Source organism: Miscanthus floridulus, chromosome 10 (assembly GCF_019320115.1).
Source record: "Miscanthus floridulus cultivar M001 chromosome 10, ASM1932011v1, whole genome shotgun sequence".
In the NCBI taxonomy this organism is placed as follows: domain Eukaryota; kingdom Viridiplantae; phylum Streptophyta; class Magnoliopsida; order Poales; family Poaceae; genus Miscanthus; species Miscanthus floridulus.
Window position 1 is genome coordinate 80,318,511 of NC_089589.1, and position 72,089 is coordinate 80,390,599.

General features: G+C 47.1%; 1 pseudogene; it reads right to left on the bottom strand.

Annotated features, from left to right (window-relative positions):
• Positions 1-1,027, bottom strand: part of LOC136486803 (probable bifunctional methylthioribulose-1-phosphate dehydratase/enolase-phosphatase E1) — a 13,439-nt pseudogene extending 12,412 nt beyond the window's left edge.
• Positions 1,028-72,089: the final 71,062 nt, after the last annotated feature.

Consider the following 72,089-nt stretch of genomic DNA (forward strand, 5'->3'; position numbering starts at 1 on the left):
CAAATAAGGATGCCGATTGATATTCTTGTGTATATGCCTTAGAGCCTGAACTGCATAAGTTAGCTCAACACTGGACATCTGAAGAGATATTGTGTCAGTGGTACAAGTACAGCCCAATGCTGAACTCACAGTATACCATGAGCTCAAGCTCCCAATGCAGAACTGCACTGAGATATAAGCTAAACGATGCACACTTCAAAAGCTCAAACTTCTGTGTGCCATAACTTGGTAACAGAATTTTAAGATGGTGCCATGGCAGACCATCATCATCCTAGGCCTTTTTCCAGCGAAACAACCTCTTCCAGTTGTTTCAAAATTTTAACTTAAATTTAGTTAAAAAGTCCCTTTCAAATTTCAATTGACAACCACTTGGCCTTAAGCTTTAACCTTATATGATAATGACTCCTAGCTAGTCCATTTCATAACATTTCACTGCCAGGCCATGAATAATTTGGATCAACAAAAAGAGACTGATCAGAGGCTTTGCACGTGAAGCGTGGAGACATATGGCATGAGCCAAACAACTTGGGTAACAGAAGCGATCGTTTAGTTTCCAGGGGGCGATCTGCAGCAGCGTCTAGTTCACTACGCAGCAATTCGTCGAACAGGTGACATGCGCCCCCAAGGCCACAAAAGGGTGGGCAGGGAGAGGAATCCAAGGTGAATCGCTCGTTACCGGAGGGTGACATGACGATGAGGCGGTCGGCGAGCGGCACGGCGGGGTCGTTCACCGACGGTGATGCTGCCGCCGGTGCCCGTGACCCATCCCTGCGCGTAGAAGTGCCGACAGAGCTCCGCCACCAGCTCCCGCGCCTCCCGCACCGGCTCCCCCTCCAGGTACGCCTCCGACGCTGTCGCCCCCACCGCCGCCTCGCAGCTGCACCCGCCGCATGCCATGGCCGTCCCCCTTCCGCCGCCTCCGCCGCTCACGTGCGGGGATTCGAGCTGCGTGTGGGGATGTCTTTATTCTCGCCGAGTGCAGTGCAGCCGAGGCGGCTCGATTAGTGCTTGCCAGGTTTCTCAGAGAGGGCCCACACGTCAGTGAGTCATCCGCAGGGAATCTCGGGCGCGGAGCTGGGGGTTAACGGGACGGGGGCAATAATCGGCACCGGGAGGCGGCTTTACTTTTGTTACTCGACATTGCACGCTACCCGCTCTGCGGCATGTGGAGAAGGGGGCGTGGGACCGTGTTGTCAGTGAAAACAGTAGAGGCGACTAGATGGTTTTGGGTAGCTGTAAGTGGCACGACCGAGGCCACGCATCCTCCCGTGACAATGGCCGTACACACTGCTCTACTAAAAAATAATGGAAGAATTATGTATTTGTTACCGGAACATATCAGTATTTTGTATTTAGCATTTGAAATTTTGAACTTTTCTATTTGGCATTAAGTTAAAATTTTCTTTCTTAAATGGCACTGCCGCCCATTTTTCATTGGTCATCTGTTAGTTGACTAGTTTGACCATGTTAGTTTTTTTTTCTATGTCCAATGTACCCCTCTCTTAGATACAGAAGACTGAAATTTGGTCGAGCCCCCAGAATCCCAGATCCCACGACCTTCTTCTCCTTCTTTCCCGGCACTATTGTGCCACTGTGCGAGGCTGCCCTGGCTCCACGGCCAGAGCGCGAGCAGGCCACCCCGAGGGAGGCCGCCCCCGGCCTCTGCTCGTCGAGCCACGACCTAGGGAGGGGGCGTGGCCTGAGTCGCTGCAGCCGGCTAGCGAGGCTCCTCGACGAGCCGTGGCCTGAGGTGGTGGCGTCGGAGATGGTTGTGGCCGTACGAGTAGCTGTTAACGTGGTGGCGGAGCTTGAGCGCGGCAATGGCGAGCGCATGGCGCGGCGAGCAAAGGTATAACTGTGAGCGAGAGGGAGAGCAGCAAGGTATAACTGCGCCACGCACGCCGCGCTGCCCCAGCGTCCGTTGCACCGTCAACGCAGTTATCGCCTCAGCGCCATAGCCACCCGCTGCTCGCCTTGTTCCGTAGCTCTACAAAGCAACTACCCCACACTGCGTTGCATGGCATCAGCTGCGCCACGCACGTCACCCGTCCTCTGCGTGCCAGCTCTGTCGCGGCCATGCCATAGTGTTGAGCCTGCTCCTCCAGCTGCTTATACAAGGGGTGCCCCTCTCGCCTTTTGACTCTCCTCCACCACGCCGAGCCACTCAGCTCCGCAGCCACCCACCCCTCGCTCATCTTCTTCCTCCTCTGTCCTTGCACAAAGAGGAGAGCGCCCGTCGATCTCTCTCCCCGCGCTGCAATTGGCCGAGGTAGCTAGCCTACGTGAACCCCCTACCTCTCCTCTCCCTCCCCATGCCCTTAGATTCGAGAATGGTGGCCGAAATCGCCCGCTAGCCGAGCTCCAACAGGCGTCCATGGCGGATGTGTGCCTGAGGAGCACGACGACGCCCTTACTCTGTCCCTTTCTGTGTACCGTACCCCTCTCCCTCTATTGTGTTCCTACAGGCTCAAGACCAAAAGGTCGAAACCCATTTAGAGCCAGCAAGCATGGAATACCTCTCCAGTAACCACGTGCACGAACCCAACAGCAGCCCAATCCTATTTATTTATTCTTTTCCTATTTGGCACCATGGGTTTCTGCTGCAAACAAGGGTATTCATGTCATTTTGCCAGTCATTTGACATCGTTACTGTCCTAAATGAACGGTAGTGCCATTTACGAAAGCAAATTTTAACTATGTGACAGATAAGAAAGTTCAAATTTTAGAGTGCCAAATACGAAACACTGATTTGTTTCGGTGCCAAATAGATAGTTCTCCCAAAAATAATCGTATGTACGCAATTCAAATTTTGTCCTGAATTAAGGGCACCCACAAAATAATCTATGCGATTCAAATTTTGTCCCTAATTAAGGGCGCCCACAATATTTGACTTACAAACTAGCTCTAAATATTTTAGCTCATACACACATTTCAAGAGCACGTGAGAGTGTTATACTTCCTCCATACTAAAAAATGAAGTTGTTTTGGACAAGGCTTGAGTCAAACATTGGGAATATAAATTATGAATAACTTTTAAGTTGTTGAGTTTGGAAATATAAAACCATATGTATAGATTTGTCTTGAAAAATACTTTCTCAAAAAATTCCCCTTCTTTCCTGGCTCTGTTGTGCCACTGTGCGAGGCTGCCCTGGCTCCACGGCCGAAGAACGAGCAGGCCACCCCGCGGGAGGCCACCCTCAGCCTCTGCTCGACGAGTCGTGGCCTAGGGAGTGGGGGCATGGCCTGAGCCACCGCAGCCGGCTAGCGAGGCTCCTCGACGAGCCACGGCCTAGGGTGGTGGCATCAGAGATGGTTGTGGCTGTACGAGCAGTAGTTAACGCGGTGGCAGAGCTTGAGAGCGGCAATGGTGAGCGCATGGCGTGGCGAGCAAAGGTATAACAGCGAGCGAGAGGGAGAGCAGCAAGGTATAACTACGCCACTGAAAGCTCTAGTTTGGTTTTGGATAATTGATGAAACCCTAAGTGCTAACCTAGTTTATCAAAAGTGATTATGAGATAGGTAGCACTAGTCCAAGTGGTGGAGCAAATGAAGATCATGACATGATAATGGTGATGCCATGGTAATGATCAAGTGCTTGAACTTGAAAAGAAGAAAGAGAAAAACAAAAGGCTCAAGGCAAAGGTATAAATGGTAGGAGCCATTTTGTTTCGGTGATCAAGACACTTAGTGGGTGTAATCACATTTAGGTTCGATAGGTGTACTATTAAGATGGGTGAAACTCGTATCGAAATGCGGTTATCAAAGTGCCACTAGATACTCTAATTTATTGCATATGCATTTAGGATCTAGTGGAGTGCTAACACCCTTGGAAATATTTGTGAAAATATGCTAACACACATGTGCACAAGGTGATACACTTGGTGGTTGGCACATTTGAGCAAGGGTTAGAAACTTCACCGGCGAAGTGTCCGTCCATAGAGTGTGGATAGTCCGACGGTGCTACCGGCGCCCTATATAGAAAAGACAGAGGTCACTGTAAGTGACCGGATGCTGGTCTCGGTTGGACCGGCGCGTCCGGTCAGTGGCAGCAGAGGGCGCGCTGTTTTGGTCTCAAGACCGGACCCTAGCGTGAAAACTGACCGGACGCTCAGGGCCTGAGTCCGGTCAGTCTGACGTATGATGACATTGAGTGACCGGACGCTGGGTGTGTCCGGTCGAGCATGACCTGACGCGTCCGGTCTTGATTTCTCGCTTCTGGATGCTTACTGGAAACGACCAAGCGCTAAGGTCTAGCGTTCGGTCATTTCGTAGTAGCGCGTCCGGTCATCACTTAACCGTTGGGATCGGGTGCTCAGTATTTAAAGAGAAGGGACACGTGGCGTGCATCGCACGACCGGACGCTGGGGTCCTACGTCCAGTCGATATAGCTAGAGTATCCGGTCGCCCCATGTTCAGTGTAGTGAGTAGCCCAACGGCTCTATTTCGTGGGGGCTTCTATTTAAGCCCCATGGCTGGCTCAAGCTCACTCTCTTGGCCATTTGCATTGACATAACAACCTTGTGAGCTTAGCCAAAGCCCTCCCACTTATCTCCATCATTGATTCATCATCTTTGTGAGATTGGGAGAGAATCCAAGTGTATTGCTTGAGTGATTGCATCTAGAGGCACTTGGTGTTCGTGTTTTTGCTGCGGGATTCGCTTGTTGCTCTTGGTGGTTGCCACCACCTAGACGGCTTGAAGCAGCGAAGGAGAATTGGCACAAGTTGGTGATTGTTCGTGGCCATCTCCGGTGATTGTGAGGGGATTTGTACCTTCCCTAGTGGAGCGTCGAAAGGTAACTCTAGTGGATTGCTCGTGTCATTGAGTTACGTCACTTGTGGGTAGGTTCTTGCGGTGTCCAATTGTGTGGACGAGGTTCGTGCAACACCTCTTAGCCGCTGAACCACCAAGTGTTGGTCGACACAACGGGGATGTAGCGTGTTGGCAAGCACGTGAACCTCAGGAGAAATTTGGTTGTCTCTTGCCCTTTGGTATTCTTCCGGTGATTGATAAAGTATTCATCTTGTGATTGGTTCACTCCTCTATGCGGCGGTATAATCATCTCACTTACTCATTTACATTCCCGCAAACTAGCTATATCAAGCTCTTTAGTGTAGCTAGAATTGAGAGCTATTAAGTTCATCTAGTGGAGCACTTTAGGGTAGCAATTGTGAGAGCTCTTAGTGAGTAGTGATCTAGTGGATTGTGTGCCTAGTGATCATAAAAACTAGAATTATTAGATAGGTGGCTTGCAACCCTTGCAGAGCTAGAGCAAGTTTGCATTTCGCTATTTGTTATACTAATCAAATTGCTCTAGTTAATTTGTAGATTTTAAATAGGCTATTCACCATCTCTAGCCATATTAGGACCTTTCAGCCACGCAAGCCGCACTGCCCTGGCGTCCGCTGCACCATCAACGCAGCTATCGCCTCAGTGCCATAGCGCTGCTCGCCTTGTTCCGTAGCTCTGTAAAGCTACTACCCCACGCAACGCTGCACGGGCGTCAACTGCGCCACGCATGTTGCCCGTCCTCCGTGTGCTAGCTCTGTCGTGGCCACGCTGTAGTGTTGAGCCCGCTCCTCCAGCTGCTTATACAAGGGGCGCCCCTCTCGCCTCTTGACTCTCCTCCACTACGCCAACCACGCCGAGTCGCTTAGCTCCGCAGCCATCCACCCCTCGCTCATCTTCTTCCTCCTCTGTCCTTGCACAGAGAGGAGAGCGCCCATCGATCTCCCTCCCCGCGCTGTAATCGGCCGAGGTAGCTAGCCTATGTGAACCCCCTACCTCTCCTCTCCCTCCCTATGCCCTTGGATTCGAGAATGGTGGCTGAAATCACCCGCTAGCCGAGCTCCAGCAGCCATCCACGACAGACGTGTGCCTAAGGAGCACGACAACACCATTGCTCTGTCCCTTTCTGTGTACCGTACCCCTCTCCCCCTATTGTGTTCCTACGGGCCCAAGGCCAAAAGGTCGAAGCCTGTTTAGAGCCAGCAAGCACTTAACACCTCTCCAGCAACCACGTGCACAAACCCAACAGCAGACCAATCTTGTTTATTTATTATTTTCCTATTTGGCACCATGGGTTTCTGCCGCAAACAAGGGTATTCATATCATTTTGCTAGTCACTTGACACTGTTACTGTCATAAATGGACGGTAGTGCCATTTACGAAAGCAAATTTCAACTAAGTGCCAGATAAGAAAGTTCAAATTTTAGAGTGTCAAATACGAAACACTGATTTATTTCAGTGTCAAATAGATAATTCTCCCAAATAATCGCATGTACGCAATTCAAATTTTGTCTCGAATTAAGGGCACCTACAAAATAATCTATGCGATTCAAATTTTGTCCCGAATTAAGGGCACCCACAATATTTGACTTACAAACTAGCTCTAAATATTTTTAGCTCATACACACATTCCAAGAGCACGTGAGAGTGTTATACTTCCTCCGTACTAAAAATAAAGTCGTTTTGGACAATGATTGAGTCAAACATTGAGAATATAAATTATGAATAACTTTTAAGTTATTAAGTTTGGAAATATAAAATCATATGTATAGATTTGTCTTGAAAAATACTTTCACAAAAATTTACATATATCACTTTTTGATAAATATCTTTATAAAAATAAGTAGTCAAATTTATGCTTTGGAGACCGTGTCGTTGTCCAAAACGACTTCATTTTTTTTAGTATGGAGGGAGTATATGTCTAATCATACTATGAGCCATTGCTAAAAGTTAACACTATTGGAGAGGTTGACTTAGAGATAGTAACCCATGCTTTGAGCCATTGCTAAAAGCTGACACTATTGAAGAGGTTGACTTAGAGCCAGTAACTAACTCTTACTGTTGCGGATGTTCCTAAGTGATTGAATGTCATAAGGTTCCATGTGTAGCACCAGATGGCAAACCACAGTAGAATAGTCAGGCATATAGACTACTTTCTTCGTCCCAAAATAGGGGTCGTTATGGGATACGTGTAGGTCGAATTTTCTTATCTTTGACTAGCTTTGTATAAAATATGTGTAACATTTATATCTTCAAATAAGTTTATTATAAAAGTATATTCAAAGATCTATCTAATGATATTAATTATGTATTATAAATATTAATATTCTTTTACACATAAATGATCAAAGTTGAAAAATACTGAGTTATCGGAAAGCAAGAACAACTTCTAGTGATATATTACGACAACGACCAAAGAAACAAAATTGACTTAAAAAGAAGGAAACCGACTGTGCCTAGCAAGATGCTCTAGTCCACTCATTTCATTTTTGTCTCTTCCCGCTACCCTTGCAAGCGGGGCGGGTTGTGGACAGCCACGAACCCGCAACGTTTGCCGCAAATTAATCTAGTAGGTTTGCGGCTGTTCGTTTCTTCAACTGTGCAGCTCATATGTGTTTCGTGGACTTCATGGCTGATACATGCAAGCCTGCATGACCCGCAAAGATCTGTGCTGCTACTGTTGGACCGAGCAGAACATCGACTGCCCATCGATGCCGGGGCCCGTGCCGCTCCTCGGAGGCTCAGACTCCTGCTCCCATCTTGCGAACCGGAAGCAGCGTATGGCGCCTCTGCTGCTTAGAGACATCGCGCATGGCCACGAAGTAAGAAAGTTCCAGTGCCTTTGCTTTTTCACTCTATTCCAAGCCTCCAACGACTACAATGATGACATGAAGGCCAAAAGGCCATGTTTCTGAACCAAAACAAAGATTGAATAGCTCAAAATGTGATCAATCAGCAAACAGTGAAATCCAAACGGCTTTGAAGAAGACGAGCGGCAAGTACGACCACAACTCAAAACAAAAGCTTGGTTCAATCGCACACCTGGTCACCTGCACATATGATGGGGAAAGAAGATGTTCACGATGGTTTGTCGGGATCCACCTCGAGGAAATATTGGCGAGGGCGGTGGCCGGTGGCCGGTGGGAGCAGAGTAAGTCATCTCGCTGCCAGCTTCCGCCGTCGAGGAGTGCGATGCCGACAAGGGCGCGGCGGTGGTAGCCATGGGATTGGAGAGAGGGCGATGCGGATAGAAGCGGCGGCGATACTTTTTGCGGATCTCGTGGGTTTGCGTGGAAATTCACTTGTGTCCAATGGGCTTAGCGGGCTGAATGATAGTGGTCCGCAATCAATTGGCAGCTGGTCCGCAACAGCCGCATACAACTATTTTGCGGGGCGGGGCGAGCGGGTAGCGTTAAGAACCCACCCCGCCTGCATTCTTACTTCCCGCACAGCCACATCAAGGCTTCTGTCCACACACTCATCTAGATCCATCCTCTCGCCGCCGAAAATCGCATCACCGCCGCAATACCAGAGCTCCTCTCCTGTGCATGTGCGAGTGGAGGCGGCGCGCGAGCTCTGCTATGGCCAGCAGGATCCCTGGCCTCGGGGCCAGCCAGTGCGGGCAACAGGAACTTGTCCCAAACAGGAGCTGCGAGAAGTGGAGCTAGGTGCGAACGCGGACGCCGCCGCATATGGGCTCGGCTCATGCCGGTGGGAGGCATGGGAACGCCACATATCCGCGAGGGTGGCACAAGCTCGTCCTCGTCGATGTGGTGGACGAAGGTGTTGCCCGACTGCTGGTGCTGCGGAGAAGGTGTGCTACACGGTGGTGGAAGACGAGGGTCAATGTGTGTTCAGCGGCATGGAGGACGACGAAGGGCGAGGCATGGCCGAAGGTGCGGTGGAGGGGCTAGAGCGCGCTCACGAGGAGGTGTCGAGGCGACAGCATTGAGCGGCCGAGGTCGTGACTCATAAAGGTGGTGCCTGAGACGGCGCTTGTTCGGCTGGACCGAAAAAATCACTTTTCAGGCTAAAAAACAAACTGAACAAGTTGGCTTCTTGCTCAGCCCAACAAGCTGGAAGATGCGAGATCTTTTACACGGACGACCATGTTCGCTTAAATTTATCGGTCTGCCTTATTAGTTATGGTACACGTTTTTCTCTCCCAACAAATCAGCGAATAGTACTTTTCAACCTGACTTTTTAACGAAATATATCATCATTTTTTCGGCCATCTTGGTTTTCGTGCCAGATGCTAGAATGCTAACTTATGTTGGAACGGGGGAGTAAGTTCTACTGCACTAACTCCGACAAATAAATATGTTTGGTTTGTAGCCTACTAGCTCTAGCTGCATAAATATTATGTTTTTCTATTAGTGGTGTAGTATACCCTTACATGGCCAGTCGAAATATAATGTAAAATAATATAATCTCTATATCAACATTTCTTCTTTGCCCTTGTTTAGTTGGACCCCAAAATTCAAAAAGTTGCTACAGTAGCTGTCACATCGAATGTTTGCGGCCCGTGCATAGAGCATTAAATGTAGACGAAAAGAAAAACTAATTGCACAGTTTGGTGGAAAATTGCGAGACGAACGTTTTAAGCCTAATTAGTCAATATTTGGACACTATTTGCCAAATAAAAACGAAGGTGCTACAGTAGCCCCAAATTCCAAATTTCGCGAACTAAACAAGGGCTTTATCTCTTTCGTTTAACCTGTTTTTTTTACTTTCCAAACTGCCCTTCTTTTGTCCCGCATTTTACTTCCAAACTACCAGTGACACACTATATTATAAAAGTATCTCTACCTCTCTGTCTCTACATATCTACAACCTGTTCGTTTGGCTGTGGCTTGTCGTAAACGATCGTAAATTTTCAGTCAGAATAGTATTTTTCTCTCACATAAACTAGCTAACAGTACTTCTTCACGAACCAGCAACGATACGAACCAGCCAACCGAACAGGCTGCTAGCCAGACACATTGTTACGTACATAAATGTATTTGGTTTGACAGTTCAAGTATAGTACGTACAATAAATTGACGTGAAGAGAAAGAAGGGGAAAATATGAGGCATGCAGTCAAGCATTCTCGAAAAATTGCAAGTACGTAGACGATTGGCCCGTGTTTTGGTTCTCGTAGGCGCTGCAGTAGTACTACGACATCCTGAATGCCTCACATGCACAACGGCATGCAACGGCCTCCCCGGCGCCGGACGCCAATGCAACCATAACCCTTAGTTTGAAGCCGGTTCGTTTCGACTAAAACGAGATTATTACTGTTGAGTGTTGACTGATTTGGTGTAGAAGAAAAATATTATTTTAACTTATAATTTATAATTGTTTATGACTAAACGAATAAACGTTTATCAAGTGTAAGAGAAAAATACTGTTGCCCTAGCTAGAGCAGATATAGCTGTGGTCCACAAGGTAACCGGTGTCCATACACTTGCCGACGTCAGCGGACCTGTTGCCATGCGGGCACCCACGCCCACGCTAGATAGTTTGTCGTAGTATAGTCTATCTTTGCATAGTTTTTTTTTCTTAGGTTAAAATTAGAGACCATAATTTATAAATAGTTTTTAAATTGTCTGATTCAACGTCACGGTCCCAGACGAGCACGAGGATGAGACCGACGCCAGAGATATTTCGCCGGCGAACCGACCTCCGGCTATAAAAGGCCGGTCATGGCCGCCGCGAAGCGAAGCGCTGGAGCACCGCGCCCCGCCTCCGGAGCATCTCGAGCCGAGGCCATGGTTGCCGAAGCTCGAAGCCGTCGGAGCGCCGCGTCCTCTGCCGCTGAAGCCGCGCTCGCCGGAGCTCGAAGCCGATGCCGCCGTCGCCGTGCTCTGTTCCTTCCCCTCCCCTGCTTCCTCTTCCTCTCTGCTGTCCTCTCTTCCGGTTGAGGACGGACGCCACCGCCCAGCTATATTGCTCCGCCGGCACCTCCCTCCATCTTCTCCCTCCTCCTTCTCTCCCTCCCTTTTCTCTCTCCCGCCGAGCGACAACCCAACTGGAGGAGCGGGTGCAGCCCGGGCCTTCACCGCCGGCGCCCGGTGCCCATCCGCCGGAGCCCTACACCTCCGCGCCTCCCCTGCCTCTCTTCCCCTCTCTCTCCGCTACCTCTCTCTCTCTCTTTCTCCCTCTGTCTACGTTCTGTCGATGGGGAACGGACCGAGCCGAAGTCAATGGCGAGCACCAGCCACGTCGCCCAAGCCAATCAGGGCGCGTCACCTCCACCTTGCGGGACCCACGTGGCAGCCACTGTGTTTCACCTCCTCCCCTGCCCTTCCTCGCATAGACTCGGTCCTCATGGACCATAGAGTGGGCAGGAGGCAGTCCACAGATCGGCACACAAGACCACAAGCACAGTGCCCAATCAGCCCGTCAGCTGACAGGACCCCGCGCGTCACCCATAGTTAAAATGCTACGCATACCCGGGAAGTGTACACAGTAAAATAAAAAGTAAACTTTTAGTTATAGAAAAATCACCAGAAAATTTTTAAATAAACTAGAGTCACCCTAGATCATACCTAGATATTTGCCACTGATTTTTTAGCTATAACTGTAGAAGTAATTTGCATGTTCCTTTCCATTCGCGTTTAGCCAATAAACTTAGATAATTTATAACTTATTCATCTTAATTCCAAATTCCGTAATTATTTCACCATAAATCTTTTAAAATAAAACCCTACACAATAATACCATCTTTCCTAATTTTTGGCACCCATTTAAATTCTAGAAATGATTGCTTTTCATTTCCTTATTTAAATATTAATTCTCAGATGCATCCATTAATTAGCGCCACGTAGCCACATATGTCCATGTATATATATACACTATACTTTGTATATAAATACATGGATAAATATAACATGTAAAGTAGTAATATATATATATATATATATATATATATATATATATATATATATATATATATATATAAACCCATATATAGTGTTTTATATAGGTGCCGATAGTTACACCTGCACTCCCCACGTAGATAATATAGCGTCCTTCACCGTAGTAGTAGCAACTAGCCCCGTATATTCGCGAATGGGTATGCACCATGACACATACACGAATATACCCGCACCCAATCACATAAAATAATAGGATAACTACACATACATGGATATGCCTGATACCCGGGTATATATCTATGTATGGCTAACTTTACTTTCCACATATGATGTGCGTATGTGTCACTAACCCCGTGGACCTATAGAGACCAGCCAGGTCATCCATGATGACTTGGTCAGACTTTCTCTTTCAGGTTCACATAATAGTGAACCCTAATAATGTGGTATGGTTCTCCATTAGGTAACCACACCACACTAACCTAGCCCGTAGGAGCCACCTTGTTAGATAGAATACCTCTATCCAAATATTACTTTAAATGGACATAATAATGATAACCTAGATAACAACCCATTATCCATTAGGACCAACCCATCTAGGATCGTTTCTGTCACTTTGATTTCTTATGCTTGTTTTATATGTCTTGCTTGTTATTTTCCTTGTTTGTATTTTCTTGCTCGTCGATGCTAGACCATGTAGGATAGAAGACGTCGAGAGAACCCGATGGAGTCCAGAAGACATGAACATGAGACACAGGAATTGGCCAAGGATATAATCATCAGCGAATGGAGGCAAGTCCTAACACCCACCTATCCCTTTTCCCTCCACTTTACTTACCACCCCTTAATTACTCCCTTCCACCACCACCACATTTTGCTAGCCTCCACCGTAAACCCTCCACCCTCCACCTCCATTAATTAATAAACTTAACTTATAATACCTAAAATCCTTTTATGAATTAATGGAATTATAATGGGTCATGAGCTCGGCTATGTTAATGTGATTAATAATGATAAGGTAATGGTTACCTTGATATGAAATGAGCTCTATGAACCTGAGGATCACAACTGTGAACTTAAATTGGTAAAACTGGACTAAACCCTGACAGGGGGCGAGTGGGGGTAATTTATGTGGGGGATAGATGACCTTGGCAGGAACTCCTGATGAGAGTTACTGTGGGAGATACTCGCCTCGATCACATAAGGACCGGTTCGTAGTCCCTCTCACCTAGTGAGATATTTTATACAGCCACATGTCTGATATGGGCAGACTTCATACCCCGTTAGATTGAAGTATAACTTCTACTAGGAGGCTGGTGTTGGCAGCGGAATATCAGGAGCAGACATGGATGCTATGTGATCTTCCATGGTTCGGTTGGCGTGTTTGCTATGTGATCTTCCACATTAAGCCCCTTGACTTTGGCCGCGTTCGAGCCTATATTATTATTGTTTACTTTGATGATTTGGTATCATCGGCACTATTATGTTGGGATGATGTTGTATCGTCCGAGATTGTATGATGGGATGATGTGGTGTCATCCAGGGTTATGAGATGGGACAATTTGGTATCCTCCCGAAAATTAGTGTGTTTTTCCAACCCCTGAGATGCCGCGGTAGAGTTATATGGAAATTGAGGGTAGCACCCAAGCGGGTATAGGATCTCATTAGACATGTCTAAGCCATGACGATGGTGCCTGACTGTGTCTATCATGTGGGGAAATTTGTACACCTCTGTAGAGTTTATTAAATCTATTCGAATAGCCACGTCCTTGGATGGGCAGATGCTGGAATGAGATACTATGATTAGACTTCCACAACTATGATAATCTGGTAAGATGTATTTTACTAATTTGGTAAACTATACTTAACCCGGAAACTTGTGAGAATGGTAATACTCTGCCATGATCCAACCTATAATTATAACTACTTCACCCTACCACTTTCACCTTAACCACCATAACCACCTCCACATATAGCCTTCTCTTTCCACCTCCACTCCACCCAAAGTTTAGGGCTTGCTGAGTACTTTATGTATTCAACCCCCTCTATTCTATGTTTTAGGAGTAAAGCTATAAGAGCACCTACCCGGATGGAACTACTTGAGCTACGCGAGGATAGGACGATAGGAGAACGTACGAGTATGGAGCTATCGAGGACTACACCAGGATAGGGCACCCAAAGTATACTCGAAGACAGAGTCATACAACTACACGAAGGAGCTACGCTATGACTACGACGTTGGAATATAGGAATACGCTTAAGGAATAAGTCTAGGGTTGCGTCCGCACTCCAAGTTGCCTGTAGGAATGGAGCCATGACGATATAAGACTGCTATCTTAGAACTCTGATATATACCATAAGGTCTATGGCCCAAGCTATGTAAACCCGAACGATGTAATATGTTTTCCCCATTAGCAATAAAAGTATGGTTTTTTATATCAATCTTGTTCGAATTGTGCGTATCAGCTACTGATCCAACGACTAATACATGATGCACAGAGTACCCTAAATTAGGGGCCCAACACTTGATGAGCAAAATGAGAAGGAGCATGTTGTAACATGTGACAAAGGCTTAACTTGTGATATAATTAATGAATCATTTTATAAGCTTATCATTGTTGCTCCCGCTAACCCTTCTTGTAGCTTATCTAGCAAATCCACTTCTACTTTACCTATGAGTGATGGTTTTACTTGTGATGACTCACTTATGGTTGAGAATGAGACCCTCAAGAAGGAGGTCAATGAGCTCACTCGCGCCTTAGGCAAAGCCTATGGTGGTGAGGACCGCTTGCTTATGTGCTTGGGTAGCCAAAGAGCTTCTCTCTACAAAGAGGGATTGTGCTATACCTCCAAGAAAGGCAAGGCGGCCTTTGCTCCTCATAAGATTAGTTTTGTGAAAAACAATGGTTAGTTTTGCACTAATTGCAAGCAAGTTGATCATAAAGAGCATGATTGAAAGAACAAGAAATCACATGCCAATGTATCCTCAATTAGATTTGGTTCTTGTTATTTGCTTATCAAAGGTGCCAATGGTGTGAAGGCTAAGTTTATTGGTACATCCATGTTGGCCCCAAAGAAGAAGGTCATTTGGGAGCAAAAAAGCTTAGTAACAAACCTTCAAGGACCCAAGCAAGTTTGGATACCTAAAAAGAATTAATCTTCTTTTGTAGGTCAATTATAAAGCCGGAGGAAGGTATTGGGTTCTTGATAGTGGGTGCACTCAACACATGACCGGTGACGCAAGAATGTTCAACTCAATCAACACAAATGATAACAATGGTTATGATAGTATCACATTTGGTGACAATGGCAAAGGCTAGGTCAAAGGGCTTGGTAAGATTGCAATATCTAATGACATAAGCATTTCCAATGTGTTGCCAGTAGAGAGTTTGTACTTCAATTTGCTATCCGTGGCTCAATTGTGTGATCTTGGATTCAAATGCATATTTGGGGTAGATGATGTAGAGATCATAAGTGTAGATGACTCTAATTTGATCTTTAAAGGCTTTAGATATCAGAATCTATACTTGGTTGATTTGAATGCTAGTGAAGCTCAATTGTCAACATGCTTGTTCACTAAGTCTAGTATAGGTTGGTTATGGCATAGAAGACTTGGTCATGTTGGAATGAAATAATTGAATAGATTGGTTAAGCATGACTTGATTAGAGGCTTGAAAGATATTGTGTTTGAGAAGGATAAACTTTGTAGCTCTTGTCGAGCCAACAAATAAGTTATAAACACCCATCCTAATAAGAGCATAATGAGCACTAGTAAAGCATTTGAGTTATTGCACATGGACTTGTTTGGGCCAACACAATACACTAGCATCGGTGGAAATAAATATGGCTTTGTGATAGTGGATGACTACACTAGATACACTTGGACATTCTTTCTAGTGGACAAGAGTGACGTGTTTGCAATATTCAAATCATTTGTCAAGGGCATTCACAATGAATTTGAAACAACCATCAAGAGAGTAAAAAGTGACAATGGTAGTGAGTTCAAGAACACTAGAATTGATGAGTTGTGTGATGAATTTAGAATTAGACATCAATTCTCGGCCAAGTACACTCCACAATTGTTGGTATATTTTAACGTACACAGATAAATTCGTAAGCACACGGATACAGCTATGGCTTTTACCCGGAAGTATTCCAAGTATCGTATCCATAGGAAAACGTGTGAGAGTAACTATGGTCTAACTTAACTTAGGGTAGCAACAATGTTAGGATAAATAGGAGTATAGAGGAGATTACAAAGGTCTTCTAGTTCTAACTTCGGTAAGCTATGTCTTCTATTGTTCAACTGGGGATATTACTAAGGGAAGCACAAGCAGAGTATATTTCCTATAGTAACTAAATCTTGGTAGGCCTACAAATGGGAGGTGGACTATAGAGGATTTAATGAGGCTATAAGAGTCACCCTCGCGAGCTACCACCGATCCAGAATATAGGGTACATCCACAAGTAACCCAGCCTAAGCACCACGCTTACACCTATAATTACTACTTTAACCTAGAGCATCCTATAGATTAAAGAACTCAAAGAATTATGAACCTGGTGAACAATATAAACGTGATGCTTACTTGAATTAGAAGTTGATTACTAGAGAATCCTCAGAAGCAAGCTCAAGTAGAACTTGGATCCACCAAAGTACAAGCCGTAGAGTGAGCACCGATAGGCCATCATCTCCTCCAAACTCTTCCCATTGGCGACGTCGCTGCCGCCTGACCAAGCTGGGCTGGGCTGTGCCCATGCCTGTGAGCAGTAGGCCAGCAACATTGGGCCAGGCCAACGGCAAGAGGGGGAGCGCACACTATAGAGCTTACATAATGTATTTTCTAGTTCGTAGAAAATGTGACCATGTATGTATATATGTATATGCTTTATTTTTTTGTAAATAATAGATAGATGAGGTATTGCTAATGTAATACTAGTATTTATGATGTATTCCCTAAGTATTGGAGACTAGTTACGAAATGCGTTTGCAATCTATAAACTAGTAAAGGATTTAATTTAACTAAATGTAATTTGAGAAGGAATATTAAATCTATAATTTAATCATGAGGTATAATTAAGAAAAGGATGTAACAAGATAATGTTTATGATGTATTATCTACCTCTATAATATGAAGAAAAGGTTTTAAATAATTCAAGAATGTAATTGATAATTAAAGGAAGTTATTTTGGTGCCGCAAGTAAATTCTAGAAAAGCAATCAAGCACTCAAGCAATCACGCAAGCATTTAAACATACACTCAAGCAAACAAAGTGCAGGCAATAGAGTTTAAATGTGGAGCGTCCTAGAGATTATTCCTAGCACCACAATTAAATCCTACGAGGCACGTAAATGCATATGGTGGATTTTGATGTAGGGTTTTGGAAAATATTTTCTTTTAAAAGTGGCTTCACAGAAAATAAACTAATCTGGTTTTAGTTTGTTGTAAAATTTTAAAAAAATTCAAATTTTTAGTGGTTTTTATTATGATGCAAAAACACGAGTGTTACATCAAGTAGAGAGGAATTAGCTTTTTAATGCTTCTTGTGAGCTTTGCCAAGTTTCTCATGGACATCATCTAGCCTCTCATGAGATGCATTGAGCATATTAAAGGCTTGCTTAAGGGCTTTTAGTTCCTTACGCAAGTCTTTGCATTCCCTTCTTTTAATATCAAAATGTTCTTTAGCATCTTCTAATATGTCAATTAGTTCATCCTTAGTGGGTTCATCATCATTATCACTTTCACTTTCTGTCGAGTTCATAAACCCGAGGTCCCTCATGGACCTACTTCCCAGCAAAAGCTCGGCTCAGCAGACGACGTTGCGAACAACGCGCAACTCCTAGGCCGGCCCAAAAACTTAATGATAGGCCAGAAGGGCGATCTAGTCTCCGACCGGAAGGCCTGCCAAAGAAGGAACGACGCTCGCTCGCTTCCAACTCTGGCCCACCTCTCTGACTGGGAGGCTTGGCTAAGGAGGGACGACGCTCGCTTCTGACTCTGGCCCGCCTCTCCGACCGGAAGGCCTGGCCAAGGAGGAACAATGCTTGCTTCTGACTCTAGCCTGCCTCTCCGACCAGAAGGCCTGGCCAAGGAGTTGACGACGCTTGCTTCTGACTCTAGCCCGTCTCTCCGACCAGAAGGCCTGGCTAAGGAGGAACAACATTCGCTTCTGACTCCGACCCGCTTCTCCGATCGGGAACACACCGAACATCTGCTTACAACTCTTCTCCGACCAAAAGGCTGGAGACAACTAGGGAACAACTGACCGGGGATGCCCGCTCAGTGAAGACCTAGGAAACGAACAAAGCAAGTAAGGTGGGGCGCTCCAGTCAACCACAATACCAAGGACCGTACCCTGCACACCTGTAGGATAGTACTGTTAGGTCATGTCAGAAGGGTACTTCCATACATGTCAGAACACCAATAGTGTTGTGGGCGCTGACATTTGACCTACAGTATGGTAGGCGCCGACATTTGCCATACCAGAAGAACCCAGTGGAACCGACCACATGCATCTAGCCATCAACAGTATTGTGGGCACCGACAAACTACCTTGTACCTGACGGCGTGGGCAATAAGACTAGGTAGCATGCACACTCTCTTTCTCTCACTCTCTCTCTCTTGTAAAGTCGTCCCCTTTATCTATAAAAGGGGATGCACTCTCTCCAAAAGGGGGACGATCGATTCATGAATGATTCGAACAACCTACGATTTGAACAATTCCAACAGAGCACACGCTCAAATAGTTAGCGCACGTAGGAGCTCCCGTCTCTCTTGGCCCTTTGATCCAGAGTCCGACCGGACCTCTTGCACCCCCATCTTACTCCCTCTTGTTTGTAACCCCACAACAAACTTCGAGCACCTAGACTTAGGAATAAAGTTACGGACTGACTCAAACTAGACGTAGGGCACGTTGCCTGAACCAGTATAAACCCTATGTCATTGATTGCTAGGCCACATCCGATCACAATGTACAGCAAAACTACAAATATTTATGTGTTGGTCACTTTTTGCACCGATAGTTGGTGTCGTCCGTAGGGAAGATGCCGTATGTTCACGCGTTTGGTCATCAGATGGCTCACCTTTCCGCCACCTTCGCCATGGCGGGCTTAAGCGATACGACTCTCTTCGGCTCACTAGACTTTCCCACACTCCCACTTGTTGGGATGTGGGTTCCACTCATCTTCGAGCCATCCCAAGCCTTTCTCTTCGGAAGCCTGGACTTCACCGTCGACCAACTCGGCGTGCTTCACCTCCATGAAGAGGCACTTGTCCCGACGCCCGTCGGAGGAGGAGCGCCCTCTAACAGTTCCAGACCACCCAGCGACCTCAACGATGAGGCGCCTGCGCTTTGCTCTGAGCCTACGCTAGGCTTAAACCTCGCTGTGAGTAATGTACATACTGTTATTTACTCGCTATTTACTATCTTTCGCCGATTCTCTAGAGGGACCCTATTGTCCCTACCGTGACCGCCATGTAATCGGTTCCCCAACGGCCTCACGCCCCCATGGACGCGTACGCATGGGGGCTTCGAAGGGTGCTGGCACTACCCCCTCTCACATCCAAATTTGTGGGGATAGCGAGCTATGCTCCTGCCTCTTTCAACAACCTCATGGATGACGAGATTGAGAGCGACGGCTCCAGCATCGGCAACGTCATGGCACCTAGCCACCCTCTGTCCTAGGAGTACACTATGGCGGACGCTCTGGGACAGCCACCGGTGGTGGCGGAGTGATGAGGACATCACTCCTTTGGATGTACCCGCTAATCCTCTAACCGTTATGCAAGGTCCAATGACCCAAGCTCGAATACGTCAACTCAATTTATAGGTGAGCTCATTCTTAAGCGATCCTTTTCATACTTTTGAGAATACACTACTACCTAATGATGTTATCTTGCTTAGGAACATAGGAGAGGGTTATGAGGAACTTGGGGAAAGGTATAGAGGTGGAGAAGACCAGCAAGGACGATGAACACAAGCTGGAGGCCTAGCCCAACTCGACTTCGACTCTGCCTCGGCCTTCAGGACCAGTCAGCAATAAAACGGATGCCCAAGACACATCCGGACTCTGATTTCGATGATCCACATATGGTTGGAAAGCTAATTCTATAAGCTAACTAATGGCTTTGGTTTGAGGAACAAATTTTATGGGAATCAATAGGAATCATCAAAACAAGTCAGAGTCCAAAATCTATTAGGGTGTTGCATCACCGTTTTTGGTCCGTTGGGCCGTGTATCGTCTGTGAGCCTTTAGGGGGCGCGTACAGGGGTCTTTGCATGACCCTAGTGTAACACCCCAGGTGTTTGGCTTCCACATTTGCACTTGCATTTCATAAACATGAGCATCATTCATCCATTCATGAGCTTTGATTGTTTGGAACATGCTCTTGAAACATTGCAACATGTGTTTATATTCCATGTGTGTTTGTTTTAGGAAATGAATAGTGTGCAACACTCAAGTGCAACATGTGCAACTCACTTTAGTGAAACATGGTTAGCTAGTACCATGCAACAAACTCATGAAACATATGAAACATGGCTTTGAAACAAAAGTAGCAATTCACTTGTTTTTCCTTGTTTCAATGCATGTGATGCTTGATTTTGGTGTGATCAATGTGTGGTGTGGCTAATTATACTCTTAAACAACTTAGTTACACTTAGAATGTCATTAGGAACAATGTTCATGTTGACCATATTGCCTAATTATGTTTCCAAGTAATGGTTTGACTAGTGTTGACCCCTAGAGCTCTTTTGTTTGACTATTTAAAAAGGATAGCTTAGATTATTTGCATGTCTGAGCAACCTAAAGAAAAGTTGTAGCAAATTTTATAAGAACAAAAGTTATTTTATGACCATCTCATGAAAATGTGCAGAACATGCTCAAAAAGGGCCCACAAGTAAGTTTTGAGTGCTGATTCAACACTTAGAAAAATTTCTAAGTATTGATTGCATTTATAGTTTGGTGAAGCTAACTTTGGCATGATTTTACTCTGCATCAGTTAAGAGTTAGACTTTGATCCTTTAATAGAAATTGTAGCTAGTATGTAGGTGTACAACTTTCATTTAGATTGTTTTCACTAATGATCAATGGATTTGGATAATTTTCATCGCCAAGTCTTGCTGTCAGTCGACCGATCGGAGTCTGATGGCGCGCTACATTGTCCGACCATCTTTAGAACTTCACCGCCGCATGGTGCCATGCATCACCGCTGGCCTGACCGGCCAGGCCACATTGGGCTGCCGTGTGCCAAATGAAGCATCAGCATCCGCCCGTGAGCCCCCCAGCGCCTCATTCCATTTTCTGCTTCTTCTCTTCCCGTAGCAACCGCAACAACCACCGTCGTCGCCACTGCTCCACCGTGCTCGCACCTGCTCGGCGCTGCACCATAGCCAGCACCATCCCACCTAGAGCTCTGCTAGCACCGCACGAACCTCATCGACATTCTCACTGAGCCAGCTGAGCCTAGGTGAGCGACATTGCCGACTCCGAGCACCGCCGAGCCATGGCCACCGCCGGTGACCTCACGCGGCCACGCTCAACCAGTTCACCGCTGTCGGTAGCTGTAGCGTAGGAAGGTCCGCCTTGGTCCATGGAAGCTAATGTGCACCTTGTCTGGGCACCTAGCGCCAGGGTTCGCCAGAGCACCGCTGTGCGCCATGGCCGAGCCGCCATGCGCCATGACCGATGTACTTAGAGGCCGGTAGAGTTTAGGGTTAGGATGTCAATCGGTGCGGGAGGTCATGGTGAACACGGAGGTACCCTCCTCGTCGCCGGAGACGCCGCCGTCGGCGAGCTCCGCCGGTTTCGCGCCGTCCCGAGCTGCCTCCCCTGTTTTGGTGCCGATGACATGCGGGCCCTACTGACCGATGGGTCCCGCCTGTCAGTGAGTGAATATTAGAAGGATAGTTCATTTGTTCAGTTTTCAATGCTGTTTTGTAAAATTTGTATCTCTAGTTTTGTAGATCCAAATTGGGTGGTTCCAATTTTGTTAGGATCATGGTGAAGTGTAGTATTTAGGAAAAATATAACATGAACACTTGTAGTAGAATTTTTGGAAGAATTAAATTGAAACTTGAAATGTGTTTTTAAATGAATGCAAACTTGTTTAATTTATATCTTGAGTTTCTTTGCTCCAAAAATTATGAAATTTTGTTGGTAAGCTCTTCTTGATGAGTAGAAGCCCTGGTAAAAATTTGAGAGTCAGTGCATGTATAGTTTTTGAGTTATAGATTTTCCTTTTATAATTAGGTGATCCTTGTGTGAATTTTAGTAATTTATCTATGAATCCAATGCTCATGAAATTTATTGGAGGTTGTCCTAGTACCTTAAGGATGCTAAAAAAAATATAAAATCTACTGCTTGACACTTTTCACCAGGGTTTCTTACTTATATTATTTTAAGCCTTTATGCCTTGCCATTTTTGTGTAGGATGTTATGCTTGTTCAAAAGATGTGAAATTTTTACAGTGGCCTACTTGGAGCATGTAGTTCCTACTGTAAGTTTTGTAGATTAAATGGTGCAGTTTTCATATAGGTTTATTATTCCTCTTAAATAATTAAATAAATTAAGAAAGTCATTAAAAGAAATGAATTGGTGGTGAACACTTTACTTTCTGGTGTTATTTTGATATGTGTGATGAGTTAGTAAAGTTGGTTTTGTCCATTTGCATGTTTGCAACATAAGTTAATAATTATTCCCTTACATTATGTCTTTCTGGACAGTTCTGGCAACTTTGCAAAGTTCACCATGATAATTTGGTTTGCTGGGAAAGTGGTGAATACAAAAGTTGTAGATAACTTATGTATCTAGCTCGTATTAAAATTTGGTGGCATTTGGCCCAGTAGTTTAGGAGTTACAGTCATTCAAAGTTGGATTACAGTTTTGCTTGCTCTCTGCCTTGTTTGGACCTGATTATGTGGTTCTATAAATTCAACCTGGTAAAGGTTGTAATCATGCCTTAATGTGTGAAAATAAATTGTAGGCAATTTCATAAGCTTTCCAAATTGTTTTGTCGCCTGTTATTTCGATTTGTAGATCTTCGGTAATGATCAGTTTACTGTACCACTGCATAGTTCCTATTTTGCTGAAATACGAATGTTTGTGTGTATGCTTTGTTGCAATGTTCTTGTGGATTGTTTAGGTGCTAGCCTAACTTGAGAACATGCTTAGGTGCAGGTGCTAGGTCCTTAACCGAAGATGAGCAATTGTACATTAGGTTGTATAAACTTGGTAAGTTAAAGTGATTTGAATAGAGCTTAAGTCGGAAAATGCGGACTGCAGTAAGCATGTGCATTCCCCGAGCATTCCTAACTTTGTTCATGTGCATCCATGATATTTATCTTGCGCATACATGCAATAGGTGTGCCGGAGGGAGTGACACTTCTGGAGTTCGAGGGAGCGAGCTAGGAGGAGGAGCCCGAGGTTCAGGCAATTGACGAAGTAGCCGCCGAGGAGGAGTTGCCCGAGTGCCCTAGAGCATTCTAAGTCTTCCATGTTTTTACAAATATCTTGAGTATCTTTTATTCTTGATGATGCATTAAGTATAGGAATTGGTTGGAACCAATTGTTGCATTATAGATCTATCCTTGTCCAGATACCGCACTTGAATCCTATTTAAGTTCAGGAATGGGTTAAATGCTTAGCCATGCTTAGTGCGGTAGAAGTCAGGTGATTTCCTGTCACGTGCGAGCTTTAGGATCAGGTGGATCACGGTTGGCTATATTTGCTATCGTGGAAAAGAACCATGTTAATAATGAATGAAGACCGGGGGGAGTCTTGTGTAGGGTTGGAAATAGTGACTCCATCTGTGTCGTTTAAGGACCGATACGTTGTATGTCCTCATGTCATGTTGAACGCAGCCTAACACTTAGCTGGTCGGATAACTCGTTCCGACCGCAAAGCCTAGTAGCTCGACTCAGGCCAGGAACACGAGTAGTGGCGCGCATTCTAGAGGTAGTAAGGATGTGCGAAGAGCCATTGGCATAAGCCCAAGGCGGGTTAGAGTCCCGATCACTCTTGGCAGAGTGGCTCTCTGAGAATACCGATCTGTTCGGACTCGCGACTCCTGAATTGTGCCAAAGGTGACTTGATTGCGACCCTGATGGGGGAAGCAGGGTTTGTGTTTAGGAATACCCCTCCAGCTGGATAGGAATTGATTCGAATCGCCATCTCTCCCGGATAGTGAGAACTTGACAGACCAGCGGCAACGTAGATTCACTTAATTTAACAATATGGTTAAATGGAGGATGATGATAATGTTGCCACAGTTTATACCTGCTATGGTTAATAATGTTTGCAACTTAATCAAGTGATTGCTTAGTACAGGTGCTAATATAGATGACATGTTAATGGCTAAAAGTCACTGCTAGCTCAGGTTAAGAGTTGATCATTATTACTTATGCTTTTCCGCAAAAAGAAAGTGTCAGTCAGATCCACTATATTAAGCTATGCATGATCCTTGGTGTCATTTGTTTTGGTTTCCGACGGATAAGTCTAGCTGAGTACATTCTCGTACTCAGGGTTTATTCCCTCTTGTTGCAGATGACCTTCTTTATCAGGGCTTCTGTAAGTATTGTCTCCACTCGGCGGGTGACGAAGACTAGATCCTGGGCATGATATCTGTTTATCTTATCCGAATGCTTTTGTGGGATGTGATCAGCAAGTTGGTACTTGTATTTGAACTCGGGTGTGTGAGTTAAACTATTTGCTTCAGCTACTTTACAAGACTTGGTTTGTAATAACTATGACTCTGAGGTGTTGTAATCTATCTGCAAACTGTTTGTGAAATGTTGTAACGTGTGATGTGTTATGTTGAATTACTGTAATCTTGGTTGTATGCAACATGGTTTGAAATCCTTCGTGGTTTCAGTTGACTACCGGGTTTATATGGGCTCAAGTGCGAGAATTTGATCGTTTCGGCGATTGTTTTTGTACTTGTGCTCTTATAAATTGGTCGGTTCTGTGACGGCTGGCATCAGAGCTAGATTCAACACTAAACATGTCATACGGGTATTTAAAAACAAAAGCTTTTGTTGTAAAAACTATTTTATAACTTATAGTTATATATAAGTGTTTAAAAATCAGAAATTTTATAGTGTGCTGGTGATCACATCCCTTGTAGCCCACATAAGGACTTTTAGGTGGCTTATATAATTACTAACTTGGGGGAAAGTGATTGTTTCTATTTCGTTGTCCATGTGGCGTGCTATTGCATGGGTGCCATTCGCTTGAATGGTAATGTATGGATCAATTGCCTCTACGCCAAGGTAAGTGTGAGTTGTGAGAGCATGACCGTCCAACTGTCGGTCTAGGGGAGAGTTAGTTGTGGTTACTGGAGTATTTACATGTTGCATACATGTACATATGAAGGTACTTAATTGTGGGTATATCTGTCGGGTAGTTTGGATACCAAAGTATATATATCTGGGGATGTATATATGGAGAGTATCTTAGTTTACTACTTTTATTGATAGCATTATATCTTGTTGGGTTGGGCTACAATGAAATTTTCTGCAGGTACGCTAACAACACACCATGTAGATCGACTAGTTACCACTATTTGAGAGAACATGTGTATGCCACGTATATTCCGCTAGAACTTAACTTTTCTTAGGTTTGTGAGGACGTACGGAATGAGCATGCATCATATTCACTCATGTCATTCATATTGCATTACTCCCTCCCTTATAATTGCTTATCCCAATTATTAAGTTCCATCTCTCAACAAAATAATCCTCTCACGAGAGTTGCATCCCTTTTGATACAGATGGCCGCGCCCGTGTTTCCTCCTGGTAGCAGCACCTTTTTGGACTAGTTTGGCACGCCTACCTTGCTCTAGAGGGTGCTAAGCTCACTTGGGTACCCGGAGGCACCCCGTTACACGTGGGTGTAGACGGTGACATTTGGAGATGTGCCATGGTACAATGTGACCTTGGTGGTGCCGCAGAACACCACGAGACCATTGTGGCGTGGGTGGAGCACCGAGACTGATGGGCAAAGCCCATGGGAAGCCACGCAAGTTGCTGCTCTTGAGGTACTTATGGACATAGCACAGAGTTTCGGAGATGAATTAGTGGGTGGACCAGCTGCATCTATTCCCCGAGTGGCTCCTACAGATGCTGAGTGGGCACAAGAAGTTGGCCAGGCCTTGGTTCGAGGCCGTGGTGAACATGTTCAGAGCGACAATGTGGGAATGAGTGCTATGATGGCTGTCTTGAAGCTTTGTCAAGTCAGGCAGGACACACTCTCTAGTGTGTTAGAAGAAGCTGGCAAGACAATGGCTGCCCAGCACAAGTTCAGGTTGCATGCCCGCAAGTATCACCATAGGGCGAAGGCATGTGGGCAAGCTCAGCTAGATGTAGATGAGATTTGGGGCATTGCAAATTATTGCCTATAGCAGTGGGGGCAAGCAGCACGCGAGAGAGATGAGCTTCATAACCGGCTTATGAACCTCACCATAGAGAGAGATGAGGCAGTACAGGAGTTGGACCGCGTGACCCGTCATAGAGATGCAGCCTTAGAGTTGGCAGAAGAAAGACATCAAGGATGGATCATGGCTAACCACAATGCCTTTCAAAGGGAGAATGAGCTCCAAGAGCAGCTTGAGGAGCTTCAGGTTGAGTACCATCAACTGAACAACCGTCTGTTTCCTATTCCTCACCCCATTCCAAGGTATCCTAATGTGGGTGGACCTCAAGTGATTGAGGCCGATGAAGAAGAAGGGGATGTGCAAATGGATGTTAATGCAGCTAAACCTACAAATGAAGAGGAAGATCTTGAAGAAGTCCAGGGCGTCTCCGATGTGGACAGTGACCACTTCGATGAGTAGTTAGCTAGCAAGTCTCACTAGTTTAAGCTTTTGCAGCCAATTGTGTAATGGACTAAGTACTGTGGTAGATGTTGGATGTACCTTTTAATTCGAACTTGGCATGTAATGTACCTTAATCCGCTCCCTTCGGGATTCTTATCTTAGTTGGTGAATTTTAAAACTTGTCATGTTGGAATGCACTACGTATGGCGCTAGTAATCTAATTGATGATGTGGTGATTGGAGAATGAATTATTGCCTCTGTTTATTGTATGAATTTTACATTCTCTCCAGTAAATTTAGTTTGGCGTAATTACATTGTTCCTCTCCAATGTGCTAACATCACTAATAATTGCTGGTTGTGCATTGTTGCAGATGCCTTGCACTCGTTCCACTGGTGTGGCTGGTGATGATGATGATCTTCCACCGCCACCACCACCCACACCAGTGGAATTGATGGCAATTCTTGTTGAAGGACAGCGCACTATGGCTGAGGCTCTCCGCATGATTGCAAATCATGATGGTCGTGGTGCACGCCAAGGACCAGAACCAAATCAGTATAGTGACTTCAAAGATTTCCTTGACACTAAACCACCGATCCTTAAGGAGGCTGAAGAGCCCCTCCAAGCTGATGAGTGGCTGAACACTCTTGAGCAGAAATTCTGTCTGCTTCGCTTGACAGAAGTGCTAAAGACTGAATATGCTTCTCACCAACTACATGGGCCAGCTAGTATTTGGAGTCATTATCGGTCCACTATGCCCGCTAATGCCCAAATCACTTGGGATCAGTTCAAGTCTGCTTTCAGAGGAAATTATATTCCTCCTAGTCTCATGGCAATCAAGCATACGGAGTTCATAATGCTAACATAGGGGAACAAGAGCTTGAATGAATACCTACAGGCTTTCAATAACCTTGCAAGGTATGCTACTGAGTTTGTTGACACTGATGCCAAGAAGATCGCTAGTTTTAAGCGGGGACTTAGCCCCAAATTGATGAAGACTATGGGAAATTGTAAGTGTGCTCATTTTAATGAGTTTGTTAGTGATGCTTTATCTCAAGAGAACAACAATGCTGTATATGCTGCTTCAAAGAATCGTAAGAGAGCCTATGAGGCAGGTGCCTCACAATCTAAGGCTCCAGTCACACATAAGGCTCCATTCTGTCCTCTGGCATCAGCTGCTAAGTTCCACCCACTATAGAAGAAGAATCCAGGCAGGACTAGATTTCGCAAGGCTTTTACAGTTGCTCTTCCAAAGGGCACTACTAGCCAAGGCAGCTCCAAGGTTCCTCCAAGCAACATGCCATGCTGGAACTACAACAAGACAGGTCACTGGGCAAGGGAGTGTCCTTACCCTAAGAAGAATAACTACCAAGGTGTCCGTCAGGGGCAGGTGAACCACACTAATATTGCTGATATTCCTTCAGGCGAGGTAGTAACTGCTGGTAAGTTTCTGGTTGATCAACACCCTACGGTTGTACTATTTGATTCGGGTGCTTCACATTCTTTTATTAGTCCCGCATTTGCATCCAAGTTTATGTAGAAAACATACACTGTTGAGGGTGAGGGTTATTGTATTAGGGCTGCCAGTGGTACTATCCCAACCAAGCTCGTAGTCAGGGACATGCAACTTGAGATAGAGGGACGAAGTTATCAGGTTGATCTGGTAGTTTTATCGGGGTTGGGTATCGAGGTGATATTGGGAATGAACTAGATGAGTAGTCATGGGGTGCTTATTGATACATCGACTAGAGCAGTCATGTTCAGAGATCTTTGTAATCAGGAAGGTTTTCTAGTGCAGCTACCCAGGGACATCAATCTTTCTTGTGCGGCTAATGCGGTGTAAGCAAAGGTTATGGCAGATATCCCTGTAGTGTGTGTTTTTCCAGATGTTTTCCCGATGATTTGCTAGGGTTGCCCCCAGATCAAGACGTGGAGTTCAAGATAGAATTGCTACCTGGTACAACGTCCATCTCTAGAAAGCCTTATAGAATGCCTCCCAACAAACTAGCCAAACTTAAGACCCAGTTGAATGAACTTCTAAAGAAAGGCCTTATCCATCCTAGTTCGTCTCTGTGGGGGTGTCCAGCTATCTTTGTGAAGAAGAAGGATCAATCACTACGCATGTGTGTAGATTATAGGCCTTTGAATGCAGTCACAATCAAGAATAAGTACCCTCTGCCACACATAGATATCTTATTTGATCAGTTGTCTAAAGCAAAAGTCTTTTCCAAGATTGATTTGAGATCTGGTTATCATCAAATCAAAATTCGGCCTGAGGATGTTCCAAAAACTGCATTCTCTACAAGATACGGTCTGTATGAGTATCTTGTTATGTCTTTTGGATTGACCAATGCCCCCGCACACTTCATGTATTTGATGAATTTGGTGTTTATGCCCGAGTTGGACAAATTTGTGGTGGTATTCATAGATGATATCTTGGTCTATTCTGAGAATGAAGAAGATCATGTTGAACATTTGCAAGTGGTTCTCACTACATTGCGTGAACATAAGCTTTATGCAAAGTTTAGCAAGTGTGAATTCTGGCTTCAAGAGGTACCTTTTCTCGGGCATGTGTTGTCCGATGATGGAATTATGGTGGATCCCACCAAGGTGCAAGAAGTGTTGGACTAGAAGGCTCCAATCTCGGTGCATGAGGTTCGGAGTTTTCTGGGATTGGCTTTCTATTATCGTCACTTCATCCCGAATTTCTCTAAAATAGCCAAGCCTATGACTCAGTTGCTGCAAAAAGACACGAGGTTTGTCTGGACTTCCGAGTGTGATGCCGCTTTTCACACCCTGCGAACCCTTCTAACTTTGGCTCTAGTTTCTGTGCAACCGGACATCGAGAAACCTTTTGATGTGTTTTGTGATGCATCCAGCATAGGTTTGGAAGGTGTTCTTATGCAGGAGGGTAGAGTCATTGCTTATACCTCTCGCCAACTTTGGAAGCATGAGGTGAACTATCCGACGCATGACTTAGAACTCGCTGTAGTTGTTCATGCTTTAAAGGCCTAGAGACATTATTTGCTTGGCAATGCGTGCAACATCTACATTGATCATAAAAGTCTTAAGTACATCTTCACTCAACCTGAGTTGAATATGTGTCAGAGAAGATGGCTTGAGTTGATAAAGGATTATAACCTCCAAGTGCACTATCATCCTGGTAAGGCAAACGTCGTTACGGATGCCTTAAGTAGGAAATCTCATTGCCACTCTTTGATTGAAAGTGACGTCCATTTGTCAAAACTCCTACATACTACCTGTCGGTGTTTTGGGTCCGGTGGGTCCTCAACCGACTAGTGAAAGTGTACTGCATGCCCCTAATCCCAGATGGTGATACAAAGAGACACAAGGTTTATACTGGTTCAGGCAATAGGTGCCCTACGTCCAGTTTGAGAGAGCGATCTTGTATTCCTTGCATTGAGGTGCTTGTAGTAGGGGCTTACAAGCTGAGCGAGAGAGGGAGCTAGTCCCAGGTCTCTACGTGGAGTGGCATGGGTTGCTTGAGATGTTGATCTCTTGCAGTGAGGAGGCATGTGTGTTATAGAGTGTTGTGCGTTGCTTGCACCTATCTCTCCTCAGAAGCGGCCCTGGTCGCTCCCTTTTATAGTTGAAGGGAGCCACAGGGGCGGTACATGTATTTGCTACGTGGCGTTTTGTGAGCAGAGGTGGTACGCCAAGCCCTGTAGCTCATCACTGTGGCGGCATGGTCGGTGGAGTGGCCTTGTCCTCGGTGCACTGGAGCGATGCACCGGTCATGTCTGATCCTGTGCGATGTGGGAGCTCCTACGGCTTGGCGCAGGGTATGGTGCGTACTGCAGATGACGTGCTGGTCGCTATATGTTGACAACGTAGAGAGCCAAGGCCTAGTTGGTTCAGAGGCTGAACCATTGTGGGGGGCTCAGCGGGTGTGAGTCCCGAGGCTACAGGCGCCCGGAAGCGGATAGCCGAGGCTCGGAGGGAGCACTTGGTCTGGTACGTCGATTCCGAGGCTACAGGGACCCGAACATGACTCTCCACGCCACGCTGTCCTTGGAGCAGGGGTTAGGCAGCATAGTGCAGCACGGGTGTCAGTCGTGGGCACAGTGCCGAGCACAGCGGCCGGTAACCCCTGCCTCGTCCTGTCCCGGACGGCATGGCGTCGATGTGACTCCCATCTCATCAGCCACTTCACCGTATCAAGCCGTCGTTCGGCTGATGTCACGGGAGTGGTTGGACGTGTTGGTTGGATGTGACATCCTCGTCCGAGGCCTTACGTGTGGGGCCTCGGGCGAGGCAGAGAATCGGTACCTCGTCCGAGGCCTTACGCGCGGGGCCTCGGGCGAGGCAGAGAATCGGTACCTCATCCGAGGCCTTACGGCCGGGGCCTCGGGTGAGGCGAAGAATCGGTACCTCATCCAAGGCCTTACGCGCGGGGCCTCGGGCGAGTCGAAGAATCGGTACCTCATCTGAGGCCTTACGGGCGGTTGTGGTTTCATTTTGGGCCGAACCCGCTTCGGGTGAGTCGGGATACTGCCCGAGGTGGGTCGGGTGGTCCAGCCGGGCCTCGAATAAGGTGGGGGTTTGCCGGTGGTTGTCTCTTGGCTTCGATATTTACAAGGTATAAGTGATTTTTTCGGTTCTTGCTTAGGGGACCCCTTTTTATGGTACCCAACAGTAGCCCCCGAGCGTCGGGGAGAGTGTGAGCGCTCTTCTTAAGGTTTTGATGAGACTTGGCTCGCGGCATCTGCTGGCAGGATGGTATTTCATACTCGAGGGCTCGGTGGGTGCGCGCGAGCGCACCTGCCGGGTGTAGCCCCCGAGGCCCTAGAGGAGTGGATTTATTCCTCCAGGGGCTTTTCTCATGTTGAGTGAGGGGTTTTATCACGTTTGCTGAGCCCATGAGTGCGAGTTCGGGTTGCTGGGCCTCGGCTTGGTTGCAGGAAGAGCCCCCGAGCCTTTGCTCAGAGCAAGAGAGCGATCAGGAGTTTCCCTGTCTTTTTTGTGCGGCCCTCATGCATTCTTTTTGTTTAGAAGGAGGGGTGGAGTATGCCAGGCTACCCTCAGTGGGTGCGAGCAGTGACACCTCTGGTGAGTTGTTACTGGGTATGTCCGAGTGGAGGCCCGTGCCCCATTCGATAGGGGTCGGCTAGCGGTCTAGAGACGCACTCCAAAAGTACCAGAGGGCTTCTCTAGTGGGTCCTAGGGCTGTTCGATTGGCCCTAGAGGCTCGGTGCCTCTCTACGATGGGATCCCATTCAGAGACCTCCCTGCTGGTCTTGAACACGACTTAGGACATCCCAAGCAATTGCTTGCTTGGGCCTCGGCCATGTACAGGCTCTCCCATAGTCATCCCTGACTCTGTTTGTCCTAGGGTGGCTGTCGAGACCCTCGGGGGCCCAGCCTTTGAACCCCTAGACCGTAATGGGCTCGGTGCCTTTTATCGTGTTTTGCTGAGCCCCCGAGTGCGAGTTTAGGTTGCTAGGTCTCGGCTTGTTTGTAGGAAGAGCCCCCGAGCCTCTGCGTGGAGCAAGAGGGCGATCAAAAGTTTCCCTGTCTTTTTTGTGTGGCCCTTGCGCATCCTTTTCGTTCGGAAGGAGGGGTGGAGTATGCTAGGCTACCCTCGGTGGGCGCGAGCAGTGACACCTCCGGTGAGCTGTTATTGGGTAAGTCCAAGTGGAGGCCCATGCCCCATTCGATAGGGGTCGGCTAGCGGTCCAGAGACGCACTCCAAAAGTACCAGAGGGCTTCTCTAGTGGGTCCCAGGGCCGTTCGATTGGCCCCGGGGGCTCGATGCCTCCCTATGGTGGGATCCTATTCAGAGACCTCCCTGCCGGTCTCGGACATGACTAAGGGCATCCCAAGCAATTGCTTGCTTGGGCCTTGGCCATGTACGGTCTTGCCCATAGTCATCCCTGACTCTATTTGTCCTAGGGTGGCTGTTGAGACCCTCGGGGGCCTAGCCTTCGAACCCTTGGACCGTAACGGGCTCAGTGCCTTTTATCGCGTTTGCCAAGCCCCCGAGTGGGAGTTTGGGTTGCTGGGCCTCGGCTTATTTGCAGGAAGAGCCCCCGAGCCTCTACACAGAGCAAGAGGGCGATCAGGAGTTTCCCTGTCTTTTTTGTGCGGCCCTTGTGCATCCTTTTCATTCGAAAGGAGGGGTGGAGTATGCCAGGCTACCCTCGGTGGGCACGAGCAGTGACACCTCCGGTGAGCTGTTATCGGGTAAGTCCAAGTGGAGGCCTATGCCCCATTCGATAGGGGTCGGCTAGCAGTCCAGAGACGCACTCCAAAAGTACTAGAGGGATTCTCTAGTGGGTCCTAGGGCCGTTCGATTGGCCCCAGGGGCTCGGTGCCTCCCTACGGTGGGATCCCATTTAGAGACCTCCCTGCTGGTCTCGGACATGACTTAGGGCATCCCAAGCAATTGCTTGCTTGGGCCTCAGCCATGTATGGGCTTGCCCATAGTCATCCCTGACTCTGTTTGTCCTGGGGCGGCTGTCGAGACCCTCGGGGGCCCAACCTTTGAACCCCTAGACCGTAACGGGCTCGGTGCCTTTTATCACGTTTGCCGAGCCCTCGAGTGCAAGTTTGGGTTGCTGGGCCTCGGCTTGTTTGCAGGAAGAGCCCCTGAGCCTCTGCACGGAGCAAGAGGGCGATTAGGAGTTTCCCTGTCTTTTTTGTGTCGCCCTCACGTATCCTTTTCGTTTGGAAGGAGGGGTGGAGTATGCCAGGCTACCCTCGGTGGGCGCGAGCAGTGACACCTCCGGTGAGCTGTTATCGGGTAAGTCCAAGTGGAGGCCCATGCCCCATTCGATAGGGGTTGGCTAGCAGTCTAGAGACGCACTCTAAAAGTACCAGAGGGCTTCTCTAGTGGGTCCCAGGGCCGTTCGATTGGCCTCAGGGGCTCGGTGCCTCCCTACGGTGGGATCCCATTCAGAGACCCCCCTGCAGGTCTCGGACACGACTTAGGGCATCCCAAGCAATTGCTTGCTTAAGCCTCGGCCATGTACAAGCTCGCCCATAGTCATCCCTGACTCTATTTGTCCTGAGGCAGCTGTCAAGACCCTCGGGGGCCTAGCCTTTGAACCCTTGGACCATAACAGGCTCGGTGCCTAGTTCCTTAGTCTGAAAGGAATTAGGTGGGGGATATTCCCCTCCCATCGGCTGACAACGGTAGGTGCGCCTTTTGAGGTGGTTCCTTAGGGAGACGGAACGACGCCTGCCATCGCTGTGGTCGAATGCGACGCGACGTCTATGGATGGGACATTACTGTGTGCGCACGGTTAATAAGGAAAAGGTGGACGCGTGGGTAGTTTAGTCAGATCCAGATTAACTGCGCTAGATCTGAGGGAAACTTCCTCGGTTTCATCGCCTATCCGTTTCGCCCCCTTCCCTCCCTCAAAAATACATGACGAGCCTCGCCCCGCCCCTCCTTACCTTGCCTGCCTACGTTCACCCTTTCTGCCCTCGAGCGGTTGCTAAGAACAGAGGAAGAGAGCGCCGTGGAGAAGAAGGGAGAAGGGGGAGGAAAGGCGAGAGAGAGAGAGAGGGATAGTGAGAGCATGCCTTACTGCCGTAGCCACATTCTCCACTACACCCATGGCCGGCGGTGCTATTGTCGTCCAGGTGGATCCTTGGGGTCCGTTCGATGTGTCTGCAGCGATGCTGCAGTCGCTCATCGACGATGGTCTCCTTCGCCTGGTTACCGACCCCAACAGACCAGAGTGGATTGCTCTGGGGGGCGAGTCGAAGACGAGGCCACGCGATGGCTACATCATGAGCTTTGTGGCCTTCCACGAGTGCGGTCTCGGCTTGCCGGTGGACCGGTTCATGCGGGTGCTCCTGCATTACTACGGTGTGGAGCTCCACAACTTCAACCCTAACTCCATCACGTAGGCGTCCATCTTCGTCGCCATCTGCAAGGGGTACTTGGGCATCGCCCCCACTGGGAGCTGTGGCTCCACTTCTTTCGGGCAAGGCTCAACACCAAGCCGGCGGGCACGATGGGCATGCGGAAGGCGTTGAGGGCCGGTGGCTGCACTCTCCAAGTGCGCCAAGGCAGACAGCCCTTCTACATCCCAACCCAGCTTGCGTCGTCCAACCGCCGCTGGTACAACAGCTGGTTCTACCTCCGCAATGATGACGGTGGGCTTCCCCCCTATACCGGGCGGGTTGTGGAGAGCCAGCCAGAGAGGTGGAGGTATGGCATCCTGTTGGTTGATCAGCCCAAGCTGCAGCCGCTCTTGAAGGCACTAGAGAGGCTGCACAGCTACGGCCTTACGGTGGCCGTGGTCATGGCGGCGTTCCACCACTGGAGGGTGCTGCCGCTGATGGCTCGGTGGCAACGCCTGTTCGAGATGACACCGGGTGAGCCGATCGATGACATCCGATTGTCCGCCGTCGCCCTTTCCGACGAGGAGGTTCTATGTTGGGTGAGAGAGATGGTGGAGGGGTGGCAGAGGAGCAGTGACCTAACCCCATTCCCGATGCGCCTATCATGGGGGTACATCTCTCTGGTAAGTCACGCGTCGCTGCGGCCCCCGAGGCCTCCTTGCTCCTTACATTTTCGATCTGTTCCCTTATTTGCATTTGTTGTTCCTGCAAGGGATGAGGGATGTGTGAGCCTCCCCGCCACCCGTTCCCAAGGACACTGAGGAGGCAAGGTGCAAGAGGATGGGCCTCAAGCGCGATGAGCTAGAGAAACATCGCTGGCAGTAGAGGCACGACGGTCTCCCAGAGGAGCCGTCTCCATCACCATCGTCGACGGATTCTTCGAGCGATGACGATGAGAGTGAGGTGGGGCGGGGCCCTCTAGACCATCTCCCTGATGTCAGGGGGATGGCGCCCGGGGCATCGGCGAGCGGCCCGGCGTCTCCAGGAGGAAGAGGAGAGGATGCCTCGGGGCTAGCGATCGCCCGCCCCGGGGCCGAGGCCAACACACCCGAGACACAGGCGTTGGGGAAGCGCGCCGTCAGCCTGGTGGGCTCGACGGCGGAGGTGGAACGGGCGACGGCGGGGGCAACCCAATAGCCTCCGTAGAGGGTCAAGGGGGCGTTGGAGTCCGGCGAGGGCCGGCCGGCACCAGCGGACACAGGGGTCGTGCCACCGCCACTGCCACCGCCGTTGCAGAGGACGAGGGACGCAATGCGGAAGCTATTGTGTCCCTGTTCGAGGTAAGTGTTTTGTCAGTGGAGTTTGCAGCATCTTCCACTCGTTCTTTGGTCGTATGCTGACCAAGTAAGTGTTTTGTCTTCAGCCGGAAGCGTCAGGCGGAAGCGCCTACCCTAGCGCCATGTAAGGCGCTCAAGGTGAGCACCAGCTCCACCGCCCGATGGGGGGTGGAGGCGCAGGCCACCATACAGCGTGGCGCGGCATCGGCCAGGGCCGACCCGAAGGAGCCGGTCGCCCAAGGAGAGGTTACCGAGACGGCCACAAAGCAGGCGGGGGAGGAGGCGCCTACGCCCCGCGAGGCCGGAGTCCTTGGGTTAGGTGAAGCTGAGGTGCCTTCAATCGCTGAGGCCACCGAGGGTGAGGTCGAGGCCCCTAGGGCCTCTGAGGACAAGGTGGTGGATGCTGGGGCTCTTAGGACCACTGAGGCCAAGGTGGCGGAGGCTGGAGCTCCTGGAACCACCAAGGCCGAGGCGGTGGAGGCTGGCTTGGGTGTGGCGGAGTCGGTGGCCTAGGATGCGGAGACAGAGGCGGGGCAAGCTTCAGTACCGCCCCCGGTCCAAGACCCGCCGCCGTCATAGGAGAGGGCCTGGGAGGTGGAGGTTTATTCGATCTCCTCCGACGATACTTCCTGGGGGAAGGAGGTGGCGGATGTTGAGGCGGCCAGCACCGTGGAGCAGCCAGCTCCAACCTTTGGCGTGGGGAGCTTGGCCCTCATTCGGGTGCAACCCGAGCCCCATGGATGGGATCGCCCGCGTGTCTTGTGGTGGAGCCAGGACGACCCTAAGGGGGAGCCTCTATTCGCCCTTGAGGACATGGCCGAGGGGGGCGCTGGGGCTCCTTCGAGCAATTCCGCCAGCTGGTAGAGCGGTCACTGCGGACATCGCTGTCCATCGTGGCTGACGATCTGCTCGACGTTGCCTAGGTGCGCGCTTTCTTTCCTTGTGTTGTGTCGTCTTTTTCCTGAGTTTTCTTGCAGTGCTTGACGTCTGTTTTGCCTATCCAGGAGCTCGAGGCCCGGTCCCTCAGGAAGTCGATGTTCCTCCGATGGGAGAGGGACGTCTGGGACTACCTCCAGCAGCAGAAGGACCTGCTCACCAATGCTAATGAGCTTCTGTCAGCGCGGAGCATGGAGGTGGAGGACCTCCGCCTTCACTATGCTGATATGAAGGCCGAGGCAGCCATGGCTCGGGAGCAGGCCACCCCTTTGGCGGCGCGGATCAAGGAGCTAGAGGAGGAGTTGACCCGGGTGGCCGGTGAGCGGGACACCTTCAGGTCTCGGGCCGAACAAGTGGAGGCTTCTGCCAAGGCCATCACCGGGTAGCTAGGTGTGGAGCAGGGCACGCACCTGCTGACGAAAGGTGCCCTAGCGAAGGCCCTCAAGGTGGCCGATGCCTCTCGTGTCGAGGCCTTAGCCTGGAAGGAAAAGGCCGAGGGTGAGTCCCGTTGAGCCGCGCCCCTTGTTTTATTTGTTTTTCTTGTGTTCAACCCCTGACTCCCCGATGTGACGTAGAGCTGGAGAGGGAGGCTTCCAAGGCGGCCGAGGTCTCTCGGGTTGAGGTCCAAAACTGGAGGGAGAAAGCTGAGGGTGAGTCTCATAGGCTTGCGCCCCTGTTCGGCTTGTTTTTCTTTCGTGCTTAACCCCATCCCGCCTGTCTTGGTGCAGGGTTGGAGAAGGAGGTCACCTGAGCAGCTAAGGTCTCTGTCGCAGTGTAGGTAGTGCTCGAGGCCGAGATCCAAGAGCACAACATGCTGCAGAGCGCCGCCCGTACCACCTGCGAGGCCCTGGAGGTCAGAGGGGTCGAGTCGGGTAGCTCCCTCGGGAGTCGCTTGATCGTGTTGAGCGGCTGAGTCCACGAGCGGCTTCGGGGGGTGCTGCATACAGGCATCAAGCGTGCCCTGGCCATCGTCTCCTTGCACTACGTCGGCATCGACCTCGAGGCCATCAGCGATGGTTATGTCGTGGCTGAGGATGACGAGAAGGCCGAGGAGGAGGTCATGAAGCTGGTGGAGGCAGCTGAGGCCCCTGGCACGGCACTGGCCAGGTTGTTCGAAGAGGAGGTGGTTCCTCCTACGCCGACCGTCGATGCTGGCGACCCTGAGTTTTGACCTGGGCCAAAGGGGCCATATAAATAGATTAGGACTTACATTATTATACCATAACGCTTGTGGCCATCGAGGCCTTTTTAAAGTACTTATGCGTATACGCTTTTTAATCATTTTTATTGTATTTCCGAGCCTCTGCCCTCTGTCTCATCTTTGAACATATCTCTTGCAAAAAACTTCCTCGGAGCCTAAGCTGTCCTTTGGGCAAAAGGTGGTGAGGGAGTTGTCGTAGCCCGGAGGTGTAGGCCGTCTCGTGGCTTGGCCGGCCTTTTGGCCCGGAGACAGACTTTTGGTCCTTAGGTTTTTTACAATCAATTTGTCAGAGTACGTGTCGGGGACCATAAAATGGGGTACCCCGAGCGTACACCAAAAGAGTCACTTAAACCCCATCAACAACAAAGCCAGAAGGTAAGCCGTGGGTTAACCACTGGCCCCGTCCGAGCCCACCGGCTCTCCGCCTCGCCTTTGGCCTTGCATGGGAGGTCTCGACTCCCTAACGAATCTTCGCCTCGCGCGAGGCCTCTCGCGGGAGGCCTCGATAAGGAGCCCAATCTTCGTCTTGCCTGAGGCCCCATGCATACAACGATTCACCGTACTGCTCGAGGCTAGCTTAGCAGCAACCCGTCGCTCCTACCTCGACCAGTCTTCCCAACAACGCGTCACGTCCCATTAATACGTCAACCACTCCCACAATCTCAGCCGGACGACGGCTCGACACCACGGAGTGGCCAACGGGACAAGGAGTCGCATCAACGCCATACCGGCTAGGACAAGGTGCGGTAGGGATTACCGGCCACTGTGTTCTGGCGCTGTGCCCACGATCAGCGCTTGCACTACACTATGCCCCGTAACCCCCACCCCAAAGACAATGCGGCATGGGAAGTCTAGTCTGGGTCATCATCGCCTCAGAATCAGCATACAAGATCAACCGCTCCCTCCGAGCCTCAGCACTCTATGTCAGGGCCTCGGCTATCTCGAGATTCACATCTGCCGAGACCCCCCCCACGACAGTTCGGCCTAGGCGCCAACCGAGCCTTGGCTTCGCATGTAGTCAACCTATAGTGACCTGCACGCCGGCCGCCACGCCCGCTTTGAGGTAGCCCTGGAGCTCCCATGACGCACAGGGTCGGATGTGACCAGCATGTCACCCCAGTACTTCAAGGATGGATCACTCCGATGACCATGTCGCCACAGGAACAGACTACAGGGCTCAGACACACCACCTCCATTCGCACGACGCCGTGTAGTTAGCACACGTACTACCCTTGTCCCCCCTTTTAACTATAAAAGGAAAGGACCTGGGCCATTTCTAGGGGACGAACACACGCGCGCACAAGCAATACTCTGTAACACGTGCGCTTCCCCGCTGCCTGAGAGCAACATCTCAAGCAACCCGTACCGCTCCACGCCGAGACCTGGGACTAGCTCCCTCTCTCACCCAGCTTGTAACCCCCTACTACTAGCACTTCGATGCAAGGAATACAAGATCGACCTCTCAGACTGGACGTAGGGCACCGATTGCCTGAACCAGTATAAGCCTTGTGTCTCTTTGCATTACCATCTGGGATCGGGAACACGCAGTACAAATTTACTAGTTGGTTAAGGACCCCCCGGTCCAAAACACCGATAGTACGCGAGAGAGTTTGGCATAGAAATTTTTTCAAAAAACGACTAAAAATGATGTCTGGTTCTTAGGGGGGGTCCCCCCTTCTTGCCCCCGAGGGAGGCTCAGTTCTGCAGAGGCAGAGCCGAGTCTTATTCGAGCCCCGTGGTGGGCACCTCTTCAGAGGCAGAGCCAAGTCTCCCTTATAGCGTTATCGTAACACTAATCCCCCATCGATGGGCTCGAGGGGTTTCTCGAAAAATTAGAATAACTAAAGAATGCTTCTTTATTGTACTTCGAGAAACAATGTATACAATGCTTGGAAATTTAAGGGTAGAAGCGACATAGCTGTTCTATATTCCAAGCGTTGGTGAGGATTTTGCCCTTCTCGTTGGCTAGCTTATAGGTCCTGGGCTATATCACTTGGGCGACGATGTATGACCCTTCCCTTGGCGGGGTCAGCTTGTGGCGGCCCTTATTGCTCTGCCTTAGTCTCAGCACCAGGTCGCCCACTTTCGGGGCTCGGCTTCGAATGCGTCGGGCTTGATAGCGTCATAGGGCTTGCTGGTACTTGGCTGAGTGTAGCAGTGCAACATCTCGGGCTTCCTCTAGTTGGTCGAGGGCATCCTCACAGGCAGTGTGGTTGCTCTGCTCGTTGTAGGCCTATAGCCTCGGGGAACCGTACTCCAAGTTAGTGGGGAGGATGGCCTCGGCTCCATAGACCAGGAAGAACGGTGTGAACCCCATGGCTCGGCTTGGAGTGTTCCTCAGGCTCCAGATGACCGACAGGAGTTCTGCAAGCCATTTCTTGCCAAATTTCTTCAACCGGTTGTATATTCTTGGCTTGAGACCCTGTAGGATCATGCCGTTGGCACGTTCTACTTGGCTGTTTGTCCTAGGGTGTCCTACGACCGACCAGGCCACACGGATGTGGTGGTCATTGCAGAACGTCAGGAACTTGTGGCTGGTGAATTGTGTCCCATTATTAGTGATGATGGTGTTTGGAACCCCGAACCAATGGATGATGTCAGTGAAGAACAGCACTGCTTGCTCGGATTTGATTCGAGTGATTGGATGAGTCTTGATCCCCTTGGAGAACTTGTCGATCGCTACCAGCAAATGGGTATAGCCCCCCGGGGCCTTCTACAGAGGTCCAACCATGTCCAGCCCCCACATGGCAAATGGCCATGTAATGGGGATGGTTTGGAGGGCTTGGGCCGGGAGGTGCATCTACCATGCATAGTACTGGCATCCCTCGTAGGAGCATACCAGCTTGGTGGCATCAGCAACCGCCGTTGGCCAGTAGAACCCTTGGCAGAAGGCGTTTCCAATGAGCGTCCGAGGCGCTGCATGGTGCCCGCAGGCGCCCGCGTGCAAGTCCCAAAGTAGGGCTTGGCCTGCCTCGGTGGTGATGCATCGTTGGAGGACGCCAGATGGGCTTCGCCTGTACAACTCACCATTGCTGAGGATGTAAGTTTTGGCTCATTGTGCAAGCCGTCTGGCTTTAGTCCTGTCTACAGGAAGCTCTCCTTGAACGAGGCAATCAAGGAACGGGACTCGCCAGTCCATGCCCTGGTTGGCCTCGGGAGGCTCTGCGTTGATTTCCATGGCCTCGGGCTCGGCCGTAGGGGTCTCGGTTGTAACACCCCAGGTGTTTGTCACTAGTTAAGCAATGGGTTTGAGCTCAAACATGACATGTCGAGTGGTAATGAAGGTGTCAAGATCAAATCTACATGATGGAGCTCCAACTTAAACTTGGGCCATGCACATTTGCTTATATATGGACCCTTGTTAAGATTATGCAAGAGTAATGTTAAACATGCTTATTCCATGTACATTACATCCCCATGCATCCATCTAGACCCGTGGAAAAGTTTCATGAAGTTTGGAATCAAAGAGTCACATGAAATGATAAGTCATATCTTTGCATGAATTACTTTATCAAGTAGATGGAAACCTATGACGTCAACCAAACCTTGCAACCTTGCTCCAACAACTCTAATTGAACTCTACAACAAAAGTTATGAAGGGTTCGTGTTGAGCAAAGATGGAGAAAATATCCGAAAATCATGGAAACCCTAGATTCTTTAGCAAAAAGGGCTTTGCGTTGACCGAGAAATAAAGTTGACTTCTAGACCTGATATGAGGTTTGACCAAAAATGAAAGTTGAATAAAAGTTTGATTATAACAAACTTTGTTAAAAGACCAAGCCATGATTCGGTTTCAAAATGGATCAAAACAAGGCGCAAAGTCTAATAGAAAAGCTGAAATCAGCCCGACAGTGTTTGCGGTCCGGAATTCACTGACATCGACATCGACATCGACATCCCGCGTTCTCAAAATTTTGCTAATCAACTTGAGTTGGTCCAAAAATAAAAGTTGAAGGTTATATTATGGAGAAGAGCATACAAAAAGTTGCACTGAGTTTGACTGAGTTTTGACCTCCGAAAGCGAATTTCCGTGACCGTTATCAATGTGTTGACACTAGCAGTTTGTAGCTTAATTACCTACTAATCCATAGCTCAAATGACTTGGCACCCTTAATAAGAAATGTAGAGCTGACCAAGGTGAGCAAACTTCGTTTTGGGCCCATTGCTAAATTCAGCCTAGAAGCAGCCCAAATTGACTCCCCACGTCGACCATACCGTCGCCCGCCACATGCTCGGTAGAATGCCTCAAGGGGCGACGCGTGCCCCGTGCGTGGCCGCCATGCACAGAGCGTGCCCGCCATTGTTGCCGCGTGGTATGCCCATGTCGCATCGCTGCGCCCTCCTGGAGTGAAAGCCGAGCGGCCCTCGCCTCCTCTCTCGCCTTCCCGTCGCCCTCTCGTTCCGACCGTGCGCCTGCTCGCGTGCCAGAGCGCGACCGCCATGGCCGTCGCGGCCGAACTCCCTTGCGGCGCTGTTCCTTCTCCTGCAGCCCTCCAGCGTCGCCACCGTGAATGCCTACGGCTCCGCGACCGACTCCCCAAGCCCTAGGCCGAGCCGTGACCACCGTGTGCTCGCCGTCGACGAGTTGGTCGCTGGCCGGCAACAGAGCTGTGCTCTGCGTTCGTTCCGTGTGTTAGAGAAAGAAGGACCTCGCGCCAAAATTGGATGAAAGGGAGGGGTGTAACTGCAAGGATATAGACTTGAGTGAATAGTGCCGAAAAGGATCCTTTTGTTCGTGTTTAATTTGTGTTTTCCGCAGGGACCCCGATGCAAGATTTCAATTTCCTTTTCTCTGGTTTTTACAGATTTGAATGCTCCACTTGGAAAATTTGTAGTAATTTGTAGAAAACTCGTAAAATAGTAAATGAAGACTTTTTGGAATCCTTGTGAAATTATATATGCACTAGATCTATAATATCACATGTTTTAGTTTAAAGGTTTAGCTGTAAAAATAGATTTATGCAGTTAGCTTTTTAATTCTAGTTGTATTTGTCTTTTTCATAACTGTAGTTCTTTTGCTCAAATAAATGTGAAATTTTTATGAAGTGCTCATAAGGTGATTTTTGTTGTCTGGTAAAAATTTCAGAAGTGTAGGATTTATATTTTAAGAGTTATAAAAATAACAAATTACCTGTATTGCCTTACCACTATTCTGAATAGGTCTGCAAGATTAAATTAATTGGCTTAGTTAAGTTATGAATCATGACTTTATGATAATACATGAGTTGTAGTACTTTTATTAAGCTTTTCAAAAAGCTAAATATCATGATTTTTGGTTAAGTAGATCTTGAGTTATACTTGCTTAAATATCAGTGGCTGTTTCTTCCCAAACTCTGACAGGGTTACCTTGTTGGTATTGTGGAGCCTTCTTAATAGTAGAATTAGCTTTAGGTGTTTACAACAAAGTTGTTTAGAATTTGATAAGATTTCTAAAAAGTCTAGAACCACATTTATTGGACATGTGTAACACCATTTATAGCTGTTTAAAGTGGCATGTCAGTTTCTGTCTATGTTTTGGACAGAGATGCAATTATTGAATTAATTGACCCTTCTAACTGTAGAATCATCCTAATATGAGAATAAGAAAGTTGTAGGTAACTTACTAATATTTTCAAAAAGTTATGGTTCATATTTGTTGGAGGTCTAGAACTCCAGTTATGCTTCTCTGAAGTTCCTATCAGTTTTCTGTACCACTGTTGTTGGGTTGCATTTGCAGTTTTGCTTGTGCAATTATTTTCGTGGTGTAAATGATGTTTGCTATGGTTGTAGTGAATACAAAAGTTGTAGCAAATTTCATGATATTGCTTGTGTTCAAATTGTAAGGTCATAGACCAGATAGTGTAGGAGTTACATGACTTTTAAGTCTTCTATCAGGTTTTAATTGTATTCTGAGCAGATCTGAAAGATGCTAGTGTTTGATCTAGTTAGGATTTAAATGAGCTTTTGGTGATAATAAAAAAGTTGTAGATAATTAATGTATCTAGCAGCTGTTAAAATTTGGTGGTATTTGGTTTTGTGGTTTGTGAGTTATGCCTGTTTAAAGTTGGGTTACAGAATTGATTGCTCTCTGTCAATTGTGGACCAGTTTCTATAAATGGGTATATTTGACTTAGTTAACTTGAGAATCATGCTAAGATGATTAAAAATTAATGGTAGACAATTTCTTAAGCTTTCCAAAATGTCTTCTTGGAAGTCATTTGGACTTGTGTAACTCCAGTTATAGCTAAATCTTGTAGCTGCTGTTTGCTTGTCCAGAAATTGATAGATTCCAATTATAGTTGTTTGCTTGTATATTGCTAAGTGTGGCTCATACCTTTGGTGATGGTTGAGTTAGAGTACCTGAGATCTTGGGAAAACTTATGTCATGCTTGGTGTTGTTGTCTTCTTTGCTATCGTGGGATGATAAATTGTGCGATATTTAAAGTAGGCAATGCGAAGTGCTTGTGCATGTTAATGTAACCTTGTGCTTGTCTTACTTACTGCCTGTGATGCATTGTCTATTGCACTTCCATGTATTCATACCCTTGCATATTGCATCTCATCTAGGTATGCTAGATGCACCACGTGAAGGATGCGATGTTGGAGCCAAACCCAAAGATTTGGTTTGGTGAATCTATCCCAAAGATGGAAGGACTAAGTAAGTGCTAGGACCTGAGATGTCACCAGGACGGTGCAAGCTAACTGAACTGACTTGTGTCGGATCCTAGGCAAGCCCCAGAGCATATTAAGCCTCCTAATTTCTGAAATGCAGTTAAAGTATTATTGTTACATATATATATTGTTGCATTAAGTTTAGGTGTTGGATGCAAACACTTGCTGCATTGGTTATCCAATCCTTGTCTAGATATTGATACCCTGAATCCTATGTAGCTCAGGCTCGTGTAGTGCTTAGCCCTGCTTAAATGCGGTAGAAGTCAGGTGATTTCCTGTCACCTGCGAGATATAGGAAGATACATATGGCACGGTTGGCTATATTTGCTATCATGGAAAAGAATCAGTCTTAATTTGAAATGGAGACCGGACGAAGGCTTGCCGGTTTGCAGTGACTCCGTCTGTGTCGATTAAGGACTGAATCTTGGAGCCTTTCCTATTCATGTTGAATGCATGCCTCTCTCTTAGTTGGCTGTGTCCGAAGACCGACCGCGAAGCCGAGTAGCTCAACTCAGGCCAGGAGTCGATAAGTATAAAGTACGCCTCGGAAGGGAGCCGTAGGCGTGAGTCCAAGGGCAGGTGATTTAAAAGTCCTGATCGTCCTGGTAGAAGGGTAATCCCTGAGAGTGCTGGCGCTGATCGAACCCGCGAATTTGGTTCATGAGTTGTCCCAAAGGTAACCCATGGCTACCCTTGCAAAGTATGCCAGGGTGAGAGTTAGGAATACCCCCTCAGCTAAGTTGTAATTCGATTCGAGTCGCCGTCTCTCCCGGTTAGTGAGAACTTGACGGGCTTATCTCCAAAGTAGATACACTAAATAACATAATGGTTCAGAAATGATGATATGATGATGACAGCCTTATTATACCTGCTATGGTTAATATTGTTTGCTCCTAATAAGTGAGTGCTCTAGTACAGGTGCAAATCTAGTGGACAGGTAAATGATGATAAACTTGATGCTAAGTTTAAATTGGTCACTATATTCATAAGCTCTTTTATGCAACTGTGTCAAGCTAGCCCACCTTATAAGCCTTGCATGACCCTTGGTGTCCTTTATTTCTGGTTTTGATGGGTAAGTCTAGCTGAGTACCTTCTCGTACTCAGGGTTTATCCCACCATGTTGCAGGTGAAGTTCTCGGCCTGTGAAGATGGTGGCTAACCACCGGTGGCTCGGTGATTCTATAGTTACTTCTCATCTATATGCTTTTGTCGGATGATGTCACTTATGCTAGCAATGTATTTGGAACATATATTAATGTAATCTTTTGAAAGCTATGTTGTTTTCACTAATCGATTTTGAAACCCAAACTTGTACTTTTAATTGTGAACCCATTTGTAATATTATTTCCGCTGCAACCCTGTGTATGTGAGGTGTATTTGCTTAATCACGCGATCTTGGTTGTGATGTTGATTTACCGAGGTCTTTCGGGACACTCGGCGGACTACCGGGTTTATATGAGTGAAGGTATGTGTGTGTCAACGTGTTAGCGGGGACAACCATACTTGATCTTGTATAAATTGGGCGGTTCTATTACAGCTGGCATCAGAGCAAGATTAAGCATAATACTATCATGTACATTGTTTCAAAAACAAAGTTTTGGTTTTAAAAAGCCTATTTTAACTAAAACTTTAGCTACAGGCAAAATTGTCAAAAACTAATTTGCAAAACTATGCTAGCGACATCCTCCTTTATGCCCAGTTAAGGACTATTAGGTGGCTATCTAAGTACTAACATGGGGGTTTTTACTTTCGTCGTCCATACGGCGTGCTATTGTATGGATGCCATTCACTTGAATGGTAATGTATGGATCAATTGCCTCTACGCCCAGGTAAAAGGTAAGTGGGAGTTGTGAGAGCATGACCGTCCAACTGTCGGTCTAGGGGAGAGTTAGCTTTGGTTACTGGAATATTTACATGTTACACACATGTATATATGAAGGTACTTAATTGCGGGTATATTTATCGGGTAGCTATGGATATCGAAGTATATACATTGGGGGATGTATATATGGAGAGTATCTTAGTTTACTGCTTTCATTGTGTGCTTATTTATCTCTTGTGGGGATGGGCTGCAATGAATTTGCCTACAGGTACGCTAACCACGAATGCGTAGATTGAATATAGCTGACAACTAGCTATATATCGAGAGAGTACGTGTTATGCCACCGACATAGAACGTGATTGCCACCTTAGGCTGGCAATTTCGTGAGGACGAATAGGACGAGCATGCATCATGATTGTGCTTGTGCATAAATATGCTTCCCTCACCTTGTTCTAATGCTAAGTAACTTGTGATCAATGTAATGTCACTATTTTCCTTGTGTGAAGCTAGCCAAAATGCCTTGTCCCATGCTGCTTGAATAGCTATGCTTGAAGTTAGTGTGTGATTAGCTTTGCCTCGTATGTTGGCTTCCAAAGGAAATAGATGACGAGTTAATAGTTAACAAAAAGTTCACCCCTTTGAAAACTAATTGCTAAATGTAAGTAAAACTTGTTTTGTAGAGATATCCACCTACTCAGTAAAAAGAAAACAAAAGATAACAGTGCCTTACCACCATGTTATGCGTGATATGTGTAGTGGTGTTGTTGTAGGTGACTGATTGTTATGTATGAGCTTTGTGCTTCATAATAGCCATTTAAGCTAATTGGATCGAGTGTTTCGAAATGCTCGCTTAAGACCATGATGTAGGCGTGGATGCTCGTTATCTTGGTAGTGCCGTAGTTGTCACCCTTTTGTCCTCGGTAAGCATACGAGTGTCAAATAGCTTTATCCTAAAACAATGCTCAAATTACGTAATCGCACGGTTGTCGTCTCCAATTAGGTTCTCTCTTGGGAGCCTGAGCCTATAGACGTGGTCACTAGCCCTTGAACGTTTGTGTATCTATGCCTTGCTTGACCTTAGGCCCAAGCTTAGTTCCCTTGAATGCTTGCATGTGTCGTGGTTGTCCCACTCCTATGTGGGAGGACCTTGCTCAAAAATCCTTATCGGACTTCATTGCCCCTTCTCCTACAGATGATCTGGTGCAACGCTAATCGCTATCTACCCTGGCTTTGGAACCTTTTCCTCATAGATCATGTCATTGCTTTATCAACTCAATCCCTAGTCAGTGTAATGGCTCTGTCCCTCGAATCTCATTTATTTTGCCTCCAACCCTTTCAAGTCTCTGGATGTTTATCAGTCTTGATCTTATGATGTTAATCTTTATCTGGTAATCACTTGGGTGGACACAAGACGTATATGGAAATTAGCAAGAGTCTCCTGCTTAGTTGCCTTCGGCAATTAGGCTATGTTCTTTTGTGTTGTGTTTTGATCTTCTGATCGCCTCCTTGTTGATTCCTAACCTTGTGACTATCCTTGTTTGCTATCCCTCTTTTGCACAATGCTTGTTCTTACAATCTAATTGGTGTCACTAGAAATTTCACTTTGGTTGTATGATCAGTAATGGTGCCATGATTAGCGATCTACGGTGCCGCGACGGAACCTAGGGCCTCCTTGTGGGCAGCCGACGCATGGTTGTGCTGCTAGGTGCACACTGGTATCGAGGTTTCTAGCCATGATCCATTGCCAAACTGCACCGATGTGTTATTTTCACGTGAGCTCTTCCTTGGTTATCTCTCCATATCTTATCAAAAGTCCATATATCAGACCGAAAGTAGTAGAGCTTCCTTTTGAAGTCACAAAAAGGATAACCTTTGAAGAACTGGTCACCGACATAAATATTAACCGACTACGAGAGGTGGTAGACAAGTGACTCCACTTGGTTGTCCTAGTATTGACGTCCATCACCTAGTGAACAACTTATATCATCATTGTTGGATCAGAAAGGCACACAACAATTAATGTTGGACAAGTTGTTAGTCAGATAAGAATCGAACGTCACATTATGATTATGACCTAGCTATCCAAGTCTTGATTATTATGTGCATGCTGATCGCACAGTCGAGATCAACAATCTCTAGTGTGACCCCTTGTCTGCTGACTTCGATGGCGACCATCTGTTATGCGTCAATCACAACTATTGTTGGCAAGAGTGTAGATTTAGAACTTTTAGTGTTGAGAGACAACTGATTAGTTACTAGTCGGAAGCTTAACCTCCAGCTAGGTGACAACTTTTTGCTAATTACGAAGGCTATGTCTCATAGAAGCAATGTTAAGCAATGTAACAACAAGCCATTTAGCAATGCAACTACTGCTTTGTTTTCCAAAACTTATGCTATCAAGTCAATTCCATCTTGGATAATCACACAGATAGTACAAAACGTTGTATCGGCTACGTAAGGAACTAGAGAAAGCATGTGCCTAGTTTCGATCAGCATCATTGTGCCCCTAGGTACCACAAATAGATTTGTTCAAGGCTCTATTGGATGAAGTGCCAGAGAATATTCAGAAACGGTTCCTTATCTATATAGGGATGCCCTCCATGTGGAGTAATGCTTCGCACCCTGTGAAAATAGCCCACAAGTCCGATGCTTGTGCATCGTCAAGTTGGTGTCTAGATCAACGGCGGAAATTGTTACCTAAGAAACAGGTCAGGAAGACTATAGCCTCCATCTTCAGCTAGAGAAAGGCTGTTGCTGCTATGAGAAAGATTATAAAGTGCAAAACACACACCTCAATGTGTGAAGCAAAGAAAAGAAAGAACACGAAATCTGTCTAGATTTTGTGGCACTAAACCGGTTATCTTCAAGCCGGCGATTAGTGACTCAAACGAAGTTGGATTTACTCCAAACTTGGTGATCTCATTCCTTGCTTAGGACCCTTCAATGTCTTAAGTTAGTTGAGTATTGGTTGAGTAAAACATCAGATTTGAGAGACATCTTGTCAGCTCGGTTTGCTGCCATTTCAGAACAGAGCAGTTTTGGTAGATAAATTGTTTGGATGGTCAAACGGTGTTCGGTTGAGTTAAATTTTGGTGAGTAGTTAGAAGACCCATGGATCTACATGCCCACCAAAATTTGTGCATATTGGAGCAGTAGTTTATGAGATATGAATAGAAAACAAAAGGGTACAGAATCTGCAATTTCGCTGTGACTGCGATCATCCTTTGCATTAGACGGTTGTGTTTGTAATTCATACCGAGAAATTACAACTTGTAGGTGTATTGCTGTTAGACCACCCTCCATACCCTTGAGAAGATTAATTGCACCCCTATGTGCCTTGCTTTTTGCCCTCTTAGATTAGCAATGCGTGAGCAGTCAAGGTGTTCTAGAAGTCAAATTGTGCCTTGCAATTCGGATGTAATTGGAAAGGTGTCAAACCATAGATTTTTGGATTATGGTTTTTGAGATATTGATTGGCCGAAGAATGGAAGCCTCGACGTCAAATATAGTTTAAGAAAGCTGGTTTTGCTACGATGCAAGTAAACCCAACTTGCTGTGCAACTGCACCACGAAGGCAAATTGTACTTAACCTGCTTGATAGTGAACTAGTCCCTAGTTTTGTGATTACTTGCAACTTATGTTGCCCTCCAAGCCTCGCCAACATCCTTCTGCATCAATGGTTCTCCAACGCTGACATGCCTTTGGTGTCTTCCATGTGTTTTACCCAATAGGTTGCATCAGATTCAACCCAGATCACTGTTGCAACTTGGATCCAAAGGCTCCCTAAGGAATGATCATCGAGAACGTTGAGCCGATAGAGTCAGCTATTGCATTTACCACTCACTCAACAGACTCAGATAATACAGTGTTGTTATCAGAGAAAGAGCACTGCACACATGGAACATTATGTAGCTTTCCATCAGTTGACATATGAGTGATTGCACCGCTACAAATAGTTTGGATATTGGTTAACTAGCTTCTCGTACCCTCAAAGGATGTTTACCCCGTTTATGATCACATCCTTTATGAGAAGTTGTGCTCAAGCCACTTTAGTAGAGAACTGCTTTTCAGATCTTAGGAGCCAATATAACACCGTTGCATGGAATATCCATCAACCGACTGCAATCTAGTTCAAAGCCCATAAGTTCTGTGCTTTATCCACTAAAGAAGTAGATGTTACAAGTATTTAGTCTACGCTTGTATCACTCTTCGTACATCGAGGACGAAGTATGTAGGACAGTGCTATCTTGGATTCCTTCCAATGTAACAATGCTTTATGGACGCCAACAAAGGAAAGTCTTCATACAACATCTTACGACGAAGAGCAAGTATCAGAAAGTGTTGTGACCAAATTAGCCTCTCTGATACTCCGAAGTTAAGTAGCCTAATGCTATCACTGATGTTGGAAACTGGATGACATGTTTCTCTTCCCTTAAAAGTCTTTCACACCGAATCTCGGGACGCGATTCCTTTAAGGGGGAGGGCTATAACACCCCAGGTGTTTGTCACCAGTTAAGCAATGGGTTTGAACTCAAACATGACATGTCAAGTGGTAATAAAGGTGTCAAGATCAAATCTACATGATGGAGCTCCAACTTAAACTTGGGCCATGCACATTTGCTTATATATGGACCCTTGTTAAGATTATGCAAGAGTAATGTTAAACATGCTTATTCCATGTACATTACATCCCCATGCATCCATCTAGACCCACGGAAAAGTTTCATGAAGTTTGGAATCAAAGAGTCACATGAAATGATAAGTCATATCTTTGCATGAATTACTTTATCAAGTAGATGGAAACCTATGACGTCAACCAAACCTTGCAACCTTGCTCCAACAACTCTAATTGAACTCTACAACAAAAGTTATGAAGGGTTCGTGTTGAGCAAAGATGGAGAAAATATCCGAAAATCATGGAAACCCTAGATTCTTTAGCAAAAAGGGCTTTGCGTTGACCGAGAAATAAAGTTGACTTCTGGACCTGATATAAGGTTTGACCAAAAATGAAAGTTGAATAAAAGTTTGATTATAACAAACTTTGTTAAAATACCAAGCCATGATTCGGTTTCAAAATGGATCAAAACAAGGCGCAAAGTCTAATAGAAAAGCTGAAATCAGCCCGACAGTGTTTGCAGTCCGGAATTCACTGACATCGACATCGACATCCCGCGTTCTCAAAATTTTGCTAAGCAACTTGAGTTGGTCCAAAAATAAAAGTTGAAGGTTATATTATGGAGAAGAGCATACAAAAAGTTGCACTGAGTTTGACCGAGTTTTGACCTCCGAAAGCGAATTTCCGTGACCGTTATCAATGTGTTGACACTAGCAGTTTGTAGCTTAATTACCTACTAATCCATAGCTCAAATGACTTGCCACCCTTATTAAGAAATGTAGAGCTAACCAAGGTGAGCAAACTTCGTTTTGGGCCCATTGCTAAATTCAGCCTGGAAGCAGCCCAAATTGACTCCCCACGTCGACCATACCGTCGCCCGCCACGTGCTCGGTAGAATGCCTCAAGGGGTGACGCGTGCCCCGTGCGTGGCCGCCATGCACAGAGCGTGCCCGCCATTGCTGCCGCATGGTATGCCCCTATCGCAATGCTGTGCCCTCCTGGAGTGAAAGCCGAGCGGCCCTCGCCTCCTCTCTCGCATTCCCGTCGCCCCTCTCGCTCCGACCGTGCGCCTGCTCGCATGCCATAGCGCGGCCGCCATGGCCGTCGCGGCCGAACTCCCTTGCGGCGCTGTTCCTTCTCCTGCAGCCCTCCAGCGTCGCCACCGTGAATGCCTACGGCTCCGCGACCGACTCCCCAAGCCCTAGGCCGAGCCGTGACCACCGTGTGCTCGCCGTCGACGAGTTGGTCGCTGGCCGGCAACAGAGCTGTGCTCTGCGTTCGTTCCGTGTGTTAGAGAAAGAAGGACCTCGCGCCAGAATTGGATGAAAGGGAGGGGTGTAACTGCAAGGATATGGACTTGAGTGAATAGTGCCAAAAAGGATCCTTTTGTTCGTGTTTAATTTGTGTTTTCCGCAGGGACCCCGATGCAAGATTTCAATTTCCTTTTCTCTGGTTTTTACAGATTTGAATGCTCCACTTGGAAAATTTGTATTAATTTGTAGAAAACTTGTAAAATAGTAAATGAAGACTTTTTGAAATCCTTGTGAAATTATCTATGCACTAGATCTATAATATCACATGTTTTAGTTTAAAGGTTTAGCTGTAAAAATAGATTTATGCAGTTAGCTTTTTAATGCTAGTTGTATTTGTCTTTTTCATAACTGTAGTTCTTTTGCTCAAATAAATGTGAAATTTTTATGGAGTGCTCATAAGGTGATTTTTGTTGTCTGGTAAAAATTTCAGAAGTGTAGGATTTATATTTTAAGAGTTATAAAAATAACAAATTACCTGTATTGCCTTACCACTATTCTGAATAGGTCTGCAAGATTAAATTAATTGGCTTAGTTAAGTTATGAATTATGACTTTATGATAATACATGAGTTGTATTACTTTTATTAAGCTTTTCAAAAAGCTAATTATCATGATTTTTGGTTAAGTAGATCTTGAGTTATACTTGCTTAAATATCAGTGGCTGTTTCTTCCCAAACTCTGACAGGGTTACCTTGTTGGTATTGTGGAGCCTTCTTAATAGTAGGATTAGCTTTAGGTGTTTACAACAAAGTTGTTTAGAAGTTGATAAGATTTCTAAAAAGTCTAGAACCACATTTATTGGACATGTATAACTCCATTTATAGCTGTTTAAATTGGCATGTTAGTTTCTGTCAATGTTTTGGACAGAGATGCAATTATTGAATTAATTGACCCTTCTAACTGTAGAATAATCCTAATATGAGAATAAGAAAGTTGTAGGTAACTTACTAAGATTTTCAAAAAGTTATGGTTCATGTTTGTTGGAGGTCTAGAACTCCAGTTATGCTTCTCTGAAGTTCCTATCAGTTTTCTGTACCACTGTTGTTGGGTTGCATTTGCAGTTTTGCTTGTGCAATTATTTTCGTGGTGTAAATGATGTTTGCTATGGTTGTAGTGAATACAAAAGTTGTAGCAAATTTCATGATCTTGCTTGTGTTCAAATTGTAAGGTCATAGACCAGATAGTGTAGGAGTTACATGACTTTTAAGTCTTCTATCAGGTTTTGATTGTATTCTGAGCAGATCTGAAAGATGCTAGTGTTTGATCCAGTTAGGATTTAAATGAGCTTTTGGTGATAATAACAAAGTTGTAGATAATTAATGTATCTAGCTGCTGTTAAAATTTGGTGGTATTTGGTTTTGTGGTTTGTGAGTTATGCCTGTTTAAAGTTGGGTTACAGAATTGATTGCTCTCTGTCAATTGTGGACCAGTTTCTGTAAATGGGTATATTTAACTTAGTTAACTTGAGAATCATGCTAAGATGATTAAAAATTAATGGTAGACAATTTATTAAGCTTTCCAAAATGTCTTCTTGGAAGTCATTTGGACTTGTGTAACTCCAGTTATAGCTAAATCTTGTAGCTGCTGTTTGCATGTCCAGAAATTGACAGATTCCAATTATAGTTGTTTGCTTGTATATTGCTAAGTGTGGCTCATACCTTTGGTGATGGTTGAGTTAGAGTACCTGAGATCTTGGGAAAACTTGTGTCATGCTTGGTGTTGTCGTCTTCTTTGCTATCGTGGGATGATAAATTGTGCGATATTTAAAGTAGGCAATGCGAAGTGCTTGTGCATGTTAATATAACCTTGTGCTTGTCTTACTTACTGCCTGCGATGCATTGTCTATTGCACTTCTATGTATTCATACACTTGCATATTGTATCTCATCTAGGTACGCTAGATGCACCACGTGAAGGATGCGATGTTGGAGCCAAACCCGAAGATTTGGTTTGGTGGATCTATCCCAAAGATGGAAGGACTAAGCAAGTGCTAGGACCTGAGATGTCACCAGGACGGTGCAAGCTAACTGAACTGACTTGTGTCGGATCCCAGGCAAGCCCCGGAGCATATTAAGCCTCCTAATTTCTGAAATGCAGTTAAAGTATTATTGTTACATATATATATTGTTGCATTAAGTTTAGGTGTTGGATGCAAACACTTGCTGCATTGGTTATCCAATCCTTGTCCAGATATTGATACCCTGAATCCTATGTAGCTCAGGCTCGTGTAGTGCTTAGCCCTGCTTAAACATGGTAGAAGTCAGGTGATTTCCTATCACCTGCGAGATATAGGAAGATACATATGGCACGGTTGGCTATATTTGCTATCGTGGAAAAGAACCAGTCTTAATTTGAAATGGAGACCGGACGGAGGCTTGCCGGTTTGTAGTGACTCCATCTGTGTCGATTAAGGACTGAATCTTGGAGCCTTTCCTGTTCATGTTGAATGCATGCCTCTCTCTTAGTTGGCCGTGTCCGAAGACCGACCGCGAAGCCGAGTAGCTCAACTCAGGCCGGGAGTCGATAAGTATAAAGTACGCCTCGGAAGGGAGCCGTAGGCGTGAGTCCAAGGGCAGGTGATTTAAAAGTCCTGATCGTCCTGGCAGAAGGGTAATCCCTGAGAGTGCTGGCGCTGATCGAACCCGCGAATTTGGTTCCTGAGTTGTCCCAAAGGTAACCCATGGCTACCCTTGCAAAGTATGCCAGGGTGAGAGTTAGGAATACCCCCTCAGCTGAGTTGTAATTCGATTCGAGTCGCTGTCTCTCCCGGTTAGTGAGAACTTGACGGGCTTATCTCCAAAGTAGATACACTAAATAACATAATGGTTCAGAAATGATGATATGATGATGACAGCCTTATTATACCTGCTATGGTTAATATTGTTTGCTCCTAAAAAGTGAGTGCTCTAGTATAGGTGCAAATCTAGTGGACAGGTAAATGATGATAAACTTGATGCTAAGTTTAAATTGGTCACTATATTCATAAGCTCTTTTATGCAACTGTGTCAAGCTAGCCCACCTCATAAGCCTTGCATGACCCTTGGTGTCCTTTATTTCTGGTTTTGACGGGTAAGTCTAGCTGAGTACCTTCTCGTACTCAGGGTTTATCCCACCATGTTGCAGGTGAAGTTCTCGGCCTGTGAAGATGGTGGCTAACCACCGGTGGCTCGGTGATTCTATAGTTACTTCTCATCTATATGCTTTTGTCGGATGATGTCACTTATGCTAGCAATGTATTTGGAACATATATTAATGTAATCTTTTGAAAGCTATGTTGTTTTCACTAATCGATTTTGAAACCCAAACTTGTACTTTTAATTGTGAACCCATTTGTAATATTATTTCCGCTGCAACCCTATGTATGTGAGGTGTATTTGCTTAATCACACAATCTTGGTTGTGATGTTGATTTACCGAGGTCTTTCGGGACACTCGGTGGACTACCGGGTTTATATGAGTGAAGGTATGTGTGTGTCAACGTGTTAGCGGGGATAACCATACTTGATCTTGTATAAATTGGGTGGTTCTGTTACATCGGTGATAGAGGGGGCCTCGGGCCCTGTGGTGGGCTCGACCGGTGGGCCCTCTTCCACCACCGAGGCGTAGTCGATGGAAGGCTTGTGGAGGTCTCTGGCAAATATGTTCGGGGGGACCGGGGCCTGTGCCGACGCCATCTTTGCCAGTTCGTCCGTGGCCTCATTGAATTTTCACGCAATGTGGTTGAGCTCGAGACCATCGAACTTGTCTTCTAGGTGACGTACCAACTTGTAGTACGCCTCCATTTTGGGGTCATGGCAGTTCGACTCCTTCATCACTTGATCGACGACGAGCTACGAATTGCCCCATATGTCGAGACGCTGTACTCCAAGTTCGATGGCGATCTGCAAGCCGTTGATGAGGGCTTCGTACTCGGCTATGTTGTTGGAGGCGGCGAAGTGGAGCCGAGTCATGTAGCGCATGTGCACTCCGAGGGGTGAGATGAAGAGCAGACCCACGCCTGCCCCGGTCTTCATCAGGGACCCGTCAAAGTACATGGTCCAGCATTCCGCCTAGACTTGAGCAGGTGGCAGTTGGGTGTTGGTCCACTCAGCCACAAAATCAGCCAAGACCTAGGATTTAATTTCTTTCTGAGGCGCAAAAGACAGGGCTTCCCCCATGAGTTCGATGGCCCACTTGGCTATCCTACCCGAGGCCTCCTGGTTCTGGATTATCTCTCCCAGAGGGAAAGATGACACCATGGTCACCGGGTGGGACTCGAAGTAGTGACACAGCTTGCGTCTAGCCAAGACTATGGCATAGATCTATTTCTAGATATGGGGGTAGCGTGTCTTAGTCTCAGAGAGCACCTCGCTGATGAAGTAAATAGGTCATTGGATGGGTAGAGCATGCCCCTCTTCCTGCGTCACGGCCACTACGGCCGCGCTGACCACTTGGGTCGTTGCGGCGACATAGAGTAAGAGGGCCTCGCCCTTGGTCAGTGGCACCAGGATGGGAGGATTGGTGAGCAGTGCCTTGAGCTTGGTGGGGGCTTCTTCGGCCTCGGGGGTCCAAGAAAAGCATTTGGATTTTCTCAAGGGGCGGTACAGAGGCAAGCCTTTTTCGCCAAGGCGCGAGATGAAGCGGCTCAGGGCCACAAGGCATCCCATAACCCTCTGCACTCCCTTGAGGTCTCGGATTGGTCCCATGTTGGTCACGGCCGAGACCTTCTCTGGGTTGGCCTTGATGCCATGCTCCAAGATAACGAATCCTAAGAGCATGCCTCGGGGGACCCCGAAGACACACTTCTCGGGGTTGAGCTTGATGCCCTTCTCTCTGAGGCATTTGAAGGCTATCTCCAAGTCATCGATGAGATCGTTGGCCTTTTTGGACTTGACCACGATGTCATCCACGTAGGCCTCGATGGTTCGCCCAATGTGCTCGCTAAAGACCTAGGTCATGCACCACTGGTACGTGGCCCCTGCATTTCTAAGGCTGAATGGCATAGTCACATAGCAGTACATGCCGAATGGGTGATGAAAGAAGTCGCGAGCTGGTCGGATTCTTTCATCTTGATTTGATGGTAACCGGAATACGCATCAAGGAAAGATAAGGTTTCACATCCCGCAGTGGAGTCAATGATTTGGTTGATTCGGGGTAATGGGAATGGAACTTTTGGACATGCTTTATTCAAACCGGTGTAGTCTACACACATCCTCCACTTCCCATTTTTCTTCTTAACTAATACAGGATTAGCTAACCACTCTGGGTGGGACACTTCCTTGATGAATCCAACCGCCAAAAGCTTCTACACCTCCTCTCCGATGGCCCTACGCTTTTCCTCGTCGAATCGGCACAGGCGCTGCTTCACTGGTCTAGAGCTGGCCCGGATGTCCAAGGCATGCTCGGCGACCTTCCTCGGTATGCCTAGCATGTCCGAGGGACTCCACGCGAATACATCAGCATTTGTGCGGAGAAAGTCGACGAGCATGGCTTCCTATTTGCTGTCGAGGGTGACGCTGATCCTCAGCGCCCGGTCGTTGGAGCAGGTGGGGTCGATCGGGACGAGTTTGACGGCCTCTGTGGGCTTGAAAGTCCTAACATGACACTTGGAGTCAGGTGCCTCGCTACCAAGTCGGTCGAGGTTGACGATGAGGGTCTTAGCCTCTATGAGAGGCTCGGCGTACTCGATGCATTCGACGTCGCAGTCGTATGCAAGCTCGTACATGGACTCGATAGTGATGACACCATTGGGGCCCGACATCTTGAGCTTGAGGTAGGTGTAGTTGGGGATCGCCATGAACTTGGTGTAGCACGGGCACCCCAGGATGGTGTGGTAGGTTCCCTTGAACCCAACTACCTCGAAGGTGAGGACCTCCTTGCGGTAGTTGGAGGGAGTGCCAAAGCAGACAGGCAAGTCGATGCACCTGAGGGGTCACGTGTGTTTCTCTGGCATGATGCCATGGAAGGGCGCAGCATCGCCTCGAAGCCATGATTGGTCTAGCTCCAGGAGCTCCAGGGTGTTGGCGTAGAGGATGTTGAGGCCGCTGCCTCCGTCCATCAACACCTTGGTGAGCCGAGTGTTGCTGATGATCGGGTCGACGACGAGTGGGTACTGCCCGGGGTTTGGGACATAATCGGGGTGGTCATCCCGATCAAAGGTGATCGCCTCCCAAGACCAGTCGAGGTACCGGGGAGTGGCCACCTTCACCGAGAAGACCTCCCGGCGCTCCTTCTTTCGCTGACGCACTGTGAGGCACACTGAAGGCCCACCAAAGATCATAAAGGCATTGTGCACCTTGGGGAACCCATCGTCCTTGTCGTTGTCCCTATCGCCGGCGCCCTTCTTCTTGTCATTGTCATTGGGGAGCCTGAGCTTGGCATAGTAACACTGAAGCATGGTGCATTCTTCGAGGGTGTGCTTCATTGGGCCCTAGTGGTAAGAGCAGGGCTTCTTAAGCATATCGTCGAAGAGCCCGGGGCCTCTAGCGAGGCCTTGGGGATTCTTGTGATCTGCGGCCACGACTAGACTGGCCTCGAGGACCTCCTGCTTCCCCTGGTGACCCTTTTTCTTTTTTTTGGGGAGGTGGGGGGCCGAGGCCCTGGGGGCCTCGTCCCTTCGCTTCCCCCTGGTGTCGTTGTCGGGGAAGATGGCCCCGACAGCCTCTTCACCCAAGGCAAAGTTGGTGGTGATGTCGAGGAGCGTGGCCACCGTGGTCGGTACGTTTCAGCCTAACTCTCGGACCAGGTCTCGGCAGGAGGTGCCGGAGAGGAATGCCTGAACAATTTCCAAGTCACCGACGTGGGGCAACTCGGTGCATTGCTTGGAGAAGCATTGGATGAAGTCTTAGAGAGACTCGTCCGGCCTCTGGCGACAACTCTTGAGGTCCCAAGAGTTCTTGGGGCGCATGTTTGTGCCCTGGAAATTCCCGATGAAGACCTTTACCAAGTCGCACCATTTGTTGATCTACAAGGGAGGAAGGTGTTCGAGCCAGGCTCGCGCCGAGTCTGACAGGAACAAGGGGAGGTTGCGGATGATGAGCAGGTCATCGTCCACGCCGCCTAGCTGACAAGCTAGGTGGTAATTGGCTAGCCACAGCTCGGGGTTGGTCTCGCCGCTATACTTTACGAGGTTGGTCGGTTACTAAAACTAGGTCAGGAAGTGGGCGCCGTGGATGGCCTTGCTGTAGACTTGAGGGCTAGGTGGCCCAGGAGAAGGACTGCAGTCCTCCCCACTATCATAGTGACCGCCTCGGTGTGGGTGATAGCCTCGGGCGGGCCCGTCGTTGTTGTGGTGCCGTCGCCTGCTGACCACATCGTGGTTGCCTTGCGCCTCGCGTCGGTCACCGAGGCGATCATGCACCAAGAGGGCCTTGTTGACTGTCAGTGCCTGAGCAGGCTCGGGATGAACCGAGGCCTCTCTATCCTACCGAGGCGGTGCCATGGGTAGTTCTGAGGCACCTCTGCACTGTCGAGAGGCAGAACTTTTGGCCTGCTGTACCGCGACGGTCTTGAGGAGGTCTCGGAGCTCCCCATGGACCCGTCGCCCCTCCGATGTAGAGGGCTCGAGCATCATTCGGAGTAGCATCACCGCTGCCGCGATGTTCTGGCTAGCGCGATTGAAGATAGGGGGTTGCTCGCCCCCTTCGTTGTTGTTGATCCAGTGGTTGATGTCGTGAGCCCTCCGCTGGGCTACTCCGCTATCACCGCGACCCCACTACTCTTGCTCGAGAGTGTCTCGGAGATGCTGCAGATGGAGTCGGTCTTGTTCGACCTTGGCCTGAAGCTCACAGAGCTGCTCCAGGTCTAGGCGTCGAAGTTCCTCGGCGGCAAGGTTCTCGTTCCATGCTACCCGGGGCTCAACGCGTGGAGGTGCGGCGCTGCCTGCACCCTCGGGGGGCGGGGAGCGATTGCTTGCCCCTTCATCCTCATTGCCCGCGCTAGGCATCCCAAGCTCAATGTTGAAGCACTCATGAGTGGGATCGTAAGTGCCTCCGTCATCAGAGTCGGAGTAGCCGAAGCAGTAGTCACTCGTGGCCATGAAGCAGCGCATGGCTTTAGGGTCATGAAGCCCGAAGAAGTCCGCTCTGGCCCATGGCTCATCTTTCTTCAAGGAGTCAGCATGGGTGTGGGTCGGGGTTGTGGCGATGAGGTCGAGGGCAAAATGTTGGTAGGTGGCGGCGGCATTGCCCAACCCGAAGGGGTACGAGGATGATGTCGTCGCCGGGCTCCGCTCCACCAAAGCTGACTCCTCAAGAGGTGGCGGGGTAGAGCTTGATGATGGGGTGTCACTGCGCGCCACCAGCATCTTTCCCTTGCCTAGGCTTAAGCTAGACAGGTCCCCAACCAGGGACTCTATACCAACAGCCGGGCATGGGATACCAGCAGAGCGCGGTGTGTCGCCCTGAGCTCGCGTAGAGTCGGGGTGGTCCCGCCCATGTCGTGCCTGGCGAGCGTGACGAGAGCGGTGGCCTAGGCGCCACCTGCGCCTAGGCTGCTGGTGCGCGATGTCGTCGTCGGTCAATGGGGTTCTGGGTGGGAGGAGTACCATATCGTACTCATGTCCTAGAGACATGAACTCTAGGCTCCCGAACCAGATCACCATGCCATGACACAGTGGTCACACGGGGTCTGCCATCCAGAACTTGTTGGGATGACTAGCTGACACGCAGTAGCTCCCCTACCTGGCGCACCAACTATCGATGTTTTGGGTCCGGCGGGTCCTCAACCGACTAGTGAAAGTGTACTGCATGCCCCTAATCCCAGATGGTGATGCAAAGAGACATAAGGTTTATACTGGTTTAGGCAATAGGTGCCCTATGTCCAGTCTGAGAGAGCGATCTTGTATTCCTTGCACCGAGGTGCTTGTAGTAGGGGCTTACAAGCTGAGCGAGAGAGGGAGCTAGTCCTAGGTCTCTGCGTGGAGTGGCATGGGTTGCTTGAGATGTTGATCTCTTGCAGTGAGGAGGCATGTGTGTTATAGAGCGTTGTGCATTGCTTGCACCTGTCTCTCCTCAGAAGCGGCCCTGGTCACTCCCTTTTATAGTTGAAGGGAGGCACAGGGGCGGTACATGTATTTGCTATGTGGTGTTTTGTGAGTGAGGCGGTATGCCGAGCCCTGTAGCTCGTCACTATGGTGGCATGGTCGGTGGAGCGACCTTGTCCTCGGTGCACTAGAGCGACGTGCCGGTCATGTCTGATCCTGTGCGACATGGGAGTTCCTGCGGCTTGGCATAGGGTATAGTGCGTACTGCAGACGACGTGCTGGTCGTTGTATGTTGACAACATAGAGAGCCAAGGCCCAGTCGGTGCAGAGGATGAACCATTGTGGGGGGCTCGGCGGGTGCGAGTCCCGAGGCTATAGGAGCCCAGAAGTGGATAGCCGAGGCTCGGAGGGAGCAATTGGTCTTGTACGTCAATTCCGAGGCTACAGGGACCCGGACATGACTCTCCATGCCGCGCTGTCCTTGGAGCAGGGGTTAGGCAGCATAGTGCAGCATGGGTGTCAGTCATGGGCACAGTGCCGAGCACAGTGGCCGGTAACCCCTACCTCGTCCTATCCCGGATGGCATGGCGTCGGTGTGACTCCCATCTCATCGGCCACTCCGCCGTATTGAGCCGTTGTTTGGCTGATGTTGTGGGAGTGGTTGGACGTGTTGGTTAGATGTGACGTCCTCATCCGAGGCCTTATGCACGGGGCCTCGGGCGAGGTGGAGAATCGATACCTCGTCCGAGGCCTTACGCGTGGGGCCTCGGGTGAGGCAGAGAATCGGTACCTCGTCCGAGGCCTTACGGGCAGGGCCTTGGGCGAGGCAGAGAATCGGTACCTCGTTCGAGGCCTTACGCATGGGGCCTCGAGCGAGTCGGAGAATCGGTACCTCGTCCGAGGCCTTACGGGCGGTTGTGGTTTCATTTTGGGCCGAGCCCGCTTTGGGTGAGTCAGGATACTGCCCGAGGTGGGCCAGGTGGTCTAGCCAGGCCTCGAATAAGGTGGGGGTTTGCCGGTGGTTGTCTCTTGGCTTCGATATTTACAAGGTCTAAGTGATTTTTTCGGTTCTTGCTTAGGGGACCCCTTTTTATGGTACCCAACACTACCATCCTTCACAACATCACTGTCAGTTGTACTCTATAGAGTCGAATTATTGAGCTACAGAAGATAGATCCAGGTGTGTTCCACATCAAGCGCAAGATGAAAGAGCAAGAAACCAAGCATTTTTGGGTAGATGAGAATTACGTGTTATGGTTCAAGGATAGGTTAGTGGTTCTGAAGGATAGAGAGCTTTGAAATCAAATCATATCCAAAGCACATTCCTCAAAATTATCTATTCATCTTGGTAGTAGCAAAATGTATCATGATTTGAAGCCTCGCTTTTGGTGGACCAAGATGAAGATAGAGATAGCCGCTTATGTGGCTAGGTGTGACACTTGTTGTCGAGTTAAAGCTATACACATGAAGGTTGGATTGCTTCAGCCACTCTCTATTCCAGGTTGGAAATGGGAGGAGATAAGTATGGATTTTATTGTTGGACTCCCTACTACTCAGAGGAATTTTAACTCTATTTGGGTGATTGTAGACCGTCTGATCAAGTCTGCACACTTTATTCCTATCCGCATAGATTTCCATCCAATTGACTATGCGGAGTTATACTTCAATCAGATAGTCTGACTTCATGGGATACCTCACACTATTGTCTCTGATAGAGGACCACAGTTCACTGCTCGCTTTTGGGAGCACTTACATGGATTATTGGGAACTAAGTTAGTAAGAAGCTCTGCCTATCATCCGCAAACCAATGGGCAAACTGAGTGAGTGAATCAAATCTTAGAAGATATGTTGAGAGCGTGTGTCATCTCGGCTAAGGGTTCATGGGAAAAGTGGTTTCCCCTAGCTACATTCTCTTACAATAATAGTTATCAAGAGAGTATCAAGATGGCACCGTTTGAAGCTTTGTACAGCCGAAAGTGTAGAACTCCGTTGAATTGGGTTGAAGTCGGTGAAAGGAGATATTATGGAATTGATTTTATTTAAGAAGCCAAAGAACAAGTCTGTACTATCCAAACCCATATGGCTGCAGCTCAAGCTAGGCAAAAAAGTTATGCTGATCGCCGTAGAAAACCTATTGAGTTCAAAGTTGGAGACTTCGTTTATCTGAAAGTCTCACCTGTGAAGAGTGTCCAATGCTTTGGTGTGAAGTGAAAGCTTGCATCGAGATATGTCGGTCCGTTTCAAATCATTGGACAAAGTGGTAAGGTAGCATACAAGATCCAATTACCTCCTGAGATGAGTGCTATCTTCATTGTCTTTCACGTATCTCAGTTGAAGAAATGTCTTCGCGTCCCTAAAGAGAGAGTTCCTCTAGGGGATATCGAGTTAAAATCTGATTTGACTTTTGAAGAAAAACTGGTCCGAGTAATTGACACTCGTGAGCAAGTGACTCGGAGTCGGGTGGTCAAGTTTTACAAGGTCAAGTGGAGTAATCAGGGTAGTGAACGCGATGCGACTTGGGAAAGAGAAGATTATTTGAGGGAAGGTTATAAGAATTCTATCAACAATGGTACGCTTGTCAAATCTCAGGATGAGATTTTTTATAAGGGGGAGGGCTGTAACACCCCAGGTGTTTGGGTTCCACATTTGCACTTGCATTTCATAAACATGAGCATCATTCATCCATTCATGAGCTTTGATTGTTTGGAACATGCTCTTGAAACATTGCAACATGTGTTTATATTCCATGTGTGTTTGTTTTAGGAAATGAATAGTGTGCAACACTCAAGTGCAACATGTGCAACTCACTTTAGTGAAACATGGTTAGCTAGTGCCATGCAACAAACTCATGAAACATATGAAACATGGCTTTGAAACAAAAGTAGCAATTCACTTGTTTTTCCTTGTTTCAATGCATGTGATGCTTTATTTTGGTGTGATCAATGTGTGGTGTGGCTAATTATACTCTTAAACAACTTAGTTACACTTAGAATGTTATTAGGAACAATGTTCATGTTGACCATATTGCCTAATTATGTTTCCAAGTAATGGTTTGACTAGTGTTGACCCCTAGAGCTCTTTTGTTTGTCTATTTAAAAAGTATAGCTTAGAGTGTTTGCATGTCTGAGCAACCTAAAGCAAAGTTGTAGAAAATTTTATAAAGAACAAAAGTTATTTTATGACCATCTCATGAAAATGTGCAGAACATTCTAAAAAAGGGCCCACAAGTCAGTTTTGAGTGCTGATTCAACACTTAGAAAAATTTCTAAGTATTGATTGCATTTACAGTTTGGTGAAGCTAACTTTGGCATGATTTTACTCTGCATCGGTTAAGAGTTAGACTTTGATCCTTTAATAGAAATTGTAGCTGGTATGTAGGTGTACAACTTTCATTTAGATTGTTTTCACTAATGATCAATGGATTTGGATAATTTTCATCACCAAGTCTTGCTGTCAGTCGACCGATCGGAGTCTGATGGCGCGCTACATTGTCCGACCATCTTCAGAACTTCACCGCCGCGTGGCGCCGCGTGTCGCCGCCAGCCTGACCGGCCAGGCCACGTTGGGCTGCCGTGTGCCAAATGAAGCACCAGCATCCGCCCGTGAGCCCGTAGCGCCTCATTCCATTTTCTGCTTCTCCTTCTCTTCCCACAGCAGCCGCAACAGCCACCACCATCGCCACTACTCCACCGCGCTCGCACCTGCTCGGCGCTGCACCACAGCCAGCACCGTCCCACCTAGAGCTCCACTAGCACTGCACGAACCTTGTTGATGTTCTCACTGAGCCAGCTGAGCCTAGGTGAGCGACATTGCCAACTCCGAGCACCGCCGAGCCATGGCCGTCGCCGGTGACCTCACGCGGCCACGCTCAACCAGTTCACCACAGCCGGTAGCAGTAGCGTAGGATGGTCTGCCTTGGTCCATGGAAGCTAATGTGCACCTTGTCTGGGCACCTAGCGCCGGGGTTCGTCGGAGCACCGCTGTGCGCCATGGCCGAGCCATCGTGCGCCATGGCCGATGTACTTAGAGGCCGGTAGAGTTTAGGGTTAGGATGTCAATCGGTGCGGGAGGTCATGGTGAACACGGAGGTACCCTCCTCATCGTCGGAGACGCCGCCGTTGGCGAGCTCCACCAGTTCTGCGCCGTCTCAAGCCGCCTCCCCTGTTTTGGTGCCGATGACATGCGGGCCCTACTGACCAATGGGTCCCGCCTGTCAGTGACTGAATATTAGAAGGATAGTTCATTTGTTCAATTTTGAATGCTGTTTTGTAAAATTTGTATCTCCAGTTTTGTAGATCCAAATTGGGTGGTTCCAATTTTATTAGGATCATGGTGAAGTGTAGTATTTAGGAAAAATATAACATGAACACTTGTAGTAGAATTTCTAGAAGAATTAAATTGAAACTTGAAATGTGTTTTTAAATGAATGCAAACTTGTTTAATTTATATCTTGAGTTCCTGTGCTCCAAAAATTATGAAATTTTGTTGGTGAGCTCTTCTTGATGAGTAGAAGCTCTGGTAAAAATTTAAGAGTCAGTGCATGTATAGTTTTTGAGTTATAGATTTTCCTTTTATAATTAGGTGATCCTTGTGTGCATTTTAGTAATTTATCTATGAATCCAATGCTCATGAAATTTATTGGAGGTTGTCCTAGTACCTTAAGGATGCTAAGAAAAATATAAAATCTGCTGCTTGACACTTTTCACTAGGGTTTCCTATTTTTGTTATTTTAAGCCTTTATACCTTGTCATTTTTGTGTAGGATGTTATACTTGTTCAAAAGATGTGAAATTTTTACAGTGGCCTACTTGGAGCATGTAGTTCCTACTGTAAGTTTTGTAGATTAAATGGTGCAGTTTTCATATAGGTTTATTATTCCTCTTAAATAATTAAATAAATTAAGAAAGGCATGAAAAGAAATAAATTGGGGGTGAACACTTTACTTTCTGGTGTTATTTTGATATGTGTGATGAGTTAGTAAAGTTGGTTTTGTCCATTTGCATGTTTACAACATAAGTTAATAATTATTCCCTTGCATTATGTCTTTCTGGACAGTTCTGGAAACTTTGCAAAGTTCACCATGATAATTTGGTTTGCTGGAAAAGTGGTGAATATAAAAGTTGTAGATAACTTATGTATCTAGCTCCTATTAAAATTTGGTGACATTGGCCTAGTAGTTTAGGAGTTACAGTTGTTCAAAGTTAGATTACAATTTTGCTTGCTCTCTGTCTTTTTTGGACCTAATTATGTGGTTCTGTAAGTTCGACCTAGTAAAGGTTGGAATCATGCCTTGAGGTGTGAAAATAAACTATAGGCAATTTCATAAGCTTTCCAAATTGTCTTGTCGCCTATCATTTCGATTTATAGATCTCCGGTAATGATCAGTTTACTGTACCACTGCATAGTTCCTATTTTGCTGAAATACGAATGTTTGTGTGTATGATTTGTTGCAATGTTCTTGTGGATTGTTTAGGTGCTAGCCTAACTTGAGAACATGGTTAGGTGCAGGTGCTAGGTCCTTAATCGAAGATGAGCAATTGTACATTAGGTTGTATAAACTTGGTAAGTTAAAGTGATTTGAATAGAGCTTAAGTTGGAAAATTCGGACTGTAGTAAGCATGTGCATTCCCCGAGCATTCCTAACTTTGTTCATGTGCATCCATGATATTTATCTTGCGCATACATGCAATAGGTGTGCCGGAGGGAGTGACGCTTCTGGAGTTCGATGGGAGCGAGCCAGGAGGAGGAGCCCAAGGTTCAGGCAATCGACGAAGCAGCCACCGAGGAGGAGTTGCACGAGTGCCCTGACCACCGCCCATCCTCTTTCCTAAAAGGCAAGCCCCGGAGCATTCTAAGTCTTCCATGTTTTTACAAATATCTTGAGTATCTTTTATTGTTGATGATGCATTAAGTATAGGAATTGGTTGGAACCAATTGTTACATTATAGATCTATCCTTGTCCAGATATCGCACTTGAATCATATTTAAGTTCAGGAACGGGTTAAATGCTTAGCCATGCTTAGTGCGGTAGAAGTCAGGTGATTTTCTGTCACCTGCGAGCTTTAGGATCAGGTGGATCACGGTTGGCTATATTTGCTATTGTGGAAAAGAACCATATTAATAATGAGTGAAGACCGGGTGGAGTCTTGTGTAGGGTTGGACATAGTGACTCCGTCTGTGTCGTTTAAGGACCAATACGCTGTACGTCCTCATGTCATGTTGAATGTAGCCTAATAGTTAGCTGGTCGGATAACTCGTTCCGACCACAAAGCCTAGTAGCTCGACTCAGGCTAGGAACACGAGCAGTGACGCGCATTCTGGAGGTAGTAAGGATGTGCGAAGAGCCATTGGCATAAGCCCAAGGCGGGTTAGAGTCCCGATCACTCTTGGCAGAGTGGTTCTCTGAGAATGCCGATCTGTTCGGACTCACGACTCCTGAATTGTGCCAAAGGTGACTTGATTGCCACCCTGATGGGGGAAGCAGGGTTTGTGTTTAGGAATACTCCTCTAGCTGGATAGGAATCGATTCGAATCGCCATCTCTCCTGGATAGTGAGAACTTGACGGAGCAGCGGCAACGTAGATTCACTTAATTTAACGATATGGTTAAATGGAGGATGATGATAATGTTGCCACAGTTTATACCTGCTATGGTTAATAATGTTTGCAACTTAATCAAGTGATTGCTTAGTACAGGTGCTAATATAGATGACAGGTTAATGGCTAAAAGTCACTGCTAGCTCAGGTTAAGAGTTGATCATTATTACTTATGCTTTTCCGCAAAAAGAAAGTCTCAGTCAGATCCACTATATTAAGCTATGCATGATCCTTGGTGTCATTTGTTTTGGTTTTCGACGGGTAAGTCTAGCTGAGTACATTCTCATACTCAGGGTTTATTCCCTCTTGTTGCAGATGACCTTCTTTATCAGGGCTTCTGTAAGTATTGTCTCCACTCGGCGGGTGACAAAGACTAGATCATGGGCATGATATCTGTTTATCTTATCCGAATGCTTTTGTGGGATGTGATCAGCAAGCTGGTACTTGTATTTGAACTCGGGTGTGTGAGTTAAACTATTTGCTTCCGCTACTTTACAAGACTTGGTTTGTAATAACTATGACTCTAAGGTGTTGTAATCTATCTGCAAACTATTTGTGAAATGTTGTAACGTGTGATGTGTTATGTTGAATTACTGTGATCTTGGTTGTATGCAACATGGTTTGAAATCCTTCATGGTTTCAGTTGACTACCGGGTTTATATGGGCTCAAGTGCGAGAATTTGATCGTTTCGGCGATTGTTTTTGTACTTGTGCTCTTATAAATTGGTCAGTTCTGTGATGGCTGGCATCAGAGCTAGATTCAACACTAAACATGTCATACGAGTATTTAAAAACAAAAGCTTTTGTTGTAAAAACTATTTTATAACTTATAGTTATATATAAGTGTTTAAAAATCTAAAATTTTATAGTGTGCTGGTGATCACATCCCTTGTAGCCCACATAAGGACTTTTAGGTGGCTTATATAATTACTAACTTTGGGGAAAGTGATTATTTCTATTTTGTCGTCCATGCGACGTGCTATTGCATGGGTGCCATTCTCTTGAATGGTAATGTATGGATCAATTGCCTCTACGCCAAGGTAAGTGTGAGTTGTGAGAGCATGACCATCCAACTATCGGTCTAGGGGAGAGTTAGTTGTGGTTACTGGAGTATTTACATGTTGCATACATCTACATATGAAGGTACTTAATTGTGGGTATATCTGTCGGGTAGTTTGGATACCAAAGTATATATATCCGGGATGTATATATGGAGAGTATCTTAGTTTACTACTTTTATTGACAGCATTATATCTTGTTGGGTTGGGCTACAATGAAATTTTCTATAGGTACGCTAACAACACACCGTGTAGATCGACTAGTTACCGCTATTTGAGAGAACGTGTGTATGCCACGTATATTCCGCTAGAACTTAACTTTTCTTAGGTTTGTGAGGACGTACGGAACGAGCATGCATCATATTCACTCATGTCATTCATATTGCATTACTCCCTCCCTTATAATTGCTTATCCCAATTATTAAGTTCCATCTCTCAACAAAATAATCCTCTCACGAGAGTTGCATCCCTTTTGATACAGATGGCCATGCCCGTGTTTCCTCCTAGTAGCATCACCTTTTTGGACCAGTTTGGCACGCCTACCTTGCTCTAGAGGGTGCTAAGCTCAGTTGGGTACCCGGAGGCGCCCCGTTACACGTGGGTGCTGACAGTGATATTTGGAGATGTGCCATGGTACAATGTGACCTTGGTGGTGCCGTAGAACACCATGAGACCATTGTGGCATGGGTGGAGCACCAAGACTGATGGGCAAAGCCCATGGGAAGCCGTGCAAGTTGCTGCTCTTGAGGTACTTATGGACATAGCATAGAGTTTCAGAGATGAATTAGTGGGTGGACCAGCTGCATCTATTCCCCGAGTGGCTCCTACAGATGCTGAGTGGGCTCAAGAAGTTGGCCAGGCCTTGGTTTGAGGCCGTGGTGAACGTGTTCAGAGCGACAATGTGGGAATGAGTGCTATGATGGCCGTCTTGAAGCTTTGTCAAGTTAGGCAGGACACACTCTCTAGTGTGTTAGAAGAAGCTGGCAAGACAATGGCTGCCCAGCACAAGTTCAGATTGCATGCCCGCAAGTATCACTGTAGGGCGGAGGCATGTGGGCAAGCTCAGCTAGAAGTAGATGAGATTTGGGGCATTGCAAATTATCGCCTACAGCAGTGGGGGCAAGCAGCATGCGAGAGAGATGAGCTTCATAACCAGCTTATGAACCTCACCATAGAGAGAGATGAGGCAGTATAGGAGTTGGACCACGCGACCCGTCATAGAGATGTAGCCTTAGAGTTGGCAGAAGAAAGACGTCAAGGATGGATCATGGCTAACCACAATGCCTTTCAAAGGGAGAATGAGCTCCAAGAGCAGCTTGAGGAGCTTCAGGTTGAGTACCATCAACTGAACAACCGTCTGTTTCCTATTCCTCACCCCATTCCAAGGCATCCTAATGTGGGTGGACCTCAAGTGATTGAGGCCGATGAAGAAGAAGGCGACGTGCAGATGGATGTCAATGCAGCTAAACCTACAAATGAAGAGGAAGAGGAAGATCTTGAAGAAGTCCAGGGCGTCTCCGATGTGGACAGTGACCACTTCGATGAGTAGTTAGCTAGCAAGTCTCACTAGTTTAAGCTTTTGCAGCCAATTGTGTAATGGACTAAGTACTGTGGTAGATGTTGGATGTACCTTTTAATTCAAACTTGGCATGTAATGTACCTTAATCCGCTCCCTTCAGGATTCTTATCTTAGTTAGTGAATTTTAAAACTTGTCATGTTGGAATGCATTGCGTATGGCGCTAGTAATCTAATTGATGATGTGGTGATTAGAGAATGAATTATTGCCTTTGTTTATTATATGAATTTTACATTCTCTCCAGTAAATTTAGTTTGGCATAATTACATTGTTCCTCTCCAATGTGCTAACATCACTAATAATTACTGGTTGCGCATTGTTGCAGATGCCTCGCACTCATTCCACTGGTGTGGCTGGTGATGATGATGATCTTTCACCGCCACCACCACCCACACCAGCGGAATTGATGGCAATTCTTGTTGAAGGACAGCGCACTATGGCTAAGGCTCTCCGCACGATTGCAAATCGTGATGGTCATGGTGCACGCCAAGGACCGGAACCAAATCAGTATAGCGACTTCAAAGATTTCCTTGACACTAAACCATCGATCTTTAAGGAGGCTGAAGAGCCCCTCCAAGCTGATGAGTGGCTGAACACTCTTGAGCAGAAATTCCATCTGCTTCACTTGATAAAAGTGCTGAAGACTGAATATGCTTCTCACCAACTACATGGGCCAGCTAGTATTTGGTGGAGTCATTATCGGTCCACTATGCCCGCTAATGCCCAAATCACTTGGGATCAGTTCAAGTCTGCTTTCAGGGGAAATTATATTCCTCCTGGTCTCATGGCAATCAAGCATACGGAGTTCATAATGCTAACACAAGGGAACAAGAGCTTGAATGAATACCTGCAGGCTTTCAATAACCTTGCAAGGTATGCTACTGAGTTTGTTGACACTGATGCCAAGAAGATCGCTAGTTTTAAGCGGGGACTTAGCCCCAAATTGATGAAGACTATGGGAAATTGTAAGTGTGCTCATTTTAATGAGTTTGTTAGTGATGCTTTATCTCAAGAGAACAACAATGCTGCATATGCTGCTTCAAAGAATCGTAAGAGAGCCTATGAGGCGGGTGCCTCACAATCTAAGGCTCCAGTCACACATAAGGCTCCATTCCGTCCTCTGGCATCAGCTGCTAAGTTCCACCCACTGCAGAAGAAGAATCCAGGCAGGACTAGATTTCGCAAGGCTTTTATAGTTGCTCTTTCAAAGGGCACTACTAGTCAAGGCAGCTCCAAGGTTCCTCCAAGCAACATGCCATGCTGGAACTGCAACAAGACAGGTCACTGGGCAAGGGAGTGTCCTTACCCTAAGAAGAATAACTACCAAGGTAGCCGTCAGGGGTAGGTGAACCACACTAATATTGCTGATATTCCTTCAGGCGAGGTAGTATCTGCTGGTAAGTTTCTGGTTGATCAACACCCTATGGTTGTACTATTTGATTCGGGTGCTTTGCATTCTTTTATTAGTCCCGCATTTGCATCCAAGTTTATGCAGAAAACATACACTGTTGAGGGTGAGGGTTCTTGTATTAGGGCTGCCAGTGGTACTATCCCAACCAAGCTAGTAGTCAGGGACATGCAACTTGAGATAGAGGGATGAAGTTATCAAGTTGATCTGGTAGTTTTACCAGGGCTGGGTATTGACGTGATATTGGGAATGAACTGGATGAGCAGTCATGGGGTGCTTATTGATACATTGACTAGAGCAGTCATGTTCAGAGATCCTTGTAATCAGGAAGGTTTTCTAGTGCAGCTACC